The 70,079-nt window shown below is 41.0% G+C and overlaps 6 protein-coding genes, 1 long non-coding RNA gene and 1 pseudogene across 10 annotated transcripts; 4 read left to right on the forward strand and 4 right to left on the reverse strand.

Moving 5' to 3' along the window:
• The first annotated feature begins 3,926 nt into the window (after positions 1–3,926).
• LOC121049194 lies at positions 3,927–6,417 on the forward strand. Its single transcript, XM_040505834.1, has 4 exons — positions 3,927–5,100; positions 5,188–5,331; positions 5,409–5,704; positions 5,821–6,417. The coding sequence occupies exons 1-4, from the start codon at positions 4,218–4,220 to the stop codon at positions 6,415–6,417; spliced, it is 1,920 nt and encodes a 639-aa protein (XP_040361768.1). The 5' UTR covers positions 3,927–4,217.
• Positions 6,418–16,208: 9,791 nt separating this feature from the next.
• Positions 16,209–17,312, reverse strand: LOC121049550. Its single transcript, XR_005800713.1, has 3 exons — positions 17,103–17,312; positions 16,765–16,920; positions 16,209–16,681 (listed from the first exon to the last, which is right to left on the reverse strand). It is a non-coding gene; the product is annotated as an uncharacterized LOC121049550 (long non-coding RNA).
• An 874-nt stretch (positions 17,313–18,186) lies between these two features.
• Positions 18,187–20,768, forward strand: LOC112201692 (annotated as a pseudogene).
• Positions 20,769–20,772: 4 nt separating this feature from the next.
• On the reverse strand, positions 20,773–23,562 carry LOC112201693 (NEP1-interacting protein-like 2). Of its 2 annotated transcripts, XM_024342604.2 has the most exons (7): positions 23,287–23,562; positions 22,797–22,843; positions 22,354–22,494; positions 22,067–22,218; positions 21,582–21,665; positions 21,336–21,497; positions 20,773–21,221 (listed from the first exon to the last, which is right to left on the reverse strand). In XM_024342604.2, the coding sequence occupies exons 1-7, from the start codon at positions 23,298–23,300 to the stop codon at positions 21,072–21,074; spliced, it is 750 nt and encodes a 249-aa protein (XP_024198372.1). In that variant the 5' UTR covers positions 23,301–23,562; the 3' UTR covers positions 20,773–21,071. The 2 variants fall into 2 exon arrangements, with proteins under 2 accessions (XP_024198372.1, XP_024198373.1); XM_024342605.2 differs by lacking the exon at positions 22,797–22,843 and having other exon boundaries at positions 22,354–22,531; positions 23,287–23,560.
• A 13,756-nt stretch (positions 23,563–37,318) lies between these two features.
• Positions 37,319–39,893, reverse strand: LOC112203688 (C2 domain-containing protein At1g53590). The gene is made up of 7 exons (XM_024344614.2): positions 39,888–39,893; positions 39,396–39,527; positions 38,615–38,767; positions 38,471–38,512; positions 38,081–38,129; positions 37,615–37,707; positions 37,319–37,524 (listed from the first exon to the last, which is right to left on the reverse strand). The coding sequence occupies exons 1-7, from the start codon at positions 39,891–39,893 to the stop codon at positions 37,319–37,321; spliced, it is 681 nt and encodes a 226-aa protein (XP_024200382.2).
• Positions 39,894–43,561: 3,668 nt separating this feature from the next.
• LOC112201497 (serine/arginine-rich splicing factor SR45a) lies at positions 43,562–47,907 on the forward strand. Of its 2 annotated transcripts, none has more exons than XM_024342380.2 (4): positions 43,562–43,751; positions 45,429–46,788; positions 47,123–47,356; positions 47,625–47,907. In XM_024342380.2, the coding sequence occupies exons 2-4, from the start codon at positions 45,464–45,466 to the stop codon at positions 47,752–47,754; spliced, it is 1,689 nt and encodes a 562-aa protein (XP_024198148.1). In that variant the 5' UTR covers positions 43,562–43,751; positions 45,429–45,463; the 3' UTR covers positions 47,755–47,907. The 2 variants fall into 2 exon arrangements, with proteins under 2 accessions (XP_024198148.1, XP_024198149.1); XM_024342381.2 differs by lacking the exon at positions 43,562–43,751 and having other exon boundaries at positions 45,630–45,785; positions 45,893–46,788.
• Positions 47,908–55,685: 7,778 nt separating this feature from the next.
• On the forward strand, positions 55,686–60,088 carry LOC112164522 (calcium-dependent protein kinase 2). Its single transcript, XM_024300734.2, has 8 exons — positions 55,686–56,433; positions 57,747–57,890; positions 58,000–58,152; positions 58,807–58,916; positions 59,051–59,218; positions 59,297–59,424; positions 59,817–59,916; positions 60,014–60,088. Exons 1-8 carry the CDS (start codon positions 55,686–55,688, stop codon positions 60,086–60,088), a joined length of 1,626 nt encoding a protein of 541 aa, XP_024156502.1.
• Positions 60,089–61,196: 1,108 nt separating this feature from the next.
• Positions 61,197–67,259, reverse strand: LOC112164523 (disease resistance protein RPV1-like). Of its 2 annotated transcripts, XM_040506232.1 has the most exons (3): positions 66,692–67,259; positions 63,181–63,358; positions 61,197–62,793 (listed from the first exon to the last, which is right to left on the reverse strand). In XM_040506232.1, the coding sequence occupies exons 1-3, from the start codon at positions 67,195–67,197 to the stop codon at positions 62,650–62,652; spliced, it is 828 nt and encodes a 275-aa protein (XP_040362166.1). In that variant the 5' UTR covers positions 67,198–67,259; the 3' UTR covers positions 61,197–62,649. The 2 variants fall into 2 exon arrangements, with proteins under 2 accessions (XP_040362166.1, XP_024156503.1); XM_024300735.2 differs by having other exon boundaries at positions 61,198–63,358.
• Positions 67,260–70,079: the final 2,820 nt, after the last annotated feature.

The raw sequence follows: 70,079 nt of genomic DNA on the forward strand, positions 1-70,079 counted from the left end.
TCATATAATGAAGTTTTCTATGTGCTGGACTCAGTGTATATATACACTACCCCAAAAAAGGGAAGAATCCTAGTTGATTACATATTAATACCTCGAAAGGCACCTCCTGCAGAAGAATGGGTTGGACCTACATATGGTCTCTAATAAGGTTTGCGGTATTCAAGTTAACCTTGAATAGTCTAAGTAAGGAAAGTGAATCCTTCTCAATCTCCTTTCTTGAAAGACACGCAATCCTACTAGGGTTCAGATTGCTCTTAGACACTTTTACCTAGACATGTATTCTCCTATATAAGGAGGCACAATCAACCATCAACCATCTGTGATAACGAATTCTAATCTAGCTCAAGCCTACTGTATTGCGTTGTTTTACTTACTTGATCGTAAGAGGGTCTAAGCCCCATACCACACCGGTCTCGGGTTTTGTTTTGCAGGACACATGCAATCGTATACGAAACTTGAAGATTCTGATATCTTACTAGGCAGGCTTCAATTTGACTCAATTAATTCTGGAAATGGATGTGCAGATGGTGGTTAATGACCGTAATGGTGATATTCTAAATTGATCGTTGGACGTAGGCCTTTTATTAAAGGAAGTGAGAACACTTTTCTGCTTCTTCCATTCAGGAATTTGTAAATATAACCGTAAGAAACATAAACAGACATTGCAAGTTTTAGCTAAGAACGTGCTTATATGTGTCATGCATTTCAAGTATGGGTCGAAGATGGGCTACAATGACTATCGAATGTACTTATGTCTGATGTACATCTCAAATGCATAATTTTATGCAACTTTTAAAATAAAAATCAAAATATATAAGCCTTAATGTATTAAATAGAAAATTATAAAAAATTAAAAAAATTAAAAAAAAAACATAGAAGACATGAGAGTTTAGGTTATGCAAAATTTGACAAATTGATTCACATCAGCCTTTCAATGTGGCAAAAAAGTATCAGCTGAAATTATCAACTACCAAATATTATCTTTGCATTTCCACGTAGATTTTGGCATATTAGTTGATGCTTGAAAAATATTGTTAATACATCCAACTCTGATAGGGAAAGGAAAACCTGTCTCACTTAAAATTTCCTCTATATCTTCTGACGAGGAAAAAATTGTGTGCTGTGCTAGGGTGACAGAGAAAGTTTTTGGCCTCAGTCAGACGACGCATCCATTGACGCTGTCATCAAACGGGTATTATTGATGGGTGAGTACAGTTCTCTCGTTCGGGACGGTGTTCTTCTCGATCGATGGGATCAGGAGAAGGAGATGGGAGCGATCGCGGTCAGTGAGGGGTTCTGGCTGTGATTGTGCAAGCTGGGTTTGCAGGTCGAAAAGGAAGCAGGAAATAGACCTATTGTGCCTGGGTTGGGGGTGAAGAGGGCGGAGAGAGCAGGTTCCATAGTGGCAATTCAAGATCTGGTCGGACATATATGGAGTTTGATGGCTATTCTTCTCTAGATTTGAGTTGGCACTCTTTCCGGACCTAATCTGGGTAGAGTGGCTAAGAGCACTGTTGGGGCAACCGGGTTAAAGGAGCACATGTGGTGGCAATTCGAGGCATGTAGTGGTGTGACAGGGAGAGTGGTACATCGATCGGTGGTGGCTTGGCTTGACTTGGGCTGGGCCTTATATGTGGGTTGTAATCTCCTTGCTTCTTGGACTGTTAATAAGGATTGGGCTCATTTCTTAGGCCCAAGCTTAGCTGTTTGTTTTATTAATGTTTTTCTTTATTATTTAATTTTGTTACGCTGTTTGTGTTAATGCTCAAAAGTCTGGCGGTAGCTAAACCTTGGTCTAACGCTGGTCCGGCAGGCGGACCGCTACTCTGCCGCTCTGAGGACTACTGCTAGCTGCCAAACACAAGACAGGGCGTTAGAGGGAGACCGCATTTGGCGGTCTTCAACTCTCCGATGCCTAAGTCAGTCAATGCATATAGGCAGCATAATAATAATGAGTAGTAAATGCGTAATTAATGAGGAGAGAGGAGAGGACCTTTTATAGGTGAGGAAGAGGATGATCTTCTCCTTGTTTTTGATGTGGGACTGATGTGCTTCATTTCCCAGTTTCAGTAGCTTCTGATGCTAACTTGACACGGCGCGTGGTGGCGCGTCGGCGGTGCTTTGGGGTTGATCCGAGGCTCAAGCGGTAACCCGGCTAGCTGTCTTTACGCCAGTCACTCATATGGTGGGCGTTGGTACCCCTGGCGGTACAATGAGCGTGGCTCATTATAGCTAATTATGCTTGCAAATGCACATGTATGTACAAGTCCCCCAAATCCCCAGTCAAGGAGGGCAATCTTGGTTGGGGAGTTGATCGGCGGTTTGAAGCGTTTCTCCCGCTAGACTTTGCAGAAGCATAATTAGCATCAGTGCATCGTCAACCATGGATTTACTGAGCAAACGCTTTGTGCCCTTTCGGGTGGGCCCCTGCTAGGCCCCCAGGGAGTCCCCCACTCCCCGGCTAAGATGGACCTCCGGATGGTCACTATTATTGTTTGTTGAGGGGGAGCTGCACGGAGCAGAGGGTGTTGGGTTGCGAGCCCAATCTTAGCACCCAAGTGACGGGGGTCAACATACCTGATCAGGGTTGTCGTAGACTGTTGACTAGTCCCCGTGTCCCGTAGGGACATTCTGACCGTAACTCCGCGTGGCGGCGTTGTCAGAGAGGCGTGGCCTCGGGATCCGCCGCTGGCGGAAGTCCCCCGCTAGATGTAGCAGGAAGCAGCGTCAAGTATACGTGCTTGGTGGTATTTTATTGAGCGGTATTGCGCTGAATAAAGTACGCAGCTTGTCAGATGAGAAAAAAGGGGGGGTCCGCTAGCGGTTTGCTGTGTAGCGGAGGACGCCCCGTTTACCGAATGACGAGAGAAGTTTCGTTGGAGACTTCGATGGTGACAAGAGAAGTTCCGCTGGCGGGGTTTCGCTCAGTGGACTGTCACCTGGGAGATGACAAGTGAGAAAATCTGCTGGCGGGGTTTCGCTCAGCGGAGACTCCACTTGAAGGATGACAAGTGAAGATCCGCTGGCGGGGTTTCGCTCAGCGGAGACTCCGTCACTTGGAGAATGACACGTGAAGATCCGCTGGCGGGGTTTCGCTCAGCGGAGACTCCACATGGAGGATGACAAGTGAAGATTCGCTGGCGGGGTTCGCTCAGCGGAGACTCCGTCACTTGGAGAATGACACGTGAAGATCCGCTGGCGGGGTTTCGCTCAGCAGAGACTCCACATGGAGGATGACAAGTGAAGATCCGCTGGCGGGGTTCGCTCAGTGGAGACTCCACTTGGTGGATGACAAGTGAAGATCCGCTGGCGGGGTTTCGCTCAGCGGAGACTCCGTCACTTGGAGAATGACAAGTGAAGATCCGCTGGCGGGATTTCGCTCAGCGGAGACTCCGCTTGGAGGATGACAAGTGAAGATCCGCTGGCGGGGTTCACTCAGCGGAGACTCCACTTGGTTGGGGGTTTTCTTCTCAAGTGGTTACTTCCCTTGGAAGCTAAAGGAGACGACTGTTGATACGTGGCCAACTCCCAGAGGGTTAGCGTCTGGAGGCTTGTCTCCTAAGCCTAGCCGTCTTCTCGTCATTAATGCGAGTAATGATGGATTTCGTAACCGAGGCGACGCCTCGGTTAATCCGGGGCGTTAGTGAAGACGTGGGACACGTGTACGGTTGCTACGTGATGTCGTTTTCTAGCGGACGGCTCAGGATTGCCTGATGTTGACATAAAAGGGAGGAAACTCAGCGAGTTTCGACACTTCTGGAAAATCTTCAAATCTGAGTCGCCTCCTTCGAGCCTTGTTCGTCTGTGAATTGCGAAGAAGATTCCCCGGTTTGCGTGGAGCTGTCGGACTCGAGAGGACGAAATATCTGTCAGTGAAGACGAGTTGTACGCCACAGCTTCGACGTGAGGTTGGTATTTCGAATCCTTTTCCTGTTTCATTGAATCTGCAATGGTGGTTTCTGGGTTTTGCTACTTCTGTTAATGGTGTGATGTTGCTTCTTTGGTGTTCTCTGAGGGTGTAGAGAGAGATTTGAGGGAGGTTATGGTGTTTGACAGAGAGTTGGGGTTTTGCTAGATGGTCAAATCTGGGTTGAGTGTGCGTTTGTTCTTTTTTTGGTATTTTTCTGGGTAATTGTCCTTGATGTTTTTGCACTAAACGAATATAGGTAAAGGCTAGATCTTGTGTAAACTGACCGGTTTGGGTTTTAGGGTTTGGGATGGCTAGCGTCGTAGAGATTTCGAGCAGTGAGGATTCCGGGTCTGACGTGTCATTCAGCGCGGCGGATAGGAATTTTATTGACTCGTTGCGTTCGTCTGCCCGTGCAGGAACCTCACTGCCAGAACCGCTAGACATCGAGCCGCTACAAACCATACCCTGGGAAATAGTAATGGGTCGTGCTTCGGGCCCCCAGAGTTCTAGGGCCAGGGAGGCCGCCGCTGCTCAGAATAGGCGTGAGGAGCGGTTGGCAAGTAACAGCGCTGCCAGTGGCTCCGCTGACGGGGGAGATGCGACAGGGGAGGATACCGAATCGGCATGGGTTCTTTCGGATGGGATTCCTGTTGACGAGGCGGGAGGGCGGATGACCGTTGCCAATGTCAACCGGATAAAGTGGATGTTTCGGTTGCCCGGCGCGGTTAAACTGCGTCCACCGACGGTGGATGAAAAGGCTTCAATTCTTCGCCCGGGGTTTGCCGCTGTGCATGAGGCAATATTCCGCCAGGGAGTGACACTACCGCTTGTGCCCAGTCTTCAGATCTTGGTGTACGAGTTCGGCCTAGCCTTTGGGCAAATCTGCCCCAACATGTGGCGATTGATGTTGGCGATGACTTCGCTGTGGCGGTTGTCCGGCTGTGAGGGACCAACCGTGGCGGAGGTACTGCATTTCTATGAGCTGACGTATGTGAAGCGTCAGGGCTGCGGAGGTCAAGTGAACCTAAGTCGCCGCCAGGGAGCCCCCAAGTTGATAGAGAACCTGAGGGATTCTATGTCGTATTGGCGGGACACCTTTTGCGTTGCCACGACGGGGTGGGAATATCAGGCGGAATCCAATGACGGGGAACCGGCGTTTAGGATTAAGTCAGAGTTCCAACCTATCCGAGGTGGTTTGTCGGTCTCCGCTGAATATTGCTGGCGGTTTACGTTGTGCTTAGTCTTGAACCTTGCTAACGTTTACCCTTGTTTTTCAGTGGGCCTGCGCTACAACCTGACTCGTGAAGAAGAGTGTCGTGTGGCGCGCATCCAAGGTTGCTGGCGGAATCGCAATTTGTTGGACTTTCGCCTACTTACCGGTTGGGAGCTGTTGGTCGATCAACGATTGACTCGCGCCGTTGGTAAGAAATCTCCGCTACCTTGTACACTTGGTTAATTTGGCCCTGTGGTTGACTGAGTTGCTTTCTGTTTTTTTTAGAGACGCCGCCAGGTAACGCTAGGAGCCGTGACGCCTTTGCCAAAGCCATGGACCGCGCGGAGATTGACAACTTTTTGGAGGCCATGTATGCCTCAGGGGATGCGGCTCAAAGGACAGTGATAGATCCGGTGACGCTGGCGGTGAGCCCATCCGAGGATCCGGTGGTGCTGCCAATGCCGCTGCACTCCCACCTTGGCGCCGACGGCCTACCCGTTGTTCAAACGGGTGCCAATGTGGGGGTGGAAAGAAGGGGTCTGGCGCCGCGCCGCAGACAGAGAGAGTGCCCAACGTGCGACGTGGGCCACAGAAGGTGGTGCAGCCGGCGGGGGCTGCCGCCACGGTGGGTCAACAGCAATGAGGGCCAAGGCCTGCGGCCGCTGGACAGACACGGTTGTTGCGGAAGCGTCGGCAGGATGACTCCGACGAGGAGGATGATGATGATGCTGAGGTTATCGGGGTCCGCCAGCAAAGGAAGGCCCGCCAAGCTCCGCCGAAGGCGCCAGTGGCCGCTGCAGAAGAGGCGCCTGTGAGTGACCTGGACTCGTTTGCCGCCTATGCTGAGTTCATGACTGACAATGAACGGGGATTTCTCTACCACCTCTGCGAGATACTGGGGTTTGGTGGTCTGGCGGGGATTTCCCGCCCAACGGCGATTGACGGGTCACCCTTCAGTTCAGCTTTTGGTCACCTTTCGGTTGGGCTGCATGAGATGTTCATGGCGGCGCAGAAGCAGCCCGGGGTTGAGCGCCAGCTCAGGGACGAGATCAGCGGTCTCGAGAGGGAGCTGGGGGTCGCCAAGGACAGGCTGGCGGATGTGGAGCGGCGCCTGATGAAGGCGGATTGCGACGCCGCGGATGCTCGCGGCAAGTTGGAAGTGGCAATCCAGCGGGACGTGGAACGGAACAACCACATCTCCAGGATGGAACAAGACATGTCTCTGCTGCAGGAGCGGGTGGCCGCTAAGGAGAAAAAGATTGATATCCTTCAGCGGGAGTCTGCCGCCAAGTAAGCAGCGGTGACGAAACTGGAGGCTGAGGTAGCTCGCCTGCGGGACAAAGGGACCCATGCCGCTGCCGCCGCTGTGGAGAAATTCAAACAGTCGGCGGAGTACAAAAGGGCGATGACTGAATCGGCAAAGGCCGGCGCCCTAGCCAACGTGGAGATGCTGAAGCAGAGGGGCGCCATTGACTTTGCGAAGGCGTCCCAGCCACCTGTTCTGCCAGTCCAAAATGCTCCGCCGGTGCAAGCTGCGGTTCCTGTCCAGCCTGAAGGTGTTTGCTCGGGAAGCGGGGAAAGTGGTGCACAGCCAGCGGATGGTTCTCAGCAGAGTCCTCTGCCTACCCAGTCGGAGGTGTCCCGTGCCGGTTTCCTGGCGGCACACACTCGGCCGGATGGCACCATAGAGACTCCAAGTCCTACCGCCAGAGGGTCTGACCAGACAAGCCGCGCACAACCACAGCCGCCTGCGGAAGGTGGAGATGTTGAAGCCAACCCGAAGAGCTGAGCTCCTACATGTGTTGTTTTTTTTTTTTTTTTTTTTTGTTGGCTGAGTTTCGACATTTTGAAGTAATGAACAACTTTGGGTGGGGAGTCTCAGCCCTGAAATGAAATTTCAAAGTTTGATGTTTGTCATGATATGTTTGTACCGCTAGAGTTTTGACTTAGAGATTTTTCTTTTGCCAAGCAATGAAACATTAAAGGAATTAAAATTGGTCCAAGTGCACAACGTAGCGGACGTGGTCCGCTGACGATTCCCGGCGTTGCCAGTTGCCCTCAGTGCTAGACTTGGTAACAATGGTTTGAATAATTCCTCGTTTCATTGATAGCTGACCGATCAGCGTTTACAAAAGAGGGGTAGTACCCGTTGGGTAGCTTCCCTTAGCTAAATATTGAACAAAAATTTAGCTAAGTCAAGATGCCTTTGGGTAGCGGCATGACTATTTGTAATAATACCGAAGGTGTTCGGTATTCCAAGGGTGGGTCGTTGTGACGCCATCCTTGTCCATTAAGTAGAAGGTGCCTGGGCTAACGACTTCCACAATTTTGTATGGACCTTCCCAAGTTGGGCGAAGCTTTGTTGGCGGTGGAATGACTTCCTTCATTACCCAGTCCCCCAGTTGGAGGTTCCGGGCTTTGACTCTGGCGTTGTAGAAACGCGATACCCGCTGCTTGTTTTGCAGGTTGCATAAGTGGGCCTTGTGTCGCTTTTCCTCCAGGAGGTCCTTGTCCAGGTTGATGCCGTCAGTGTTGGTTTCTGGGCGGTAGCCCTCGACTCTGGCGGTAGGTTGAGTAACCTCAATAGGCAGGACAGCCTCCGTTCCGAACATCATGCAAAAAGGAGTTTCACCAGTTGCGGAAGTTGGGGTTGTTCTGATGGCCCATAGAACTTCCGGGAGTTTCTCCGCCCATAGACCCTTTGCGTTGTCGAGTTTTTTCTTCAGCAGCTTTTTGATTATCTTGTTTGCTGCTTCGACCTGACCGTTGGTCTGGGGGTGGGCGACAGATGCAAAACTCATCTTGGTGCCCAAGTTGGCGGTGAAAGAGATGAGCTCCTTGTTGTTGAACTATGTGCCGTTGTCTGTGATTATTGTGTGTGGGACACCGTAACGGCAGTAGATATTCTTCCAGAGGAAGTGAATTACCTTGGCGGTAGTTATTGCCGTTAGTGGCTCCGCCTCTATCCACTTGCTGTTGTAGTCGATAGCAACTATGATGTACTTGAACTGGCCCTTGGCGGTTCGAAATTTTCCCATCAGATCCAGGCCCCAAGTTGAGTGAATCCATGGAGCGATGATGACCGATAGTGGTTCCGCCGGTGCATGTGGGAGATCAGCAAATTGTTGGCATTTGTGGCATGATCTCGACATCTGGAGGGCATCATCGCCGAGAGTAGGCCAAAAATAGCCTTGTCGCATTGTGCGATTGGCTAAGGATCTGGCGCCTGAGTGGTTTCTACATTCTCCGCTATGAATTGCCGCCAGAACAACCTTTCCCTCCTCTAGGGTTAGGCAGCGGAGGTTGGGATGGGTGAATCCCTGGCGGTACAGCTTGCCGTTCTGGATGTTGTAGCGGGTTGCCCTCCGCTTGAGTTGTCGCGCCTTAACCTTTTCTTCCGGCAATGTGCCGTTGCGCTTGTACTCAATGACTTCGTCCATCCAGCTGGTATTGACCTCAATGTTGAAGATCTCCGCCAGGGTTTTTGTGATACTTGGCTTGTCAAGACACTCCACTCTTGTGTCCGCTGGACTCTGATGTGGTTGGGCGGTTGCCAGTCTTGCCAGTGAATCAGCCTTGGCGTTCTTTTCCCTGGGAATTTGTGTGATGTTATGAAATTTGAATTTCTTGAGGAGTGTCTTGACGTACCCCAAGTATGCCGCTAACTGTTGGTCCTTGGCCTGGAAGCTGTCATTGACCTGGTTAACGACCAACTGGGAATCACTGAAGATGTTGACACTGTCAGCCCCTGAATCGATGGCGAGGAGTAAGCCGGCAATGAGTGCTTCGTACTCCGCCATATTGTTGGAGGCCTTGAAGTTGAATTTCAATGCGTATTCCACGTTCAGCCCCCCTGGTCCTGTCAGGATGACTCTGGCGCCGCTGGCCTTGGCGCTGGCGGAGCCGTCCACATGCAGGTTCCAACCTGACTGTAGGGGAGCTGGCTCCTCAGCGGTTACCATTTCCGTCCCGGGCTCAGCCTCCGTGCCGGGATTGGGCTGACGCTCAGTGAGCTCAGCGATGAAGTCCGCTACCGCCTGGCCCTTCATGGCGGTTCTTGGCTTGTAATCTATGTCAAATTCACTGAGCTCGATGGCCCACTTGCTGAGGCGCCCTGAATGTTCAGGGTTCTGCATCACCTATCTCAGCGGTTGATTAGTTAGCACATGGATTGTGTGTGCTTGAAAATATTGGCGGAGGCGCCTGGCGGCAACGATGAGTGCGAGAGCTAGCTGCTCCAAGGGTGGGTATCTTGTTTCTGCCCCGTTCATGCCTCTGCCGGCGTAGAAAACTGGGAGCTCGTCCTGTCCCTCCCGCCGGACAATGGCGCAACTCACCGCTGATATCGATACCGCTAGGTATATGAACAGTGTCTCTCCTTGCACAGGGATAGAGAGTAGTGGGACTGCCGCTAGGTAATCCTTCAAGCCCTGAAACGCCGTCTGACATTCTGGGTTCCAGTTGATGACTTTCTTGTGAGTCGTTTTGAGGAGTTTGAAAAATGGGGCACACCTGTCAGTGAGCCTGGAGATGAATCGAGAAAGGGCGGTTAACTTGCCTTGGAGGCACTGGACATGTACCTTATACTCAGGGTCCGCCAGGTCGAGTATGGCCTGTACCTTGTCCGGGTTAGCTTCGATTCCTCGTTCACTGACGATATAACCCAGAAATTTGCTGGCGGTGACGCCAAAGAAGCATTTTTCTGGGTTGAGGCGCATGCCATAGGCCAGGAGGATGGTAACTATGATCTTGAGGTTTGCCACATGTCCGTTGGCCTTTATACTCTTGACCAACATGTCGTCCACGTAGACTTCGATTATCTTGCCCAAATGTTCAGCGAACATAGCATTCATCAGCCGCTGATAAGTTGCACCGGCGTTCTTCAGACCGAAAGGCATAACATTGTAGCAGTACGGGCCTTTGTCGGTGGTGAAGGTGGTACACTCCTGATCGCTGGGATGCATCTTGATCTGATTGTAGCCGGAAAAAGCGTCCATCATGCTGAGGAGTTCATGCCCGGCTGTTGCGTCAACCAGCTGATCAATGCGTGGTAGAGGGAAACTGTCCTTTGGGCACACCTTGTTAAGATTTTTGAAGTCGACACACATCCGCCACATGCCGCTAGGCTTCTTGACCATGACCAAGTTGGAGATCCACTGGGGATAGACTACCTGGCGGATGAATCCCATGCCCTGGAGCTTGGCGACCTCCTCTCCTATGGCGCGGTATTTCTCCTCGTCAAAGGCCCTTCGCTTCTGCTTGACAGGATAGAAGGATGGCTTGATGGTTAGCTTGTGCGTGATGATTTCAGGAGAGATACCTGGCATGTCTGCATATGACCATGCGAAGACGGCGGCGTTGTCCCGTAGGAATTGAGTGAGTTCTGCCGCCACCTCTGGGTCTAGCTGAGCTCCTATGCGGACTGTCCGCTCTGGGTGCTCGTCGAAGATGCTGATGACCTTCAACGATGTTTCTGGATTGACCGGTTCCTTCTTCACATATTTCTTCTCCTCATCCCTAGGATCCTCGAAGATATCTGGTTGCGGTGCCTGATTTCCTACCGTTAGGATTTCGTGGCGGCGGGTTGACCGCGCAATGGTGGTTGAGTAGCACTCTCTTGCCAATTGCTGACTTCCCTTGACACAGCCCGTGCCGTTGGGTGTGGGGAATTTCATGAGAAGCATGTATCCGGCGATGATGCATTTGAGCTTGTTGAGTGTCGGCCGTCCTATGATGGCGTTATACGAACTGAAACAATCCACAATTATAAATTCAGTATATACCTCCGCCATACATGGACTGGAGCCGATGGTTAACCGCATGTAGTCAGAACCCAGCGGTTGAGTGATATCGCCGGAGAAGCTAAGCAATGGCTCATGGTCTTGTAGTAGTTTCTTGTTCCGCTTAAGGTTGTTGTAACAACCGCTGAATATGACATTGACAGCAGATCCGCTATCCACCAGGATTCTTCCCACTGACCATCTGTCGAGAATGGCATCGATCAGAAATGGGTCGTCATGGGGTAGATGTACTCCGCGCTCCTCCTCCTCTGAGAAGGTGATGGGCTCCCAACCAGACTTTGGGAGTTTGGCGGATCTCTCGTAGCGGATGTTACAGACTTCCTTTGGGTGATTGGCGCGTGCGTAACGCTTTCTTGCCCTGTGAGACATGTTGGTGATTAGAGCCCCGCCATCGATGGTGTTGATGCGGCCCAGTGGCTCAATGTTGGCAATTACAGGTGGCGGTTGGCGCACCTTGAATTGATCCATCTTGCCGTCACGGTACAGGGTCTCAATGGCCGTTTTGAGAGCGTTGCAACTGTTGGTATTGTGACCGCTGTCCTCGTGGTATTTGCACCACATGCCGGTGTTTCTTGGCTTGCCCTTTTTGGGGAATTTCGGTGAGGGTGGCGGTGGTATCTGATCCTTGCACTGATTGTAAATTTCCTCGTACGAGGCTGTGAAGACCGTGAATACTGCATACCGCTGAGAGGACTCCGTCTGCCTGTTGCGATTGTCCCCATGGGATGGACGGTTGCCCTTGTAGTGGTTGTCTTTCTGCCTCTTGCTTTGATAACTGCCCTGTTGCCACTCCCTCTTCTTGTCAGCTGGCGGTGCAGTGGGGGCCTTGCTGGCGGTCTCCTGGTGGCTGGAGGGGGTTGAGATGATTTTGTTGGTGTTGCTGGTGGCGGTGGGGTTTCTCCATATGTGATAAACTCTGCCTGGGCATGAATGACCGCCTCACTCATAAGGTGATCATACGCTGCGTTTGGATGATTGTAGTTGAGGTGATAGAGGAATGGTCCCTTGAGGAGTCCCTGCTTGAAAGCCGCCGAAGCCATTGTTTTGTCGAGATCGCGGCACTGAGATGCTGTCGCCCGCCATCTTGTGATGAATGCCTTCAATGATTCGTCCTCTCCCTGCCGGACGCCAAACAACTGGCTCGTGTTGTGATGACCGGCGGACAACAAGATGAATCGAGAGAGGAAAGCATGAGATAACGCCTGGAATGAGCCGATGGACCCTGCCGGACACTCGAAAAACCAACTCATTGCCTCACTATCCAGCGTTTCGCTGAACAAGTGGCACAGGGTGGCGTCATCAAATCCCTTGTTGTTGGTGACCTTCTTGAACGTGTCCATGTGGACGAAGGGGTCGGTCCTACCGCTATAATGTGACATTTTTGGGGTCTTTGCAAACGCTGGTCTGACGGCTTGCAAAATTGTAGCGGTGAATGGTCCTGGCCTGGACGCAAAGAGTGGGTTTGGGGCTGGCGCCGGGGTGCCTGCCTCCGCCAGGATTAGCCTCTGTTCTAACTGCTGTATCCTCTCCAAAATTTGGGCGGTTGCGTTGCCAGCGGGGCCTGCTCGGGCGCTCCGCGGAACTGACCCTCGCCCGGGAATGGGTAGATTGCCCTCAGTCCTTGCTCTAGTCCTCGAGGGGTGGGTGCGCAGCGATGACTCCGCCTCCTGCTCCAACACTTGGGGGACAGGGGGTGGTCCCATTCCTGCCAGCTCAGGTGGGTTTAGCGGTACCTGCATTTGCACAATGGGTCCTATACCAGCGGTAGGCCGGCTGTGTCTGGTGCTGTGTGACTGCCCACTTCGTGCTGGGTTGGCGTTTGCGTCCAGCGCCCGCTTTAGCTAGTCGAAACGTGTCATCAGCGTGGCCACCTGCTCCTGGGCCTCAGCCTTTTCCTTGCGTTCCTGCTCGCGCTCTCTGTTTGCTTTGTGGAGGTCCGCCAGCGCCAGCTCGTACAAGGCGGTGAGGTCCTGACCTGGGGGGCGGCTGCCGCTTGGATTTGTTTCACCGCCAGGGTTGACCGGGGTGCTGAATAGTGCGCGGTTGATGCTTACCGCTGGGTGGGCGGGTTGGGGAACGGCGGACTGGTCTGCCTGCTCCTCGACATTTCCCCCGCCATCGTTAGTCATGGTAATTGTGATGGGATGACTTTTTGTTCAAGGTTTCCCACAGACGGCGCCAATGTTAATGCTCAAAAGTCTGGCGGTAGCCAAACCTTGGTCTAACGCTGGTCCGGCAGGCGGACCGCTACTCTGCCGCTCTGAGGACTACTGTTAGCTGCCAAACACAAGACAGGGCGTTAGAGGGAGACCGCATTGGGCGGTCTTCAACTCTCCGATGCCTAAGTCAGTCAATGCATATAGGCAGCATAACAATAATGAGTAGTAAATGCGTAATTAATGAGGAGAGAGGAGAGGACCTTTTATAGGTGAGGAAGAGGATGATCTTCTCCTTGTTTTCGATGTGGGACTGATGTGCTTCAGTTCCCAGTTTCAGTAGCTTCTGATGCTAACTTGACACGGCGCGTGGTGGCGCGTCGGCGGTGCTTTGGGGTTGATCCGGGGCTCAAGCGGTAACCCAGCTAGCTGTCTTTACGCCAGTCACTCATATGGTGGGCGTTGGTACCCCTGGCGGTACAATGAGCGTGGCTCATTATAGCTAATTATGCTTGCAAATGCACATGTATGTACAGTTTGTGAGTAATAAGTCCTTACATCTATGAAATAAGGATAGTCAGGCTATATGCTTGTCAAAGTGCCTTGTCTGCCCTAGGTAGGCGGCAATTTCCTTACTTTGTCAAATGATTGCTACCTCCTAGTGGCAGGGTGAGACTAAGTGTCGTCGGATTTATCCTCCAGCGGCAACGTAGGAAAATTGCATGTACGGTAATTATGCTATATGTAATAGGGTTACATATCGAGTTATCTTTCCATTATGTCACCGCTATGTCAAAGCAAATAGAGTCTCCAGTAGAGCGCTCTTTGCTAGTTGTTGCCTAGTTAAATACAATTCTTTGGTAGAGATTCATGATAGTATTTCAGGACGTTCTCTAGATGCTTATTGTAATAAGGGGTTTAGGCTCAATGTCCCCCCTTGTATTCGACATTTCCATTAATCAAGAATTGAGGGCAGCGACACCAGTCCTTTATTCAAAAAAGAAAAAAGAAAAATGAAAAACCTGTGGCCAAGAAAATAGGCAAAGGAAAAACCTTTAGACATGGACTGATAGTTTTGTAATATATGCCGACCCTCCCTTCTCCCACGTTGAGCCCAGCCTTCATTGATCTACTCAACTCGAATGACATTGTCCCAACTTTGATGGGATAGAGAAAATTTTACAAATGGTACCTCCAACAAAAACCATTCATCACTTTAGCACATCAATTTCAAAAACTATCATATTGGTATCCTAACATTAAAACACGAACAACTTTTAGTACCTGCTGTCTATGACGGTGTCAACTACATTGCCGCGTAAGCTATTTCATGGGTAATTTCGTCTTTTCATTTTAGCAGTTTTTCTTTTTCCTTTTTTCTTTGGCAATAAGTTTTTTTCCTCTTCTTCCTCTCCTGATAGCAAAACTCCCCCCTCCATCCATGCCACCATAAAACCCAAAAAGCATAACAACAATTTCCAACCAAGGAAACAAAATTGCTATAATTTTGGATTGGATTGAATTGAATTGAAGAACAACAGCAATAATGTTGCAACCAACACTGTGACAGCTCTATCGGAGGACAAAGGCGGAGCAACAACATACTTATGTCCGAATTCAACCACATGAGAAAGCTCTATAACAATATCATCTACTTCGTTCAGAACCATGTCAAGCCTGTCGCTCCAAGCAATTGTTACCCAGGTTCTCTACTTCTTTGCAACCCATCACCAAACTCACACAATCCCAACTCTTCTGCCGCCATAAATAAGTTTCTGAACCACGTTCTTGGGTACTACCCTAGTAACCCTAAACAAACCTAACCACGTCATCAGCCCATGGCCCAAGTGATGATGAACAACAACAACGTTTTGTCTCCAACCACCACCACCACGTCCTTTAATTGACATGTCAATTCAATTGCCGATAAAACCTATATGTTCATCTCTTCAATTCAATAGAGTTGTGGAACTAAAATATGGAGAGACGAAAATATCTTTTAAGAAATAGAGGTTTGACGCTATCATAGACAGCAGGTACTAAAAGTGATTGAGTTTTAATGTTGGGATATCAATATGATAGTTTTTGAAATTGATGTACTAGGTTCTCTACCGTTTGTAAAATCTTCTCTAATTAGTAGAAGAAACCTAGCAGCCGCTGCTCAAACCTGATTGAAAATAAGAAAGAAAACCTGTGGCCAATGAGTTGATACGTGGTGCAAAAAATTGATCATATAATTGATCGTGAACTTTACATTTGATTCTATTCTATAAAAAATAATAATAATAAAGGGCTAAATACAAATTACTACCCTGTGGTTTAGGTTCAAAATCAATTCAGTCCCTGAACTTATAATTTCATCAAAAACACCCCTGCACTTTCAATTTTGATCTAATAGGTCCAATTTGTTAGTTTTCCAACAATTGAGTTATTTAACTTGTTAATGTGGCTCATATATGACATATGTTTTATGATGTGATGTCGAGGTGGTCTGCATAGTCAATTTAGGAGTGAGTCATACTATTAAAAATAAATAGTTTTTCAATAAATAATCCAACTATAACTTGAACCCATAACAGAATATTAACTAATTGGACCTATTAGATCAAAATTGAAAGTGTAGTGGTGTTTTTGATGAAATTAGAAGTCCAGGGACTGAATTGATTTTAGACCTAAACCACAAGGTACTAACTAGTATTTAACCCAATAATAAACAACACAAAGTCATTATCCATAGTCTATGAGGGGTTTATTTGATTGTGTGATTAAGCCCTGGATCAATGACTTGTAAGGAGAGAGGCTCGGCCAGAAACTGAGTTTGGGATATAATTGATTGTTGAACTAACACTACTACAATTATGGGCAAAAGCCACACACAGCATGCGTGAAAAAAAAGACATCAAAGGACACACATGTACGTGTCTAACAGCCATAGCCACGCTACAGCCACATTTAATAGAGTCAGTCAATAGTCTCGATTTACTTGTGTGTGGCTTCTGTCTGACATACCAGGACCACTAACAACAATTAATGGTGGTAGGAATCATTATATATATATATATATATATATATATATATATATTTTAATTTGGTTCTGGTCCAACATCGAGCCTGTCTGGGGATGGATGGTTGATATCCTGATCTTATTCATTTTATTTCATCTTTCTGGGGATGAATGGGTTCAATGATGATCGGCTTGGGTTTAGCCACTGCCATGGTTGCAGCCTCTACTCAGTGATGAAATTTGAGATCTTGGATTAGAGATGATAGGCGTAGACCCATACTTTATTGAAACACTGAAACCAGATTCTAATGAGGTCGATCTGGTTGAGATTCTTCCCGTTTAACTTGGCGTGCATCGTGACAGCCATCCTTGCATACATAAAAACAGAGAGCGAGTTAACTCAAAGTAGCGCAATGGAGATTGGTTTTGACTTGAAAACTTAATGTTTACTTTGGCCCAATGAACAATTGTTCAGATCTAAAAGAAATTATAAATGGAGTTGAAAACAAGGTCAGAAAACTCATAAGCCAACAGAGCAAGGCCTTCAATCGTAGCACTGATCATATGAGGAGTTCCACAAGTTAGGCCTTCAGCAACCTGTGCAGTTCAAAATCAAAGAGGTTGTATTAACATCAAAGCAAACTGATGAAATTGGGGAAAGAGTAAAGAACAGAAATTACCTCTACGAATTCCAATTTCACATTGATGAAATTGGGGATCTTGATTAGAGTTGATAGGCATAAACCCATAAAAAATTGAGTCACTGAAACTAGATTCTGATGAGGTCGATCTAGTTGAGCTTCTTCCAATCGGGTTTAACCATCGTGGCGGCCATCCTTGCATACATAAAAATAGAGCGAGTTAACTCGGAGCAGAGAAGTACTATGAATCTATGAAGAAATTGGAACAAAGACCCCTTGCATATCTGAAGAGTTTGAGCAAAATTTCTGCAGTTAGAAGATGTAGATTCTATAAAGAATGAAAAATGTATAAACAATGGAAAAAAGGCCGGCGGCACCTTCTTCCTCAGATTCGGCTTTTCTTTCTTCGCGGTGGCCATCACTATGTCGCCGATGCAAGCCGACGGCAAAGGACTGAGATGCCCCTTGATCCCCTTCACGGACAATTCATTGGATGATGGATTGATAGTTTGGGTGAGTTCAATGACAAGCGAAGAATGGAGATGCAAGTGTGGGAGCACAGAAGAGAGAGAAGAGAGCTTCTCGAAGAAAAGAGATAGAGATAGAGAGGAGATAGGAGAGAATAAGAAAGAATATAATGTAAGTTTTCAATGCCCATTTTCAGATTTAGTACATAAGGAAAAATATAAAAAATTAACTTATCCACAATTATAAGCAATCGTGGCAAAATATCATGACTACAGTGCCGGATACCATCTCACTTCACCCAAACAGTGGAAGTTCCCACCTTTATTTTAAAGTGTGGCAAAACAAATGTTGCCTTTGCCCATTATTGTAGTAGTGTAAACTCATTTTATCACCATGAATTTTGCACTCAAAATGGTTTATGCCAACGAACTTCTAATTTGATCACATATGCTCTTATAAGCTCCACTTTGATCAATAATAGTCACTTCTGATTTAATTCATCAAACTAGTTTTTTAATCATGCGTCAGATGTTGAAATTCATCAAATATTAAAATTAAAGTCCCAGAGCAGGATTACAAGCGACTTCTATTCATAATGTTTCTAAAATTAAAGTTGAAGGTGATTCCAAGATTTTGATCGACTGCATTAATAATAAGACCACAGTCCCTTAGAAGCTTCATATGCTGGTTTTTGATATCAAAACTTTGGCGTCACATTTCTCAGATATTGAATTCAAACACGTTTGGCGTGAAGCGAGATTTTATTGCGGATGCTCTTTTAGATTTGGGTCACAATACAAATATAGCTAGCTGTAATTATGGCATCACTCTTACTGTCCTTCATTCTTTTATTTCGATTTCCATGAGCTACGTACGTTGTTTTTGGGGCTTTTGCTTGTCACTTTCTTTTCCTCATCGGAAAGAAAAAAACAAAAAAAAAGTTAAAAATTGGCTGAAGTGGACTTGCCACATCAACAATTTACATAGTGTGAACAAAATCTCATGGAGAACAGAGGTTTAGGGTTTTGAAGAAATGGGTTAGGACTTAGGACTCTCCGATCAGGGCTTCCTTCATTATCCGGAACACGCCGCCCTCTGGTTCAATTTCACGGCTACCGCAATGGGTCCAGGCTCCCCTATCGACTTCGACCAAGGATGGGACGACATAGAGTGGGCTATCGTTAAGCTCACCCGAATCCTCGAGGGGTTGCCGGAGACGCCGTTCGACGCCGAATACCACATCTATGTCTACTCCACCGTCTGCAACATGTGCGACGATCACTCCCACCAGGTCTACGAGGCTTGTCGCGAGACCATCGAGGCCTACAACACTGAGATTGTGTTGCCTAGTTTGGCAGACAAGCACGGCGCGCTTTTGCTCCGGGAGTTGGTCAGAAGGTGGAGGAATAACAAGGCTCTGATGCGGTGGCTATGGCGTTTCTTTATTGTTCTTGATCAGTATTATGTTGAGAAAGCAAAGGTTCCTGGGATTAAGCAGGCTGGGATTATCGGGTTTCGCGACGAGGTTTATGAGAAGGTGAAGGAGAATGTTGGGGGTGCTGTGATGGGGATGATTAATGAGGAGAGGGAAGGGGGGCTGATTGACAGGGGACTGTTGAAAGATGTGGTGGAGATTTTTGTTAAAATGGGGATTTACGAAGCGGATTGTGAAGAGGAGATGATGAGGGAATAGTTGTGAGTACTATTCTCGGAGGGCGTCGAGTTGGATTGTGGAGGATTCAGGGCTGGAATATATGTTTAAGGCAGAGGAATGCTTGAGGAGGGAGAAGGAGAGAGTTTTGCATTACCTGCATTCGAGCAGTGAGGAGAAGTTGTTGAAGAAAGTGCATTATGAGCTGGTGGTGGTTTTTGCACACCAACTGCTCGATGAAAGGGATTCTGGGTGTAGTGCTTTGCTTCGAGATAATAAGGTGGAGGATCAGGCTAGGATGTATAGGCTTTACAGTAGAACACTTAAAGAGTTGGAACTTCTTGTTAATGTGTTCAGAAAATATGTTACTGATGAAGGTAAAGCGTTTGTGCAGCAAGTAACCAGCAGGCTTCAAATGCAGAGCATGGGGTGGTCCTTATCAGAAAAATAATTGAAATGTATGACAAGTATGTGGGATATGTCGATGATTGCTTCATGAAAGACGCATTTCTTCAGAAGGCTATGAGAGAGGCGTTTGAGGTGTTTTGCAACATACCTGTTTGTGGGAGTCCGAGTGCTGAATTGCTTGCTGGATTCTGTGATAGTATTCTTAAGAAGGGTGGCTGTCAGCTTAGTGATGAGGCCACAGATGAAAGTTTTGAGAAGGTTGTTAAGGTGCTTGCTTATTTTAATGAGAAAGATGTTTTTGCAGAGTTCTGCAGGAAAAAACTGGCTCGCCGGTTGCTCTTTGATCGGAGTGCCAATGATGACCGTGAGAATAGTTTTCTAACAAAGCTGAAGCAGAACTGTGGTGGACAGTTCACTGCAAAGATGGAAGGAATGGTGTGTTTACTTGTTTTTTGCTGGTTATCTTTCTGCATCTTATTTTAGTGTTCATACATGTTTGCAATTGTACTTACCTTGCAGATCACAGATTTAACATTGGCTAAGGACACTCAGACCAACTTCAAAAATTTTCTTGACAGCAATCCAAATTTACAACCAGGGATCGATTTGACGGTCACTATTCTGACAACTGGTCACTGGCCAAGTTACAAATCATCTGATCTTAACCTTCCTGAAGAGATGGTCAAGTGTGTTGAAGTTTTCAATGAATTCTTTGACACACAAAAGAAATTGAGAAAGCTTTCATGGATCTACTCCTTGGGTACTTGCAATGTCATTGCCAAGTTTGAACCAAAAACCATGGAATTGGTTGCGTCAACATATCAGGCTGCTCTCCTTCTGCTCTTCAATTATGCTGATAGATTAAGCTATTCAGAAATATTGAATCAGTTGAACCTCACCAATGAGGACTTGGTTAGATTGCTTCATTCATTGTCATGTGCCAAGTACAAGATCCTCATTAAGGAACCAAATTCCAAGACTATCTCACCAAATGACGACTTTATGTTCAACTATAAGTTCACTGATAAGATGAAAAGAATAGAGATTCCTCTCCTACCAGTTGATGAAAGGACGAAGGTGATTGAGGAAGTTGACAAAGACAGGCGATATGCCATTGACGCTGCAATTGTAAGGATTATGAAGAGTAGGAAAATTTTGGGCCATCAAGAATTAGTCATGGAGTCTGTTGAGCAGTTGCAGCGCATGTTCAAGCCGGACATTACAGCGATTAAGAAGCGTATTGAAGATCTTATCACACGTGAATACCTGGAGAGGGACGAGGAAAACCCTACCATCTTCAAGTATCTTGCATGATTGCAGTACAGCTGAAGTCTTCATCTAACTTGGGATTTATATGTTGGAAGTACAGGTAACTGGAACGTGACCTATAGTATGTGCAGGGTAGCTTGGAATACTTGGATCTTAAATCGAGTGGAGAATATTGTGCAATTTGTTATTAGAGCCCCTTTTGCGCAATTTACCCTTCTTGTCTTGAAAGAACAGGGGTTGGTGTAACACAGAACTGGGTTTTTGAAGCATTTAATGATAGTTCATTGACATATCTTTTCATGATCATTTGATTATAATCAGAGTTTAAATGAAAATGTTGGTTTCGTCAACTGTTTGTTCACACTGAGATGATTTAATGATTTCTGAGTTAACTGTTCTTTCATAAGAATGCTTTGATTGTCGGATTACATTCTGTCGTAGGATGATGACTTATTATGACTCCTGGTTGAAGCTCCGGGTTGGATAACCAGAAGTCTTACTTAGGTACATGTACAGAGCTCTTCGTGTTGTGCAGAACTGCTAGAAATATTCACTTCCTTTCATGATCTTGCCCGTCACTGACATGGACTCTACACATAGGACAAGAGCCTTGTCGCCTTAGCCATAGGTCTATGCAGGCCAAGTGAAACAAGTGCCTACAGATGGGAAGTTCTCTTGTATAGTCTCCATCCTCTAATTCCTGCAAACATAAAAAATTTGCCTCATCATTACTTGGCAAAAACTACGACTTACTTTTGTTTTTGGTTCTCGAATCCCTTGTATACAAGTTCAGGTTGTAAGATACATTGCCTACCTGTAAGCAAATGGAGCAGCAAAACTCATCGGAAGACTCAATGATATTGCTAGAACAAAACATACTTTGAGGGAGATTTTGAATGCAATCTTGGGATAATCCCTTAACTCTAGTGATGTCATAGAGTTCAGAAATCTCTCTGTAAGTCTCCAGCGTGCTAACCTGCTCAGTAAGTTTCGGATTGTCACTTCAAATTGATATATAACAACCACTACTTGTTTCTGGTTTACTAGGAGAGATACTTACTTGCCAATGATAGGCTTTTAGCAATGCGGAGCTCATCCACTCCGTAAACACCTTCCCATTCACCATCCCACCTAAGAGAGCAACCTATAACATATAAATTACGATTATATATCAACATCAAGATGAACCTCCTCAATATATTGGAAATTTAGAATGACTATGACAACCACTTACCGCATTCTTTGCATGCATAGAACTTAAACCGACAATAGTGATTAGATTACAGTAGAGTAGGGTTTGGTTGAAAGTGCAAAAAGCTGTTTTTTAGAAGCCACTGCAAAGATTGCTTAAAATTCAAGATTGCTTAAAAATTGATCATATCAAACTTCAAGAGCACTTCTTCCAATACTTTCAACTAGAAGCACTAGGCAGAACTTTAAAGTGCTTCTGTAATTCAAAAGTGCTTCTCAGTTTCCACCAAATGCTGTCAAAATGTTCTCAAACACGTTTTTACATGTAATGGATTCGTGTTGATAAGGTATTACCTTAGACAATGGCTGCCCATCAACTATCAAATCCATCAATTGAATGGCAGCAATAGCCCCTGCCAAACCACCTATTCCGGCTCCAATAGAAAACCCAGTTTCTGTCGTCTGGCCTTTGATGGCGCCATGAATTGCTCCCGCTATAGCTCCTCCTACAAAACCCACAATCTTTTAAAACAGAGGAAGACACCAAAATGGATTTGTTGGATATTACATTTTGATCACCACGAACAAGCTCCCAATTTTAGACAGAGAAAGACTTTTACTAACAACCTATATATACATACCTATTGCAAGAATGCAGGTAAATGCAGAAAGAAGAACTCTCTTAGTGACTCCAATCAAAGCTCCAATTCCCAAACCTTCTAGTGTAGCCAAAACCCACAAAGAAGCAACCTCTTTAGATCTCAACGCACCCTCCAATAAGCCTGAAAACAATTCCTTGAACAAACTAGACATGATCAACTGTTGAGTAGGAACAGAGTAAGGGGTAGACTTAGTGAAGGAACCAGAAGATGAGCTTGAATATAAAGAGTGAGGAGGGCAGAATATCTAGGCATTAAGGCATTTAAAAGGAGTTGGAACAATTAAGTGCCACCAATCACATGTTTTATATTATTTTACAGAAGAAGCAGTGTAGTGTCTAGGAAGTAGGAACGAGCCAACACGATATGTTTTCTTTTTCATTTTCCTTTTTCCCTTTTTTGGTACAAATAAAACAATTGCTTACCAAACCTCCCACTTATTCTAATCAAAACTTCAATCAGCGGGCTTAATCTGTAACCAAAAAATCAGCGGGCTTAATCAACAGCATTGCTACTAGCATGTGTTATGGTAAGGCATAAAGTAAGTAAGAAGAACAAGGGAGGTTAGCTAGCTACCTAGCTAGTGGAATATCACAAGCACCTTTTAATTTGGGGTTCACCTATGTTTCAAGATGGATGGGGTGGGGGGATGTAGGAGATGATAAGTAGGAAAAATAAACAAAATTAACAGAGTTATTTTAATTATAACAAAAATGTGCGGAGTCATGTCGAGATTAGTTTTAGGATTTGATATGATGTGGTGTGACAATCAATTGAATGTGAACATAACATATCGAGAATGAGTCATTATCTCTGTCCTTCCAGCTCACATAAGAAAGATCAAGGAATTAATTTCCTTTCCGGCAGCTAAACATGGCCTTAGAGTTAGATTCATAATTTGTGAATATAACATACCTGGCAGGAGTCATTATCTCTCGGTCGTTCCAGCTAGTTCTACATTGGTTAGATGCAAAACCGAGCTTGCTTCATTCAATGCGTGAGTTATTGTAAGAATAAGACCGGACCGTAGCCGCTGCAAATAGGGAAATCTTTATGGCAGTAACCCAATATAAATGAAGGCTAAACTGATCTAAGCAGGAAAGTAAGCAAAACCAGCTGCTAGGATAGGGTCTGGTGAAAGCTTCTGTGGGCTGAAATTTGAATTGGAAAAGCTGAGGCCAAGAGGTGCTATAATTGCGTAAGGTAGATAAAGGATGATATTAATTTGAATGGTAGATATAGTACTATATATGATCATTAGCTTTCTTTGATATTTCACCAGAGTGACTTGGTCTTTGGGGTTTCCCATTTACAACTTGCAATGCTATCCCCAACAAGAATCAACCCCACCAAGATTTGACAAGATATATCCCTGTGCTGTTTTTTTTTTTTCCTTTTTTTTTTTAGAGGTTTTTGAATATAAGTCCAATTTCATTCCACCATAATAGATGCAGTTCATAGGTAATTTTATTAACAATCTAGATCCATTGACTATTGTCATTACATTTTCATACCTATTTTGGCCCTCGAGTTAAATATAGAAACTGTTGTAGGGAATCAGAAATTGAGAGATAATCACTGTGTATTCTTATTGATAATGGGGGCCTCTTTATATAGAGGATTACAATTTATAGAATCTCAATCATACAAGGAAAGTAATCGTACATTGAATATGAATCTAGATCCTTCTAATTTAACCCTATTACCACTAGGTCAAGTAACCTAGAGTTTGGGCCAAACACAAATAGAGATATCCTTAAATACTCCCCCTTGTGTTGTCCAAACGCGGTGCTTCTCTCGTTGCCTCGTTAAAAACCTTGCCGAGTAACAAAAACCCAGTGGGACAAAAATAACCTCGGTCGAAGGGGAAAAAGAGCACAACACACCCTTCACGTTTCGAGATGAACATGTAGATATCTCCCCCTGATGTCTGCGTCTCCCCCTGATGACTACGATCATGAGAGTTCAGATAATTTCCGCAAGCCAATTCTTGCCACATGTTTCTCGAACGTGGATTTGGGCAATGACTTAGTAAACAAGTCTGCCACATTATCCTCATATCGAACCTAGTTCACTTTGGTATTTGAGGAGAGTCTGTTGTTGCTGATTATGCTTGGTGTTGTCGCTTTTGATGTAGTCTTGCTTCATTTGTTCAAAACGAACAACATTATCCTAAATGCTCGTGGGCTCATCTTGTGGTAGACTTCAAACCACAATTGTTCGAACATGCGTGATTATGAATCCAATCTATAAACATTCACGAACCACTTCGTGAAGAGCAATAATCTCTGCATGGTTCGAAGATATAGTGACGGTCTGTTCTGTAGACCTCCAACATATCATGGTCTTTTCCCATAGTGAACACTTAACCAGTTTGGGAGCGACCTTTGTGTGGGTCAGAGAGGTACCCAGCATCAGCAAAACCTTCCAAAACACTTATATCGTTTTGAGATAGGGATAGAGAACGCAGGCTAGCGTTGGCGGCGTTCCTGGTGTGTGATGGGTCCGCATCCATCATCTCTTTAGAATAAGCCCATATCAATCATACATCTCAAGTATCGAAAGATATCTTTTACACCAATCCAATGGCGTCGCGTTGGCGCAGAGCTATATCTAGCTAACAAGTTCATTGTAAACGAGATGTCCGGTCTTGTGCATTTAGCTAAGTACAATAATGCGCCTATTGTACTCAAGTAAGGCACTTCTGCCTCTAGCACATCTTCGTCATCATCCTTCAGACGAAGAGGATCCTTTTCAGGATCAAGACTATGGACGATCATGGGGGTGCTTGAAGGTTTGACCTTGTCAAATGCCTAAGCATCTATCAACACGATGCTCAAGTTCCAAACCGAGACATAATCGTGTTCTCCCAAAATCCTTCATCTCAAACTCGGATTTCAAGTGTTCAGCGGTTTCCCTTAACTCTTTAAGGGCTTCTAATGAAGATCATGTCCAACATGAACCGCGACGGAATCCGAAACTTGTTATGGAAATGCGTGGGCATATCCCTTCCCAATCAAGTAGTCATTTTAGCGAGCGTTTCAACCTCTATGTAAACGCACTCTGTGGTCTAGAGCCAATTGACTTGGGTAAATGAAGTTCACCATGAACCTTAATGTATATTCCGTATCTAGATCCCCATAGAGATACGTAGTGACCACATTTGTAACCTGCATGTTCAGTTATTCGGAAACTACCAAACTGACAGGGAAGTGGAGTGCAATGACATCCAATACGAGAGAATATGTCTCATCGTAGTCGATTTCAGGGCGTTTTATGAGAAGCCTTGCTCCATAAGGTGAGATTACCATCTCTTTTTCTCACTATGCTTTCTAACGAAGACCCATTAGTCAACAGGTTTTATGTTAGGAGGTGTTAGCATCACTAGCTCGAAAACCTTCCTCTTCATTAGAGAATTCATCTTAACCTGGATCGCATCTTTCCATTTAGGCCAAATCTCTCTACGTTGGCATTCATTCATCAACGGAGCGTGGTTCGATATCATCTGACTCAACAAACTCATGCACAACTACATCATCAATTATGATGGATTTTCTATCCCACGTCTCAAGTACACTAGTGTAATTTTTATAGAGCTTTATATTCTCAGGAATAGGTTCTGACGTTGAGGCGTCCCCCAACGATAACCATAACCCTAAAGATACTCATGACGGATTTTGAGTGCTGATGATCCAAGGATTGGTTTGTGCCAAGGTATCATTCGAACCCACGGGCTTCCCACGCATCCTAGCTGGGGCCATGGCCTGTAACGCCAGAGTGCCACTCTCTTTGGCGTTGGCGCCATGTCTACCTCCGTGTAGGGTGGCGCTACGTCCTCTCGTAGGGACGTCCTTCCTTGCAGGCTTGTTTGCAGCATATTTGTTTGATCTCGTCACTTTAATAGGGATCGAGATGAGACATAGTGGGGACAGGCCACGATAATTCCTGTCATTCCTGCTGAACATCCGTGTTCTTATCTCCCCCTAACGACAGGAAGACTGTCTCATCAAAGTGACAACCCGCAAATCTAGCGGTAATGAGATCGCCTTGCAAGGGCATTAAGTGGCGGACGATTGTTGGAGTCTCAAATCCAACTGAGTGGCCCATTCGTCTGTAAGGACCTATCATAGGGCGCTGTGGCTGCGCAATGGGCACATAAACGGCTCACTCAAATGTGCGTAAGTACAAAATACGTGTACCTAGTCACTAGCTGTAACGCAGAGGTACATTGGGTGGCGGTAGGTCGTAGACGAATTAGTAGATTGGTGCGCATGACCAATGTTCGGACTACCATCGTAGTCGTTTCCGCGAGACCAAGTGGGTGTGTTCATGGGAATATAATGTCCAACATTAGTCCTAATGCAATAACCATCGAAAGTCTTCGATGTAAACGCTCTAGCACAGTCAAATCCAATTGACTGAATAGGATGATCTGGGGAGTGAGCCATTGTCATATGATATGTGCTAAGAGTGTAGCATAAGCAGCATTTCAAGTGGACAATGGCACAACATGTGACCAGCGTGTTTGCGTGTCAACCAACATCATGAGATATTTAAACGTCCGCAAGTTGGTTGAATCAGTCCACAGAATCCCTAAGGATTCTGTGCAAGAACATAATGAGTATTTTCATATCCTTTGCATAGGACGGTCTCAGTCCTAATTTCCTTAAGGAGCGGGTTTTGTAAAAATGAGCGAGAGGCTTTAGAAGCAACCAATGAGGATTTTGGTTGGGCCTGAGCGTCTAAAACGCTATTTGAAGCAAGTTGGTGATTGCAGCATCACCTGGGGCGCCATCACCATGATGGACGCCATCCATGGCGTCATGGATATGGACTACGCCAGCCCTAGGCTGATGGTGGACGGAGGCAGTGCCCTAGGCAGTAGCGTCGGTCACACTTAGTCTAGAAATCAACTTTTGATTCATGCTTCATTTCGCTCGAGAGAAAAGATGTCCGTGTGAAGTCTTTTGTAGACGGATCATTATATCATGACCAGGATGATCTATCCTGTCGTGACAAAGCCAATATGTATCTAAATCTAAGAGATCTTCTCTCATAACATTTATTGGATTAATAGCTCGAATAGTGACATAAAGTCCACTAGAGAGACATATAAACTTCTCTAAGATGCGTCTTTGTTCGCAATCATTAAAGGTATTGCAAAGGAACTCATTTCCGTTCTCTACATGCATTTTCGCATGGAATTCGTTAGCTATTCATAGGGTACGATTTGCCCTAAGAGCGTAGAGAGTTTCTGTGACAGCTATAATCAAGGTGCCATTTGGCAAGTGGAACTTGGGCTATTCCATATCCTTGAATTAATAATGATGGCCCAGCCATCGTAGTAACAAAGTCATATGCTCAAAATCAAAATGGAGTCATGAAAAGAACTCTAAATTTTATTCATAAGCCAACAGAGTACATCATTGTCTCTTAACCATTAGGAGAACCTAATCCAAATGCTAGCTAATGCAAAACAAAGGTAGTCGTTTGACTTCTTTTGGTAACTTCAAAATAAATATGACCAGGTGAGTAGAGAGATGTCGGTGGAGCAAAGCTCGCTTAAGTACCACTTATCTCAAAACCTTCCTAGACATCACACTCATTTTGGATGAGCCTATGTGAAGAAAAACTAAACCAATGGCATTTACTACAAAGTATATGACAATTGCCTATTACATCTCTTGGAAAAATAAAGACTTAAACAGAATTGGCGATCTATTGATCCCAGCCAGATTTGTAGTCTTTAACCCTTCACTCTAGATCATCTTCTTGATCTTCTTGTTCCATATAGTGAGCTTCCCTTGCTTCACAATATGCTTTGTAGGCGGTGACAATTTCTTCACGAGCTCTACAAATGTGTGCCCAATGATCAGACACTCCACATCGAGAACATACATCTCTTTGCTCAAAATCCATTGATTGAGGCGCTTTGAAAGCGTCATTTAGATAGCTCTTAGTGTTGGTGGCGCCACCAACATGGCCAAAGGCGTTGCCTCCCTCTCTCTTTCCACGTTTACCTCTTCGGTTCCGTGTTCGCCTATTTTGGCAATTACCTTCCCAAGTAGAGCGATTATATGGACCAGAACGTCCAAATGTATTCCTAAGATTAGGGTTTCTCTCTTGGCGCCCTCTTTTTGGGGCGCGACTATAATTGGATTCCAGAATATGCTCTATTCCCACGGATCTCGAATTATAGTTCTTCACAAGGATGTTGTCATGCTTTTCAGCGACATTCATAGCTCCAACGAGCTCATGAAACCTTGTGATTCGTCTTGCAGTAACATTGATTCGATAGTTCTTAGCAACCATCAATGCAGAGATGGGGAAAGTAGAGAGAGTCTTCTCAATCAACATCGCATTTGTGATCTCTTTACCACAGAATTCCATTAAGGATTTAATGCGAAGTGCTTCCGAGTTGTAGTCAAGAACTGACTTGAAATCACAGAAGCGGAGGCTATGCCATCTCACTTCTAGGTCAGGAAGTAGGGAGTCACGGACGTTGCCAAATCTATCTTCGAGTGAGACCCACAGCCTTCTGGGGTCTTCTTCATTCATACACTCGTACTGGAGCAAATCATCCATATGACGAGTCATTAGGATGATGGCTTTCGCCTTATTTGCCTCTAAGGCTGCTCTATTTGCTTCCAAAGCTTGAGCTTGCTCAACAGTTAGCACGTCCTGGCTAGGCTCGAGAATCGTATCCAAGATTCCATCGGCCTTGAGATGCTGGAGGATATCACGAACCCACCTGTGATATTCAGAGCCAGTTGTTCCCAATGGAGTAAAGTCCAATTTGTTCAGGTTACTCATCCTGAAAGAGAACAAGAAAAGGGTTAGTTTCGGAGCGGAAAAAGCTACCACGAAAACATATAAAATTTCTGAGCGTAGTTGCTTCCAAGAAATTAGATTCCAAGAGGGATTGGATTAGATCGAAACAATGATGCAAGTGGTCGATCATAAATTCTCTACAAACTCTAAGTTTGGAGATCTCAACAAGCTCCAAGCTTGGAGTGAGCACGAACCCCCACAGTTCGGCTTAATTAGGTCTCCCCTATGAAGAAGAAAGGGGGGTAGAAGAAGGGAGGTTGCAAGCCTCCGAGAAAAAAAAAAAGGAAGAGGAAAACAAAACAAAAAAACTTCCAAAAACGGGAACTAAAAGAGCCTTGAAAACATACCTCAAAAGGTGTCAAAAAGTTGCCGGAAAAATCGCCGGAAAAGTGCCAGAAAATGGGTCGCCGGAGGTGGCTGGAAAATGGTGGTGGCTGGCGGTGGTCGCTGGCCAGAGCTGCTGCGGGGCTGCTGAGAGGCTGCCGAGGGGTGCTACCGAGAGGTGCTGTCGACAGATGCGTGCGGGGGCTGCCGAGGCTCTGTCGAGGTCCTGCAGAGGGTCTGCGTGCAGGTGCTGGGCGAGGCGGTTCAGGGGTCTGCTTGAAATTCTGGCCGCCGGTTCAGTCAGTTTCCGACCGGTTCTGTAGGTGAAATTTTTGGTGAAGGATTCTGGAGTTAGGATTCCGGTGCTGGCCAAATATGGCCGTGGAAGGTGACCTGTAACTCTGTAAGTATGCGAACCGGGCAAAGATTGTCATTATTTTCTGGAGGCAGGTTCAGAGCTTTTCCGTCAGGTTCCGGTGACGCCGCCGGCGGTTCTGGGCTTCTGGAATCGAGAACTTCAAGGTGTGCTACGGGGGCCAAAAGGGTTTCAAGGTTATGTATTTGGATTTAGGGTTTTGGCTATTGTTTCAGGATTAGGGCTTCGTGCTGATAACGTGTTGTAGGGAATCAGAAATTGAGAGATAATCGCTGTGTATTCTCATTGATAATAGGGGCCTCTTTATATAGAGGATTACAATGTATAGAATCTCAATCATACAAGGAAAGTAATCGTACATTGAATAGGAATCTAGATCCTTCTAATTTAACCCTATTACCACTAGGTCAAGTAACCTAGAGTTTGGGCCAAACACAAATAGAGATATCCTTAAACATAAACAAAATAATTTCTTTTAAGCATTGATTTATTTATTTTTTTCAATTTGAATTTTGAATCCATGATGAACCTGCAATAATTCAAAATATAATTAGTATTATAAAATTAGCAAATAGAGATGGGAAATCAACCTAACTGAAAGGTACAAAAAAATTCATCAAAACATTCTAGCTAAAAGATACGTATAACCTAAGTAAGAGATAAAAATTAAAGGATTTCCTCTATTGTAGGTATACCATAAGAGATTCGTACCTAAGTAAGAGATATACATTTACGGATTAATGTTCATTGATTACTATAAATGAGATATGTACTTAAGTAAGAGATACAAATTTACAGATTAAATTTCTTGTAATGTAGGTATAAATAATCGAGATATATACAAAGTAAGAGATATACAGATTAACTTTCTTGTATTGTAGGTATACTATAAAAAAGAGATACGTACCTAAGTAAGAGATATATGTTTATGGATTAATGTTATTTGATTACTATAATTAAGATATGTACCTAAGTAAGAGATACAAATTTACCGATGAGTTTTCTTCTATTGTAGGTATAAATAATCAATATGCATATGATGAGAAAAACTACCTATATATGAGGTATACTGAAATTTCGAGTTCTTAATACATATACTATAAAAATTGTGTAATATTTACCTTAGAATAAGGTTCAGTAGTGGTTTGTCAACCAACAATATATACACACAACACACACACATGTTCTTTTCCAGGTTAAAGGTAAGTTAAGAAGGAAATGTAAAAAATAAAAATAAAAAATGAAGAAGATGAAGAATAGCTACCATCGATGGACTGATTTACACCAAAAGGATCACAATCGTTTAGGGACGACAAGAAAATACCTTTACCATAGAAAGCTAAATACTGAAGAAGGAGAACCACGTTCATAAAATACTTGACATTACATATAAGAGCCATAACCATAGAACTTTTGTGTTGAAGAAAAACATTATCAAAATATTGCTTTAGAAAGATTCTTAACTTATAGAAGACATCTTTTAAGTTAGAATAATTTTAGGAATGATTTACATTAAATATCTTATTCAATTTCATATCAATTTCATAATTTTATACCAAATCAATAAAAATAATTTAAGAAAGATATGCATCAAATATGATATTAAATTACTAATCAGATTGCTAATTTTAATCTTATTAATTCTTGCCTTTTATGTGCAAAGACATTCAATAAGGACATATTAGTCATGTAAAAAAGAAAAATCAATAATGATTGAGTCAGCACAATGGAAAAGGAAATAAATCTGAGGTGGCAGTTGAGTCATTGGACTGAAATTAACAAGAAAAATTGATGCGGACTACAATCAATATGGAGTCTAGTTTTTGGACTTTAATCTAATTAACTCTTTTTGAGGTTTTAAGCGAAATTTCATTTCAATAAACTGCAATTACAAATTGACTGCAATCACAACACTCAAAAAGGGATTACAACAAAGGAAAGCAGCAAATGACTAACACTACGCATACTCACTCTAAAGAAAAGAAATTGACATGTCAATGGATCCAACGACAAATGTTGAATTAGACAGCTAATCGAGCTAAATTGACCAAAATAGACAACAATAACTGGGATAAGATCTAACCACAATAGATAACTATTGGATGAGCCATCTCAGGATCTCTCGGAAACCTCAACACAGGCTGATAATGAGATGCACGGCCTTAAGCCGGCAGAAGACTGAGATCTATTAACCACGAACCAGCTACCAAACTCTAACCACTCGTCGGAATCCATGACAACAACCCTAACTCGAAAGAGAAAGGACTTATTTGAGATCTGAACATAGACCCAAACACTACAAATAACTAAAAGCCTCAAACCAAAAACAACTAATAATGAAGATAGGATCTCCATAGCTGGCCAACTAACATCTACCAATTTGTACCATATCACGCATAGTCGGAAAACGTCGGCGATTAACTGCCACCTCCAACCCTTAGCACAACTAATCTGAACCACACCACTTTGATCGCGAACAACACTTGCTGATCCACCGATCACAACAAGCTCATGCAACTGTTCTAAACAAATCGCGGTTTGTACTTGCAAAGCCGCCTACTGCATCAACCCCATCTCTGCACCCCACCTCTTCAATTGTAGGGGAGAATGGAACAACACCTGAGCTAGCCACAACAAGACTTGCCATCACCACCACCCCATCATCACTGCATTACCGGCATCGTCGACACTCTACCAGCGTCAGTCCAACCCGCTGGCACCACCATTGATGCACCGCCCACCATGGTCGACGCTTGTCCAGATCCTGTACAAGGATCGCGGCTAGAATTGGTCGCGCTCAACCGCGAGCCAACCCTCCTGGCCTGCTTCTCCGTCAACCACAGCGAAACTCGATCCCACCACCCTATCATCTGATATCTCCATGTTGTTTAGTATTCATCAGTTTAAGTTTGAGATAAGAGAAATAAAGTACCTGTTTGGCAAAATGTGGATGTGTTTTTTTTCAAAGATATGCTATTGTATGCACTTAATTGAGTTTTTAAATCAATACACAATGACCACAAATCAGCTAAAAATATTTCTCCTACATTAAGATTGGCATAACAACCACAAATTTCAAATCGCCCCCAGCTGCAGTGCAACCATTTGAAGATAATTTAGATCCATTAATTTTAAGCTTTAAAACATTACAAGGAGGAGGGGACAATTTTAAGAGAACTTAGGCCCAGTTTGAGATTGATTTCTGAGCTGCTTTTGGGGCTGCTTTCTACTTTTGGGTCTAGAGGAGACTGTTTGGTAAAATTTTCCAAAGCTGCTTTTGGTCTAAATAGCTTCTCTCAAAAGCTGATTTTGAGAAGCTACCAATTCGTAGCTTTTGGAGCTGCTTCCGGGAAAAATACGAAACAGTAGATAGTTAATGAAACTTGGTAGTTCGACAATTCTGTCCTCCTTCTTTTCTAAAAATTACATTGAAACAGCTAATCAAAGATGCATCTGCAAATTCATTCTTCTTCTTCCCTCTTTGCAGTAAAAAAATACATCAAAACAAATTGGGAGAAAAAGTCTCTACTTCTGTCCTTCTCTATCTGCTATCACTTAAAGGTTCAATCTTGCTCTCCTCACCATACTCATTCAGGTTCAATCTTGTTTTTCAATTTCATATTCGTGCTCATGTAATTGGTATTGTTTTGTGAGTTGGGTTTGTGCTTTTAAGCATTATTGAAGTTTTTGCCTTACTTAATTTGGCATTCTCATCACTGGGTTGTGCTTGTGTATGACGACTCTTTGGTAGATAATGATTTTGTATGTGAAGTTTGAGATAATGGGTTGTGCATGCAAGATGTTCGAGGAAATGCCAAAACAAGTTTGAGTGTTGTGATTTGTGAATAGCTCATATTTGTGTGTACTGCAAGGCTAGGAGATATGAGCAATGCAAGTAGATCTGACTGAATAACTGATAATGTTCTAACTGGTTCCTGAAGACATAATTAGCATCAAACTTGGTGATAATGTTCTGGATTATGCTTGGCTTTTTTTTATTTAGATTGTGGCTAGTGGTAGTAAACGATGTCATCGTTCTAAGCAAGGAATAAACAACATTTAGGATTGCATATCAGATCAAGGCTTGTAAATATGAAAATTCATCTATGATATGCGCCAGTAAATATGGGATTCTGACCAAGTCTTTAGCAATCAAACTTGGTAGTGCTAGTTGGTTTGATTTTAAAGGTCTGGTGTTTGACGATATCACTATTGCAGATTCTCATAAAGGGTTGGGATTCTAGATACGTGATGGAGGTAGTAAAAATTTCTCTAGCTTTTTTCAATTATTGTTATGACCATTACTTCTGCAGAAATACGATAAAATGAAAATCCCACTATTATAGTTCCAGACTTCCGGCTTGGGTCCAATGAAGTACTCTTGACAGGAAATGTGTGCAGGAAATGTGATAGTCCAATAAATCTGCTTCTTTTCATAGTACTAAAATATTAAACATGTGCAGGAAATGTGAGTGATATTATCTTTCAAACACTCAGAGCCTATATATGTCACTACTTGTCCACGCGACTCATATTCAAAGAAGGGTTCGATCTCTAACCTACTCTTTGTGAACATCAGTGCAAATTCGGAGAATGGTATATTTTTATCAGGCTCCAAACATGGGCTTCTTAGTGATTTGAGATTCATCAACTTGAACCTTTCTATGCAGATGTTAAGATAAGATATTGCTGGTTTTGGTTCTTGTTTGTAAAATTCGTAAGTTAAGACCTTTGAGTTGTGATCTTGTTCGGTTTAGCTATATATGATTCATCCCTTGAATTCTATTTTTTCTGCTTTTGTGTATATTTGGTCCTATATAGAATAAGAGTGATGAATTAGGCAAGAAAGGAATGTGGCATGGGATATTTGGAGTGGAATCTGGACAGGTCATTTTAGACTACAGTCATGTTTGGCTTACCATTTCGTAATTCTCATGTTCTGTTTCAGATGTTCTTGTAAAAGCTTATTTGCATATTATTAATTACCTATGATGAAGATCTTTCAATATTTTCCCTTCATAACATGACATATAACTCAAGTGAAGAGAATGCGTATGAAGGAGATGGTGCAGGAAGATGAGAAATGGCAGTGTTAAGAAATATAATTGCACAAAGTCTAATGAATGCATCAACTTAATGTTTAGTTGGAAATTTTGAACAAGTGTACAAGACAATACACACTATGCCAATAACCTCATCAGACGACAGACCATGACCGTCGTCTGATATGCAAAAAATCTGTCGTCTAGTAAGCTGATATCTGATTGACGTTCAGACGACGGGTAATGCCCGACGTCAGAAATTCACTCAGACGACAGACACCTAAAAAAAATCTGTCGTCTGAATGTGCTTAAATATGTACAAATTGTAAGTATATGTGGTTAGATATGAAATAGAACGACAGTCAAATGTTGTTGTTGTCAAACTCTAGCAACAGAGTTTACAAATAATCTATTGTCTGTTTTAATGCGAAACGACAATAAAATGTCGTCTGAATGTGTAGAATTTCCATGTTTCTTTGCCAAATCTGTTGTGTGAACTTTATTGAAACAACATCCACTATTAGTTATCTATTGTCTCTCTTGTTGTAAAAGAACATTTAAATGTCCTTTGAATGTGTAGATGCTTGAAGTATCTTTGATGTTTCTGTTGTGTGTACTCATTTCAAACCATAGTTGTTGGTAACTTTCTATTGTTTGATATTATTTAAAAAGACATATAACTTCCAATGTATTATCATATATCCCAATGATGAAAATCATACTCAAACCATGAAATACGGTTTGTTAACAGCAGCATAAACTAATCTACCCCATTGATAAAAGTTTCAGCACGTTGCTCCAACCTCCTCAAAAGGTCCTTCATGAAGAGTGTACTTGTCCCATGAGAAATCAGCAGTGTATCTATTGCGCAATGGTCAAAGACTTCACTATTTGTTTTCTGCTTGCCTTCTGCAGACTACATATCGTCTCTGCTTCCTAACCATTTCTGCCCTGCTAGATCTCTGCTTCCTAAGTGAGGACTACTTTTCTGTGACAACATCAACCAACATTAGTTCAGTTACCATTGGGCTAAACACATGAAATACAAGTGAAACTTTTATAGTCAAATTGCTTGATTAACAGTATCAAGCAGAAAACTCATTAACCACTCAATCGAGATGCATGCAAATATATAGTTGACTATACTTCATGAATAGAGGTAACAAAAAAAATGAACAGGGGAAGGTAGTAGTGAGTATATACCTCAGTCCCTACTTTTCTCTTCCCTTCCAAGTCAGCCTTGTTTCCAGCCAAGAACATTATTAAAGTTGGATTTGCTAATATCAAACGAGAAGTAAAATAAACTTGACTGAGTTAGTAGTCTTGAAGAATATTAGTTACTCAAGTTATATCAATTATCACCCCCCTGCATATACGTAACACATTCAAGTCCAAGTAGCGGCGGAACTGTTACAGGGCCTGAGGGGGTTCAGACCCCCCCAACATTTGTCCAAATCTTCACCAGATCACCTAAACGTCATACAATTAAGCTACAATTAAATAGAACTTGGCTTTAATTAAATCACTGGACCCCCCCCCAACATACCAATCAGGCAATCAGCAACACAACTTACAAAATTATAATGAGAATAATTTAAATTTAATAGTATTTACTGTGTAATAACTATCCAAATTTATAATGAGGAAATATGGAAATGCTTCTTAGAAGATTTTGCAATTTATTGTAATTGATGTCTAGTTTCTTCAATTATTTTATTATAGAGAAAGTTAACAAGGTGTTTTTTTGTTGTTAATAAAGTCAACAGAGTGTGTTGATTAATATGGAAAATGAGTTTTTTTTTTTTTTTATATTAAAGTTAATGTTTTATGTCTCGACCCCCCCTAATTTCAGATCCTGGTTCCGCCACTGAGTCCAAGACGGAGTGCACACTTGATCAGCCTGTGGTTAAATTCTTATTTATCCAGAAACTAGACCAATGAATTCTTTAGATTGCATTACCGGCCTTATTAGTAGAGCATAAGTAATTAAGAGGAAGTCAAAAATACCTTGGGATTATCTTCAACCACAGTTACTGCAAGATGGATCCTTCCTGTTTTTATATTCTGAAGAGGCAACCACATGTCATGCCTCTGGCCCTCTATACTCACCAATGTTAATGGAGCAGAATCTGGATACAGAATAAGGTAAGTTAGACCGGCAAACAAAAACTGACTTGGGAAAAAACTTAGTCAGGCAAAACAAAAGTAACACACAAAAATTCATTAACATTGGTTAAAGCGATGATTCAAGACTCAACAAAATAATATGAAAAGCTTTGTAGTGACAGCAACTAAATCTATAGCCTGCCCATATTCTGGTATCCCTAAGTCATTCAATTCATCAACTTCTGAATACTGATCAATTAAATAACCTCTAAATAAGTTCAGAAACAAACCCAAGGCAATCATCAACAAATCGGTCCTTGTCACGAACTTCAATAGATAGCACAGTAGATGAATCCCATGTAATAATGGGCATCTTAAATTCTTCATGCCATTTTGGAGCCAGTGTTTTCTTTTGTGTCTTCGTCCTGAACCGGTAAAGGCCCAATTGACCCTTAACATAAGGGTCAGATAATCCTGACAACATATTGAATATTATATAACTTAAAAGAAACTACACTGTGGAAATTTAAAGAGCATGAGTGTATTATCAAATAAACAACTAACCATTTAGATCTGCAGCTTTGATGTCAGATGCTTCAATAACTTCTACTCTGACATGTCCAAGAGATTCCTTTTCATTCACAGAGAACCAACTCTTTGTCAGTCAAAAAAGCAGAATCATTCAAAACGAAAGATTTCCTCAGGTAAGAAATCGGAAAAGCTTCTTATCTGGTCTGCAAGTGAAATAGAAGCTAATCCCAAGGAACATGAAATTTATTATTCATTCCAAAAGGAAGATTATGGAGAACAAAGCTGTTATGACATTTATCTCAAGTAACTCACACTTGCTCCAGCCTCTGGGTTTGTGAATTAGGTTGATACTGACATGTATCTTAATATTACTGATTTTAATAGGAGTTTCACAGTGGGAATATAATTAACAGTTAGTAGTTCTTGCAACAAAGAATTGGGTTTAAATATTCTAAATTTTAAAGTTAGTAGGCATTCAGAAATATATTTCTCCTGTTACCTTGCTGCGGTGAGGCGAATTTCTCCATGTCAACAACCAGCATATTTGGCTGCAAGAATAGTTAATAATTATATTTAAAACACTTTACCAATAGTGTAGATGAGAAATATGAAACTGCATCAACCAAAAAAACCCCATTGTTTGCTTATTCTCTAAGAAATCATGAATTAAATTTATACATTTTACTGCATCGCTAGAAACTTAACCTAACTTCCTATATATGAAATGTATCATGAATGAACAAAGAACTGAACGGACAAAGGTCTCTGAAAAAGTAAAAGAGGCATCCCAAGCCTTTCATTCAAAACCAGACAAGATATAAAGGCTGTGTACAGAACATCCATTGGAAAAGAATTTACAGATAGGAGTCTCAAAGTCCAAAAGTCATGCCTCAACAAGGGTCTGCTCAAAGGCAATGGAAAGAAGCTTTTCCTGTGAGAGAGAACAAACAAACGAGCAAGTCAGAGAGACACGAAAGACCGTGTACAGAGATTAGTCAAAATTAACTTTGCTTCAAACATGATAAAATATTACCAGCCACCCAGCAATTCCTGGAAGAACTGTAACATCAAGGCCATGTGTAAAAATAGGCTTGACAGTCATCTGAAAATATGGAGGCTCAATGAAGCATATCCGCAGACGGCCAAGGAAAGGCCACCTACGAAGAAACTTAACCCCAATCAACAGCTGCAAAAGAAAGGATAAAAGCTGCCTGATCAGAACATATAAACAGTTCATGATTTTATTTCCCCTGCAACTAAGGAGTGAAAATTCCACATGTTGTCAAGTTACATCTATTGAACAGATTCAATAGGTAACATAGAACATCTAACTTGAGTTTTTCTTTTTCTTCATCTTTCTCCCTGAAAATAATCCTTTACATTTACAGATCCCAAATGCTATTGCAGTAAAACAAAATACAGTAAACATCATCATTTGCAATGTTTCCCAAAGGCGCAAAGAATAATGTTAAGATTCTTTAATTGAGACATAAAAGCGCAAACAAACAAAGAATAATGTCAAGATTCTACACAAACAATAGTTCCACATGATTTAAATGCTCAGAAATCCACTAACATTTCATTCCTATACCTTAGCTAAGCTTATAAGTAAGTACGCTAACTAACCAGACCTAGGGAGTTACAATTATCAATCAAAAGTTAAATTGCATGGAGGTGCCACCTGGAAAAAAGTATATGCATTCTTCTATGTATATGTAATGCTTAGCATATTTACTCACACAAAATATATCCTTGCTCAATTTTAAAATGACCTTAAGATCACATCTCAAATTACATGTTAGTCAAACACATACCTTCCCTTCAACATGCATGCCTGTAATATGCAACTTTGCCCACATCCCGAAACCCAGTCTTTTCCTCAACTTCACAGCGAGTATTGCAATCATATCATCAGCTGTCAGAAAATTCAGTCCCAACTCCAAAACCTGCATTCAGTACACTGTAATACTTAGCCACAAAGAGGACATGAAACTATTGATTCACTATGGATAAAGAAAAGCATACCAAGTGGTCATCATCCTATTTTAGAACAGAAACTCTCCATAAGACCAAGTCATCATCGAGCCCAAAATCTCTATCTCTTTCTCCCTTCCCATCTTCTTCTTTTCTTTTCTTTTCTTCTCTCCCTTTCTCCTCCTCTGTTCGTTGTCCTTGTTCCTTCTTCTTCTTCTTTTTTCCTTTCTCGTCTAATCCCCTTCATCCCCAGTTGACAACAACTCAAAATCATATTGAAAAAATCAAGGAATCAGATTAGATTAGGGTTTAGAGAATTAGGGTTTACTTACCCCCATTGGATGATGAAGGACTCGTAGTCCCGAAAATCCTTGCGGCGGAGGATGTTGATGTCGACGGCGACGCGAGCTTTAGACATAGCTGCGAGATTAGGAGGCGAGATCTGAGTGGGCTTGGGTTAAAGGAGAGGAAACCAATTTGTTTTTTTGTTCTGTTGTAATAAGCAAGCTAAGAGGGAGTTCGATATGGGTGAGGAGGGAATCTGAAAATTGGATGAGGAGAGAATCTGAAAAATGTGCAGCGCGAAACCATTCTTTTTGGTTTGATAAATTTGTCGAGGAGAGAGAAATCATTAAAAGTTTGGAAATAAATTCCTTCATGTTGTGCTAAAAAAAAATAGTTCCAACAAAATCCAAAGCCAATTTACTCCTTTGACGAGACGATAGATATATGTTGTCTGAATACAAAAAAAAAAAAAAAAGCTACGACCCAAAACGAAATCAATTTATCTCCTTTGACGAGACGACAGATAACTGTTGTTTGAAAATAAACTTAATTCTCAAAACTAACTTACCATGGTATGTTGCTATATTCAGACGACAGTTTTTACACTGTCTGTCGTTAAATTATATCAGACGACAGAAACCAACATGTCTGTCGTCTGAGCTCTGTCGTCTGATGAGGTTATTGGCATAGTGACATGAGAAAACTTTTAGTTTGGTATGGCTACAAAATTAAAAAACAAAATCATGTATTTTAGAAGTATTTGTAGAATTCATGACCATTTTGATAATTGACTAATTTCAGTTTACCCCCATGAGGTTTGGAGGTAACATCATGTTAGTCCATGTGGTTTTAATTTAATCAGTAACACCCTGCACTCTCAAATATCATCAACCGTGTCCAATTTGAATTCCTCTGTCCAAATTGGACATTAATTGCTGATGTGGACTTTTAGTCTCCCATGCTCGGGTCCACTTGAGGGGCTAAATTACGCTTGTAACCTTTAAATCTATTTAGGGGAATTCAAAAAAGAAAAAGCAAATGAAAATACCAAAAAAAAAAAAGAACAATAATGCGGCAAAAGATGGAAGCTGCACTTTGATTCAATGATAATGGGGAGCTCGTTTGCTTTCCAAATTCCAACCATTACTTGAAGGATGAAGGAGTAAACCTGAAATCAAATTCCAAAAAATCGAAATAAAAGTTGCAATTGCAATTATATCTTTTCGATTGCCCAGCTATGTCAGATCAATAAAATTTAGATTTTCACCAAAAATCCTCCACCATAACCTCTATCGATTTTGCAAATCAAAACATAAACACAAAGAAAATCTATGAACCCATCTTGAGGACTGCTCTTTTTCTTCTTCTTAAAGTTACGAGCTCAAGGCCATACCTGGAAGGTTGGAAAGGACATTTGCAGCCAGTCGACCTAGTTCGATTGCTTGTCTGCTTCAAAAAGGTGAAGAACCTACGCCGAGAACAATATCTTTCAAATCTAAATCGCAAAATGCAATGTATCAATATAGAGCTATATGTCAATAGTTGAGAGATAATTATCTTTCAAATCCAAATCACAAAAATGATATCTATATAGCTCTTCAATCTTGAAAGCTTGCCTTGTAAAGACACAGATCCATTAGACGAAGCGCCTGACCCAAATCCAAACCTAATCCCAGATCGTGAATCGCTGATCACTACATCAAACACCAAAGAGAGCTCGTGCTCATCAACGACTCAGACTCTAACCCAGACTGAACGCTGTGGAATAAGGCCAGAATCGCCATGCTTCGCGATCAATTTGAGCTTCAATTGTTATGAGTTGGGATCGAGATTTGGTTTTTGCTTTGCTGTTCTAAGGATGTGAATTCGAAAGAGGAGTGGTCTGTGTTTAAGTCTAGTTCTGTATTAGGATTTTGGTCATGCTCGTTTTGGTGCAGACCTTGATATTGTTTCACAGCCCGAATCTGTTTCTGGGTTCTTGAATTCCCAGTGTGCAATTTAGTGGCTCCTCTGACAACAACCCAATACACTATCCGATCTTTCATCTAATTATCTCCAAGCATTATCTCAATCTCGGTCACCACTCTTCAAACAAATTCTTCAAATCTCAATTTCCTGGTCAATTAAAGATCCGAACATCATCTAAACTCCATTAGGATCGTAGTAACTGGTGGCGTCGGCTTCTTCGGCTCCCACATCGTTGATAAATTGTTGGTTTAGGCATGTGATTATCTGAAGAAGAAGAAGAAGGGGGGCGGGAGAGAGAGAGAGAGAGAGAGAGAGAGAGAGAGAGAGAGAGAGAGAGAGAGAGAGAGAGAGAGAGAGAGGTGTCGAATATGATTTTTTTTTTCTTGAAATGACTTTTTACCCTTTGAAGTGGGTCCCATTATCGGAGTTAATGTCCAAATTAGAAGGATTCTGAAAAATTGGACACGGCTGATTGAAATTGAAAAACTCAGGGATGTTTCTGATTAAATTGTGACCACATGGACTAGCATGAAGTTACCCCCAAACCTCAAGGGGGAAATTAGTCATTTGATAATCATACCCAGCCAAAGCACTTTTGCCTTGCAACTTATCAAACACTCAGAAATTGCTTTTCATTTTCACATCACTTTTAAAAGTTTACCAAACACTCAGCTGCTTTATCTCACAGTAAGTTGGGAAGTGCTTTTTCTCACAGCACAACAATCCCAAACTAAGCCTTAATCTCGTAAAGATAGTGTATTGGGGACTTTATTAGCATTAAGCAAATCTTTGAAAAAAATGTTGATTACTAACCTTGGATAAGAGGAAGATCTAAAGCAAGGGGCAAAGATTGCACTACATAGCCATTTTCATATAAACCAATAAGAGCCCGCAAAAATACCGTGCCAGTGAATTGTGTTGCAAAACTCATAAGTCGATCAAATATTTGACAACAACCAATCATCAAAATTATAATCAAAGTAAGCACGTATGTGGTGAGGGATAGAGATAATGTTCCAAATCAGTTTAGGTTTAGAAGAACCAAGGAAGACATGATGCAAAGGCTTCAAGGATGAGAGCATAGCAAACAAGCGGCATTGTCACATAACTTTCTTCTTTTTCTATGCTCATTTGTAAGAATCTTGCCTTGAGTGAGAAGCCAGATGAAGGTTTTCATCCTGGGGGAATATTAAGCTTCCAAATGAAGCTCCATTTCGACTCAGTGCCATCATCTTGACGACAACAAAGACTGTAAGTAGAGTACTTAACGGAGAAGTTTCCATTATAATTAAAACAAGCCCCAAATACACGCGTCATGTAGACCGGTCTCAACCCCTGAAGGAATGCTCATGTTTTTTTGTATGGCTTCATTGGGAAGACTACCATATGGATAATATCCATGTTCCACTGACCCTCAATTAAGTAGTCTTGCCACATATCTGAAGAATCAACATTACCAACATTCACAAACCCCAATCAATTCACGCAAGGACTTAACATTCCTACCATCTCCCAATCTCCATTTTCAATCCCTTTTGAAGAGTTTCAGCTGCACAAAAAATACTTTTCCAGGTACTAGATGCAAACTAAATGGCATAATTACCGGTTCTATAATTGCCCTATCCTATACGTGTGGGAAATAGTGTGATAGTTTTGTTGGGCCAATAGTATGTTGGCAGGGCTTTTGTTTTGGGATACACTGAACCAAAAACGGACGTGAAACCAATATTTCATTATACTTGATTCTGACCCCATAGATCCGACAAAACGTAAAACAGAAATTCCCTTTTAAAGTTCCTTTCTTCCTTCTCCCCTCTATCTCGTCAGCAATTTACGATCACCGAAACCTCAACCTTTCACTGTCTCAGACTCTCTCTCTCTCTGTGTTCTTTTTTTAATATTATTTTTCAGAAGCAAATTTCACATGCACTCAAATATTCCAGGTACTCCCTCCCTCCTATCACTTGTATAATTTCTCTCAGTGTTTCTTTCTCATAATTGAAAAAACATAATTGAAAAAATTAAACAAAATCAATTTTCCTCTGTTTTTAAGAAGAGGAAAAAAGATTTTTTTTTTTTTTGGAAATGGGAGATGTTCTTGTTTATTTTTGGCATGCCCTTTTGTTCTATCTTGATATGATTTTGAAATTTGAGGGGTTGTTTGTTTACTTGTGTAAAGATTCAGACTTTTGAGTTTTAGGATCGATTTTCTTATTAGCACCCATGTTAGCTATTGTGAAATTGAAGGAAAAAAAAGCTTTAGGCTTTCAGTTCAGTTACATTTAGGTGGCCATAGCTTTTGATCACAAAAATCCTGAAGATAGTGTCTTAGGGGTATGTATTGCTTTAATTAATTTAATTTTTTTTTTTTGAGGTCAATTTTTTTTTTTTTTTTTTTTTAAAGATGGGTGTCAAAAACTAGAGCTAGTTATACGGTGAGAGTGTTCTCTGGGTGTGGAGTGGTATCAAAGAAGGTGTGTTTACTAGACTCCTAGGTTGGTACACAATGTAGGGCTGGATTCCTTTTACCCTCTGGAAGAATTTTGAAGACTTCAATAAATGTGGTTGTGTTTAGGTGTATTACAAGTCTAGACGTAATTCAGAAGGATTCGTCTTCCAGGAAATCTATGAATTGTATTTGTTTCTGGATTCTTATGCTTATGCTTATGGAAGGTGTGTGGAAAATAAAGTGGGAAAATTTTAAGGCTCGAGGTGAGCAATATAAGAGATAATTATCTCACAGTGAAGTTATGTTAAATATTGTCCCAAGGTGCAGTTACTGAATCGTTGTAGGTCAGAAGCGTTATGTGTGTTTGATTCAATGTCCTTTTTGTGAGACCTCAGTGGTCGAGCTACTATATAAGTTTTGTGAGCCAATGGAGATTGCTAGGAGGAGCATCATTCCCCCTTTATATGCTGGATTGGCAAGTGTTGCCTGTAATTGGGTAGGCTTGTAGACACAATAAGGGAACTTAACTTCAGCAATCAAATGAAGCTATCATGTTCACCCTATTGCCCGGGAGCATAACCCGGAATTATTGATTTGTTAGATCAAGGCTGACATCAATTTTGTGGTTGAATTTTCTTGTCTAATTTCAGTGCTCTTGGAATATGTTTTAACTGTTTTAAAGGTCAGATTTGAAGAAAATGCTCTGATGCTCATCTGTAGAATTTGAACTTTTGGCTTGAATTTGTTAAGTGTCACATATCAATGTCATTAGCATGATTAGTCTTTTCATTCTTATGGAGCAGCTAATCTTTCAGGATACATATACATGTTTAGTCTAAATGGAAATTGAACCAGATCATATAGATATATGTTCCTTGTGAAAACATATGCATGAAAGTAATGAACAATGACAATAAGTTTTCACTTTCTTTTGAAGTGAAATTGTGGACTTGAGAGGGGAAAATAGGTCACACCAATTTGTAAGCATTGCTCTATTCCTAGAAGTTATATTTGCGTGGATAGAAATTAAAACTATCTCTTTATGTGAGTTATGGCTGAGATAGCATAATACTGTGGAACATTCTGATTTGGAACTTCATTATGGTTTCTTTTGGTTGTCTGTATGGTTCTATGTTGTGTTTATTACTTATTCTGGTTGAATTAATTGCAGGGATATAGGTCTCACAAGAGAGCTCAATAGAAAATATGGATGATTGTCTTGAAAATGATGATTCCATGTTGACCAGAGAACCAGACATTAAATATGCAGTTGATAACGTTGAAGTCGTTCATGGTTACGTGGATGAAAAAGGCTTTGATAGAAGGGATGATTCCAATGAGGATCTCAACCAGCATGAGCAACAGATTTCTCATTCACTAGATGCAGACTTCAGAGATCAAATTTCAGAATCTCCGGAAAAATCTTATTACGTGGCCATTGAATCTGATCATGACAATGCCATAGAAACAAAATCTCACCTTCAAGAGAGGACTCAGTCCACATACAATGATAGTAATCATTACCAAGGTGAGATGGATGAGTTGCATGGCAGTAATTTTTTTAAAACCTCCTCTCAATCTAAGTCGCAAACTTTCGATAATGAAATGGGAACTGAAGATTCTCCTAATTCACAGGAGTCTCCTCTGACAGAAAATAAGAACCAGGGAGCCGGAGATTCTGACTTGGTTAGGTCACCTCGTACTGGAAGAGCAAGGAATATCAGCTCTGAGAAGTTACAAGATGATTCAATTACGTCTTCCATTCATGAAATAGAAAAGGAAGCTACTGATACACAAACATGGCAGTCATTATCTTCTCCTAAATCCCACTGGTTAAATAATAAACCTAACGAAGATGACTCCTCGGGTGAGAACAGAATACGAGGAGTACCCCAGTCTGACCTTCAATTTCTTGGAAGATCAGCCGGAGGATCAATTTCTCCTGTGACTAGGAGACAAATGTCAATTTCACCTGAAGGGTCTCCTTTGCCACTTCACTCTCTCCATGACAGTAAGCATATATCTTCTCAGCAAGGTTCTCCAGACCCATCATATGAACCTCAATCTCATAGACAGAGAATTTCTTCACCTCAAAGGTCTGACATGCATACAGGAGTTTTCCCTGGTCATTTGTCTCCTGTAAGGCAAACCTCTGTTTCTACACATGACATTCGGCAAGAGCCCCTGCAAGACAGTTTTGCAGTGAAGCACATATCTGCATCCCTAAAGTCCCATCACTCGCATCCAAAGTATCGGAAAAGGGACAGATCAGAGTCACGATCACCCACTAGGCAGAGAGGTTCGCCGTCTCGGAGCAGAGGTTCTCCTACTGGTCATAGAGATTCACGAATACGGCATAGAGATTCACCCACTCGGCATAGAGATTCTTATGCCTACCAGAGAGATTATCGTGATAGATTTCGATCAAGGTCCCCATATTCAAAATCCCATCATAGATCAAGGTCCCCTTATTCAAGAGCCCATTATAGATCAAGATCCCCTTATTCAAGAGACCATCATAGATCAACAAGGTTAACTTCTATACCCTCTCCCTTTTCTTATGATAAATTTGTTTATCATCAATGTGGTCTGGCAACAAAGTTATATGATAGTGTTAGATTTGGTTTATCTGTTAATCTCTTTCACTTGATTCGTCTATCTGATGACCTCAAAATTGAGACAGTTGCATTTTCTGATACAAAATTTATGTGCTAGAATTTCTAAAAATGGGATAGTAATCCCAGACTTCATTATTCTGATGGATCATTATTTAAAAACAAGTACTGACCTCTAATTCCGATTGCATTATCTATAACATCTAATGGATTCTGCTGTCCTGATATCTCATCCTTTAATTTACAATAGGCGAAGGCAATCTCCAAGGCGCCGGTCCCCTTTTCCTGAATATCATAATTATCATCGCCGGTCTCCTAGAAGGACACCTTGGTCACCACCTCCTAATAGGAAAACCGGATTAGGGAGACCTGGTAGAAATTTATTTGTTGCAGGTTTCAGCTTCTTAACTACAGAGAGAGATTTGGAAAGGAAGTTCTCTAGGTATGGCCGAATACAAGATGTTCGTATTGTTAGAGACAAGAGGTAATTCTGCTGTTGTTAATGCATTTTTAATAGTGAAACACCTACCTTTTGCATGCCTTTTGAATACAAGATGTTCGTATTGTTGGTAATTCTGCTGTTGTTAATGCATTTTTAACAGATGTTTGTCATTTGTTAATGCATTTTTATTTATAGTGAAACACCTACCTTTTGCATGCCTTTTCATTGGCGGAGACTTGATATTGAAATAGCTACTCTCAAGTTATATTCTTCTCTGAGTTTGAAGGTTTGCATTCCTTTTTCTTGTAAGGTCCGGAGATTCACGTGGATTTGGGTTTTTGACCTTGGAAAGTGATGAAGACGCTGATGCGGCAATCAGGGCTCTAGATGAGACTGAGTGGAATGGTCGGATTATTCTCGTGGAAAAATCGAAAAGTTGAGCAACCTTACCATAGCTACATATAGGAACCTTTTTCGGTTGGTTAATGTTGTAATTTACTGAAGTTGATACTGTCCACCAGAATCACAGTAATCACCTATAGCGCATATAAAGTAGACAAGTATAATCTAGAAAAGTTATTCCTTTCATCGTTGAGTTCGTTCTCTTGGTTTATTTCGATATCGATCCAATGGCTGAATGAACCATCTTCTTTGTAGGGACTGAATGATTTCAAAGATTCAGATCCTCCTTGCTTCTGATGCATTTTTAGATTTACCCCTTGTCAAATGAGTCCAGTAGTGTTCCCCTCTCTTTGTTTTTAGGCAATGTGCCGAACTGAATAACGACCCAAATTACAGAGAAAACGCCGTCAGTTTGCAAGGTACATCCTTAGTGAAAGAATCCAACAAGAATTCCAGTTTGAATTCCCTCTCCATTGATTAAAATTAGTAAACACATTATGGTGAATTGAACTGGTACGCCTCAGTGTACTTGGCCTTGAATACTTAATATATGATTGTTGTTTAGTGGATCAGTTGTACAATAAGGAAGAGAACGAAGCTTTGCTTCTTAATTTTTGTAATAAAATAGAAAAAACATAGACCACAAACTTAGGATGGCTGCGCTGATTTTATAATACAAAAGTTTAAGGTTGGCGAAATTAGATAAGTTTGTCACAACGTGCAAATGTTGTCAACCTTTATAGGTCCACATGGTTTATCAAAACTAGCAACGTGCCCGCGTTTCTCGCGGGTGATAATGTGGTGTTAATGGAAAATAGATCGACTATTTATTTTTTAGACATAAAATAGTGATGGTTTGAGTATTTTTTCGATTTACTCTTTTATTTATGTACATTTTATTAACTTAATTTGATAATTATGTTATTGAAGGGTATTATAGGCACTTTCAAAATTTGGTGAAGCCTTTGACACCAAAAGAGGGCCTCCAATTATAGTAGTAGAGATGGTATGGGAATGGGTGACTTGTCTCGAAAGTTAAACTTCAGTGCAATTTTTTTATTTGACAAAGAGAGATAAAATTTCATTAAGATAACCAGGGGCGTGGGAGGTGAGGTTGCGATGGTGTATGAGAAGCCCAATTTGATCAGTGGTTTAGGGAGGCCGGCGTGGATCATGGTATTTGGGCGGCATAGGTTAGAGGTTGTAGTGGCGGGTCAGGCGCGAGCAGTTGCCGATGAAGTTGATGGTGGTGGCGACATTTCCGTTGGCGCAGCTTGGTTGATGCTGGAGGGGCAATTATGGCCAGGGCTGGTGGTGGTAAGCTGTAGGGTGCCCACCTGATGAGTATTCAGATCAGAAGGGGGGTTGTTGGCTGGGTTGTTTTTGGGCCTAAAGTAGAACCAGTCGGCCTTGACTTCTCTAAAAATTTAGATTTGGGACCCTGGAAGTGTTTTGCATGTTACTCTTCTCAATCTTACGACTATTACTCTTTTGGACTTGCTGCTGTTTTTACTTTCGGGTAGATTGATCCTTTCTACATTCTATAAAGAGTATCAATGTAATTACATTGTGAGTACCACAATTGCATGTCTTGGCGAGCAGTGTGTTGTAGCCTGGGACGACTCTAGAGTTGATTAGTCTGCTGATTTCTTGCATGCTCGAATTGCAAATTCTGATGGTTTGATCTGCAAGTCTGAAGGTTGTGACAATAGTTATATTATTGGTAATTATTTTGAGGAGGCTGAAGAATTCCCTTTAGTTTTTTGCTATCTTCGTTGTAAGTGTTTCAGAGCAGTGCTCTATTGTATAAGAACAACTTGTTGGTGTACTACACCTTTTGGTATGTTCGATGACAGGACCCACCCCGAATTCCACCTTGGAATCCGAAGTGGCCCTGCGGGACCCACCTTTAAAGGAGATTTACCAAAAATTTCGGCATAACCTCCATTAAAAATGGATAACCCAAAATCCTGCGGAAAACCAAAATTCACTTCTAAAAAAATCCAACCACAACACCTGGAGCCAACCTGCTCCCAAATTCAACCAATCTCATCTCAAAGCTAACAACATCATACATAATCTCCGAAATGTACAAGTTACTACAATCACCAAAGTTAGGTCATAGACCTCAAATATAATTCATACAAGTTTGGGTCACATATCCCTTAATAATCAGAGCATTCTAGGAATATAAGTTTAACATAGAGTACAGTAGGCTAAATAAATAACCTACAAAATATGATGACGGAAGCGGATGCGGTCACTATGGCTCACTTCAGAACGCCGAGCAGCAACACTGAAAACTAGGCATTTGAAACCGAAAGGCCCAGGGAAAAGTATATAAAAACGTTAGCGTGAGAGGACAAAAATAAAAGATTTTTAAACCAAATGGATTTTATACTTTCCCATATTTATTTCTTTAAAATTCCCGATGCATGCAATGATTAACAAAAATAAAATAAGAGGAGTTCCGCTCTTGAAAGCCGACTAACCCCGCTAGTCACAAACGAATAAAAGAAAAGGTTGAAACTCCGATACTCAAAGAAAAAGAACCAGCCCCGCTGGCCAAAATAAATCGGACTAGCCCCGCTAGTCGAAAATAGTATAAAGAGTAGGGGAAGACGATAGCCATACAAGTGAGCCACCCAGGCTCGGGTGATAGCCTCCCAGGCCAAAATACTCCCATTACTCCCGTAATATACCCTTCCGCCACTAAGTGTAGCGATAGGATACTGGGCTTCAGAATTACTGTCACAGAGACAGTAATCAGCGCCACAAAGGCGGAGGGCTTCGGTGATCCCATCACCTCGCCACAAAGGCGGAAGATCAATGCTAGCAATGATAGTAGTCACCCTAAGTATGGCATAAGAAACCCGAAAACCAAGTAAAACCACAAATACATAAAGCTTCCCCATATCCCGTAAAAGAATTTCCCATGACGTGTCCCACACGCCAAGATAATCTAAAGTTCGAAATAAATAGGAGATAAATAAGTATAAAGATTTACTCCATCGAAATCTCATTAAAAATCACAAATCACCGAATATAAATAAAATGTAAATAGTATAAATCCAGAAATCCCATTAGAGCTAAATAAATAAAGGAAAATAAGCATAATCCAATGACGTGACCCCGCACGCCATAAAACCTTCAAATATTCAAATAACCAAACCCTTCCTGAAATTAACCATATACTCAGGAAATTAATACTATATACAAATTATAAGCTCGGAACCAATTAAATAAATGCATGCATCATTCTTTGAAAAATAAAAGTCCACTCACAATATATGCTCAATCCTGACGTCGCTCGGTATTTTCCTCGTATGGAGACTCCTCTTGTCCTGTACGAATAACATTCATAAATATATATAATGCACAGGACGGAATTTTAACTTTACGATACTTATAATTGGAAATTCAAAACATCCCCCTTCCTAAAATCCGACTCCTCAACACTCTACAACATCCATCCTTAATACTCCAACATTAATCTTTCATCGATGTAATATTTAAAGTGAACTTGAAAGGAATTCGGCGATCGAATTCGCGAAAATCAATAATTAATCAATTAAACTCAATTCGTAATTCCTCCGATTTCCACCAAACTTCATGCATTACATTCTACAATCATTATAGGGTATATGGGATTAAAACTACAATTAAATCGCAGCTCTACGCGCCACCACGCGCCGCCTACAGTGGCGGCGCGTGGACCGATGACCACTACCTCCGATGACCACCAAATTCCGGCACTAGCATCTACCCAACAATTTTCCCAACTACAACATAATCCAATTTTACCTCGGAGTGGCCGAATCAAACCGGTGAAGAAATGCCCCGAAACCTCAAGAACCCTAGAAATGAGAAATCGTTAATTCGACCTCTACAATGCAAATTGGAAAGAACTACCTTAGGGGAAATGATCTCCATCAAAAACCGAACCTTCAATGCTAACCTGGTGGTCGGAGGTGGCCGGAATGGCCGGAAATCGGCGAAATCCCAAAACTGCAACCGGAGCAATCCTTGCTTCGATCCGGACTTTCACGGCCAAAACTCCAAAATCCTAGGTCACTAGTGTCAAGAGTGGGTTGAGGCGCTCTTGAGGTGACCGGTTGCACGCCGGTTGGTGGCCGGAAAGTGAAGAATCGAAGGGAAGAGGAGAACCCGAAGAAAAAGGGAGAAGAGTCGGGGGAGAGGAGAGAGAAAGAGGGGTGGGTTTCCGGTTTTGGAAACCTACCCGGGTAACTTTCTATATTTATCCAAATTTTACCATGAATAGTAACTTCCGTATTTCACTCATAACTTTTGCATACGAACTCTGATTTTTACGTACTACATATGCACGCGCTCGGTTTAATGTCCTCTACAACTTTCATGAGGAAATTTTCTCAAATTATTAACTCATAAAAAGTCAATTTTTTAACCACCCCCTAAACGTTAAAATTATAACCGCGAACGGTAACCATAAAGAATTTCATGTAACTCAGTAAAAAGGGTATATCAGATGTGGGGTGTAACATTCGATCTTTGCTATAGGGTTTGTCATGACTCTAAAAAAGATAATGGATGCCATTCAAAACAATTAGGGAAAATGTCCATTTACCAAAATTTGAGCTACACTAACCCCATTTATCCAAACATCTTATAAGATTGTTCACTTACCCAAAAAATTACATATTTTTGTCCTAATACCCAATTAAGTTATTTTTTTTATTATTTTTTGTTTATTTTTGAGACAATTTTGCCCTCTCTCCCTTTGTCACAGAGAGAGAGAGAGACTTCGCCAGAATCCAGTGACCGGCTACCCAAATTCAGCAACCGGTGACTGAAGTCCGGCGTCTGATATTATCCCCCCCCCCCCCAATAATACCCATTAAACTTTTTATTGCCTCCCAATAAAAATTTATTGGGTTTTATTGGGGGGTATAAAAGTCTTCGACAACCACTTTGCCAACTTCTGGCAACCTCCGGATCGGTGACCAGAGTCCAGCGTCTTGTTTTATTGTCCCCCAATAATACTTAGTAAACATTTTATTGCCCCCCTCCCCCAAAAAAAAAAAAAATTTATTGGGGAGTAATAAAAGTCTTCGGGGACCTCTTTGGGAACTTCCATTAACCTCAGACCGGTGACTGGAGTCCCGCGAAGTCTCCAATGACTTTTTAATTATTTGAAGGGCAAACTTATATTTTTACATTTAAATTGGGTAAGTGGACACACAAATCTTTTAGTAGAGTAAGTGAACAATTATTGGGCCCAAATTGGGTAAATGGTCAAGAGCCCAAATTATAATCGTTAACTGATTCAATGAACTTATTAAAAAAGCAATACAAATATTGTAGGCAGTGAGGACTGAACCAGGTAAGGCCAATTAAAACACCCAAACAATAACCTAGAAAAGAAAGATGTCCTAGAAAGCTTGAAGCCACAAGCAAAATTATAGCAGGACATGCTATAACAAATTGGCCAAAGCAGATAGCTTAGGCCCAGTACCATTTGGTCTAGTGGCATAGTCACCCTTTCATAAATGGGAGGTTGTGAGTTCGATTCACGAAAAACCTAGTTGCAGCATTTGAGTTGTTTATCTGTTAAATCTGTTAAAGAAAAAAAAAACTAGATAACTTAGGCCTTCACTTTTTTGCTAAATATCATCTCCAATTGGTTTAATAAAACCTCAAGGATCCATTTTTGGGTTGCAAATTACTAAATAAAGTTTCATATATAGAACATAAAACTTAACTGTGAAGGTATAAGTGAAATCCTTTGATCCTCTTTTAAAATAAAAATAAAAAAAATATAAAACACAACTATTCTATTTAACAATCACAACCATTCAATATTTTCACAATTTAAATTAGCTGCAATTTGTAGGTTGGAGATAGATTGGTTATAGAACCTATTATTTAAATGGATAGTGTTAAATAGGATTACACTTTCATGAATAGAACATTAAAGAAGGCCTTAGGACACGATGAACACAAATGCAAACAACCAACAAAATCAAATTAAATTGGTACATTCATAATAATAAATTGGTACAATTTGCAGTTGTACTCAATAGTGAATAACAGATTCCAGCATCAGAAAAGTACTTTCACCAAAAAGATCCAAATATATAAGACACAAAATAACATGCGATTCATACTATATTATGCTCTATATAATAAGACAACGTAATGATAATGAATAAAGTAAGAACAAAAGCAGCCACACACGTTTATATTGCAAGCACTACAACAACCTTTGGTTTTTGTTGCTTCCCAGTAACAAATTACAACCAGAATATCAAACCCCAATAATTTCATTTTTAAACACTCTTCATGTGTCATTATAAAATTATGTAATGTTGCGAATTATTTAAAGTTTTTTGTTTTTTGATAAATATTTGATTAGACATATATCTAAGAAATCAAAACCATTTGACCGTATTGTATTATAGTAACAATCATATGGGGACTGCTTCAAAGCTTGTGGAAATCGCCCCAATCAAAACCGCGTGGTTGTAAACTGCTAGTGTGTTTTCCATATAGAAAAAGAATCGATTATGGTCGCGATTGTGATTATGAATCTTGTTTAATTCATCATTACGAGTCTTCTTCTTAGGTTGGTAGGAGGAGTCGGAAAGGCAAAGCTAATTAATTTTAATGGTGGCCCATCATGGACGCTTACATGTTTCCCGCTATGTCTAGGAACTACGACAGGCTTCATATCCAACTTCCTTTTGGGATCTGAAACTTCCAAATATCTAACTTGTTTGTGACTTTATGAAAAAATAGGCCTTTTTTTTTTTTTTTGTTGTGAATTTGTGATCATCTGTATTGTTTTATAATTTTTCTAATTTATGGTTGTTATGTGATTGACACAATAATGATATTTCAGGATTGATCATTATTAGATTCAATCGTTAAATCATCTCAAATAAAATTTCAATCTCTGTACTTATTAGTTTGAATTATCTAACCTTTAAAATTAAATTTAACACAACAAATTTAGCCTTTGATCGGTCATGTATGATGTGTGTGTGTATATATATTAACCACAAAGTCTGTTAGAATTAGATAACTTGCATCATCACAGTCAAAAACTCTATATATTAGCCTTTGATTGATATAATATCAACCACAAAGTCTGTTAGAATTAGATAACATGCATCATCACAGTCAAAAACTCTATATATTAGCCATGCAACAAGAACATGATAGATGCCTAAATTCAATCATACTATATTATTCTTAATTAATGCTTTTAAAATCTATCCATTTAAAGCAGAAATTTGTGAGTCAGCTGTGAATATGTTAATTGCAGAAGTTATGCCTATTTGTTTGTGATTCATGCAAATCAAACCCAAAAACGTGTTAGTTATATGCATCGCTGTCAAAATATTAGCCATCACCTCTCTAAGACTGCCTCATTTAATTACTTGAATATGAAGAAATAAGATATGATTAAATAACCAGTCAACCTTCATTCCTTACTCCTTTACCCAGCCAGCCTTGGCTTGCTGTCTTTGTCTCTCTATTGGAATTGTATAATTGACAAATCCTCTGTGCAATCCCTGACTGAAAGGTTCACCAATTCCTCTTGATTGAAATAGGATCAGTTGACCAAGTGTTCCTCCTACTTTGTACTTTTTCTTCAAAAACCCAAACACTCTGATCCATTCCCATTCAACCCTTTCCAAATTTTAATCCCAAGTTGCCAAATCATCTGCATATTCTCCCTGATCCTCATCTGGGTTCTCAACCTTTTCCTTGAATTATCACTCTTCCACTCAGCCTTTTATCATTTCTGATCCAAAAGTCTCTCTCACTTTTTCTCTCAAATTCAGTCTATTTCAGCTCATCCTTTCCCAATTCAGCAGTCTCCCCATTTGGGTCTTCTCTATTCCTTGAAAAGATTCAATCTTTGCTCTCATACAAATCCATATCTGCAAATTCAGTACAGTGGTCCTTTTGGGAATAAGGCCAAATGGGCAAGTGTCTGAGCAAAAGCAGAGACCCAGAGCCACAACATAATGGGTACAGATCAGGAGGAGGAGCTGGACAACATTACCAAAAACCCCGTGAGCCAGTTTCTCACCAATCCAAGGCCTCTGTTCAGCAACATCATCAATTACCAGAGAAGCGTGTCATGGCAGCCCATCAAGAACCCCAACCAGCTTGGAAGCCGTCTGTTCCAGCCAGAAACCCCAAACCAGTTCTCAGGCCAGACACAATTCTGGGGAAGCCATATGAGGATGTTAAGTTGCACTACACCTTGGGAAAAGAGTTGGGTAGAGGGCAATTTGGGGTCACATATCTTTGTACTGACATTTCAACTGGGAGGAAATATGCTTGCAAGTCAATCTCAAAGAGGAAGCTGGTGACCAAAAATGACAAGGAGGATATAAAGAGGGAGATTCAGATTATGCAGCATTTGAGTGGGCAGCCAAACATTGTGGAGTTCAAGGGATCTTATGAGGATAAGCAGTCTGTGCATGTTTGTATGGAGCTTTGTGCAGGTGGTGAGCTTTTTGATAGGATTATTGCAAAGGGTCATTACAGTGAGAGAGCAGCTTCTGCAATATGCAGGTCAATTGTGAGTGTTGTGCATATCTGTCATTTCATGGGTGTGATGCATAGAGACCTCAAGCCTGAGAATTTCTTGCTGTCTAGCAAGGATGAGAATGCCCTTCTCAAGGCTACCGATTTCGGGTTGTCAGTGTTCATTGAAGAAGGTAATTTGCCTAAGCTTTTGTTTAGTTGGCCATTTGTGAATTTTTGAAAGGAGCATTGTATAGTTGCAGCATTTGCTTGAAGTTCAATCATTTTCACTAGGAAGACTAATTGGTTTATATCATAGGATTAGGTGAATTGTGCATTTTCTATTCATCTAAAACTAGGTTGCTTGATAAACGTATGTTTTAATAGTTTAATGCTAGACCTATGGCCAAGTCTATTCACAGTTAGCTGGATTTCATTAAGATATTATTAAGTTTGACAGGAGACTAGCCAATTTGGATTTAAAAATCTTTGTGATGAGTGGGGATTGTTTAACTGGCTATTCAGATGGTAGATAGTCACTTTATGAAAATCTTCTGGTAAATATGGAATTATTACTTTTAATTAGTGGCAGATATTGAGTTTTTCTTTTCAGGGAGGTAAAGTGGAATTGAATTCCATCAACTCTGGAGATCACTGCTTCTATATTTGCATTTACAGTGGTGTTCACCTGGTCAGTAGCTGACCAAAGAAAGTATATGCTCAATCACCCTTGAATGTAAATCCAATGGTTGAAAACAAACAACTCAACTTAAAAATAATTCTTTCCACCATTGGATTTACATCCAAGGGTGGTTGAACATGGTTTTCTTGGTCAGTTACTGACCAGGTGGACATCTTACTTTGCATTTATTGTGCCATGATTGATACATGATACACCAAGCAGTTTCTATTGTCATATTTCCATCTTGGCCTGGATCATTTTTGGCAATTGAAGAGTACTAATGTCACTGAAAAAAATTGGTGAAAGAAGAGTCAGAATATGCAATGTAGATGTTGTATTCGTTACAGTATCTTTAGACTGCAGGATAGTGAAGAATATTTGACTAATGAGCATGATGCTTGAACATTAGACTGAGCCAATGAATGTTGCAGCCTAGTCTGGAATATCTCTGTGTATGGACCACTGACTATTGTGTTTACACCGTGGCTTGTATTTGTACTGTTTGTTGAACTGAGTTTGTTCCTTGAAACTTTCTAAATATTCAATTTGGTTTGCTCTTTCTAATATACTCTGTAGTTACATGGACTTCATAGTTATCCCTTGAGACAACATCATGGAAAGATGTATATCTTAAGATCAGTGAATTGTCTTTATAACTGACGAACCGGATTCAACCGGTAATTCGCGACTTTTGTCCTCAACTACCACAGAGTAGATTCTGTAATTGAGAGTAATTAGCTGCCTATATAAGTAGTATGTATGACAAGTGACAACTATTGGCCTTTCAGTACGTGATTTTTGCTTTTACATATGTTCCATTGCCAGGAAAGGTGTATCGTGATATAGTTGGGAGTGCTTATTATGTTGCTCCTGAAGTACTACGGCGCAGATACGGCAAGGAAATAGATATCTGGAGTGCAGGAGTTATCCTGTATATTTTACTAAGTGGAGTACCTCCATTTTGGGCTGGTAAAAACACAGTTCTATTTTTGATTTGATAAACATGAAATGATTTTTTCCTATTTTAGGTTCTGTATTTTTAACTTAGTGGATTAAGAGTTTTTAATGACTGGTTCAGAATCGGAGAAGGGAATATTTGATGCCATATTGGAAGGAGTGATCGACTTTGATAGTGCGCCGTGGCCAACAATATCACAGAGTGCTAAGGACCTGGTCCGGAGGATGCTGACACAAGACCCTAAAAAGCGAATTACTTCAGCTCAGGTCTTAGGTATATTTCTCTTGAGCAACAGTTGTATTTGTGATTAAGTACCGAAAAGCTTATAATTCCACTATGGTTTTAACTATTTTAGTTTGAATTTCGTGCAATCACATTACTGTTCAGTAGAAGAACCCTTGTGCGTGACTAGCAGATAACTATGGATTGGTTCTTTCTGCGAGGTTTCACAATCAAATATATGGAATTACATAGGTGTCATATCCACCAAATGCACAAGAGAAGGTCCCAGTATTTTAATCAAAAGTGTTTTCAGTTCTGACTGTAGACAAATTAGTTACCCTAAAAGGAGTATATGACAACATATGAACACATGTCAAGTTAACACACACTAGTACTTTGCATTAAAAGTTTCATGGCATATCATTATGTAAGTAATAATGTATATCTTGTGCAACTCTTTGTGAAAAGTTCACTTTCACTATAAACCTAGATTTTCAAGAAGTAAAAATCTAGTAGAGTATTATTTTGGTATTGGCTCATTTCTATCTTTTCAAACATATACACCTTGTTCCTGTAATTACTAATCATGGTTGATTTTGTCATTTCTGGAATTACCGTTCTCTTTCCCTTTGCATTAACATTTTACTTATGTTGGGTGTGCTTCTCTTTGTAACTGAAATTCTTGTATTTGGATGTTCATCATAGAGCACCCGTGGCTCAAAGAAGAAGCATCAGACAAACCCATAGACAGCGCAGTGCTTTCTAGAATGAAGCAGTTTAGAGCAATGAACAAACTGAAAAAACTTGCATTGAAGGTAGGTCTATCCAGCGGCTACGTGCATGGAGTACTTTCGATTTTGTTTCTGTGATCTAGTTTATAGGCATCTGAATCACTAAAGAAATCCATTTGGTGATCTGCTAACAAATTACGAATTTGATTATACTACAGGTTATTGCCGAAAATCTTTCTGAAGAAGAAATCCATGGGCTTAAGGCAATGTTTGCAAACATGGATACTGACAAGAGTGGAACCATCACTTATGATGAATTGAAGTCAGGATTGGCTCGACTTGGCTCTAAGCTGACTGAGGCTGAAGTCAAGCAGCTAATGGAAGCTGTAAGCTATTACTGAATATTCCAACTTTTTGTTACATTCTGCATCCTACCCAACTCATATTCTGTTATTTGCACTCAGGCTGATGTGGATGGGAATGGAGCAATTGACTACATTGAATTCATTACTGCTACAATGCACAGACACAAGCTAGAGAGGGACGAACATCTTTACAAAGCCTTCCAATATTTTGACACAGACAACAGCGGGTAAGCTCTTCTATCCAAGAATTATCCACATTTCTTTAATCTTTATATCCAGAGGACTGGAAAGTCTCTACTGTCGCACGTAATAACATTTTTTGTGGCAATTGACCTCAACTCTCCTCTTCTGGTTCTGGGTTTTCTCAGTCCATTTGTCAATCTAAACTCTTTAAAATCTCTAAAACAGTAATTTATAGTCTCATACAAGATTGCATGCTACTTTATGTTTGCAAACATGCATCTCTACTTAGTTTGGGGCACAGGGGATAGTTGAATTGGTTTGAATTTCATGAGTAAACAGAGTGAAAGAGTTCCATTGAAAATTGATGAGATATGGCTCAAGAGACATTGGTATCCAACTATCCGTTAACTAGCTAATGCTTTTGTCCTTTTGACAGGTTTATTACTAGAGATGAGCTAGAAAAAGCTATGAAAGAGTATGGTATGGGTGACGAAGCCACAATTAGGGATATAATATCTGAAGTAGATACAGATAATGTAAGTTAATCAATCTTTTTCCAGACTGATCATTTTCTTCATCCATTTGTCTGTATTATCATATACTCATTATTAGTCAATTCTGTTGGTTATACAGGATGGTAGGATCAACTATGAGGAGTTCTGCACGATGATGAGAAGTGGAACCCAACAGCAGGGCAAGCTATTCTAACTCTTTGTGTTGTGATTCTCTTACTGCTGCGAGCAACCATTTAGTTCCACTGCCAGGCATATATGTGTAAATTGAGGGGCTATATGCTTAGATTGGATGGCACTTTGAGCCATACAAGTAGACAATGCTTGCTTTCATTACTCTCCAGCAATTATAGATAGTTGCCATGAAGATAAAGCTCTTCGTTTGCACTGCTTTCGAGTTACAAGTGGTACGGTTGTGCATTACAAAGTTATCAGCTTATATGTTTGTATTTTCTTTATTTTTGACTTCATTTTGGTCAGTTGATATTTTGAGGAATAATTGAAGATAAAGCTTCTTTTTAGCTTGTAAGTTCGTCTGTGGTTCATGCTTTCATGTGTTTTTTTAAACCTAGCATTTCTAGGAGATGCTTGCTTATAATTCCTTTGTTTAATTTGAGCCTCATTGCTCTCTGAATTTCTGATAATACCAAGTGAATAGGAAAAAATGCTATATTTGAAGGGCATTGGCTAACCATCATTAGGCATCATCATAATCGAGTTCTATTATAGTTCTAATTTAAGCCCGTTCTTGCGCTATGGCCTTGGAGCTGAATTATAGTTCTGAGCACTTTTGTCCTGATCCACTTTGCTGCTGCAGCAGAACTCTTAATTCTCATAGCTGAAGTCTCTCTTCAGTCCTCGAACTGTTGTCAGGTACTTCCATCAGGTTGGATGCTCAAGACTCCTTCAGGAATCTTAGGAAACGTACTTTCAAAGAGCATTCAATCTCGCATAAAAGAATAGCCTGGTTAGTTCAAGAACACTCTTGTCCAATTTCACGTTGTCCTTCTCGCTATACAATGACTACAATGGAACTTAAGGTCTCGTTTGACTTGCAGAAAGAAAAGTAATTGTTTTTTCAAAGCGAATAGTTTTTTATTCCGATGTTTGGTAACATAAGGAAAATTATCCAAAAAGTTGTTTAAAAGTTTGTAATTAATGGCATAAAATAATGTGTTGTGAGTAATAAATGTAATGAAAGAATGGAAAAGTGATTCCATTGGAATATGAAAGGAACTATTTCCCCCTATTTTCCTTCGCTTCAAGAAAGTATTTTATTTCCTTTTGCATCCCAAATGCAAGAAAGTAGCAACTTTCCATTTCCGATGCTTACTTTCTGCGAATCAAACAAGGTCAAAGCATAAAAGAGAAGGAATTTTTAAATAACTAAAGAAACCACCTTTTAATCGAGAAGATAATAATAATTGGTTAACATATGGGGATAATTGCCGGTACATAAAGGAATGCAGTTCATTTTTCATTTTTAATATTAGTTATAAGGGAAACAATTTTGTTACAATTTTGTTGATGGCAATTTGCCTATTTAGAATCATATTTTTCCTTTTTTTTTTGAGAAAATAGATAACTTCATTCATTTATCTATGGCCAGAAGGCACGTACATCGGATGCTGTCTCATACCAAAATCATAAATGGCACAAGCTACCGAGCAAAGGACAGGTGACCCTCACTGTTAACAAATATGCTCTTATATTTGAGCCTAACTACAAGAAAACGAATCCTCACTACTAACCTCTATTTGAAAAGTAAACCTAGTCTCCTAGAGACCTCAATTGGTGTACAACTAGAGAAAACTAATATGAAGACCTCAATTGGTGTACAACTAGAGAAAACTAATATGAAAGTAATAGAGGACCAACTTTCTAGTAATAGGCAAGAAGACCAGGAAAACCTAAAGCTTTCCTTTGCCCTTTTCTCGAGCCTCCAGCTGTAGGGTAATGATCCTCCGGGATCCCAAATACGAAACCCTGAAGAAAAGGAGCCTATTCGCAGGGTCCACCAAAGAGCCCAATGCCAAAAGGTACTCAGAGCAGGTTTGATTTTAGCCTCAAAGCTGATTTGGGCCACCACAATCTTTTGGGCTTCCAAAATGATTTGAGCACCCAAACTGATTTGGGCCCCCAAAACGATCTGCCCACCCCACTTACCGCTCCACTGCCAAGCACGTCTGACGCCGTCGCTACCACTCCAGATGTAGCCATTGCCATCGACTCAGACACCCCACCAGCGTGCTCTGCATATTCCAAAACCTGATTCGCTTCATGGTGCACGACGACAATCTCCGCCACATCCATAAGTTGGAGTGCAAAGGCCGACGCCGCCATCAATTGAAGTTTGGCCGTTTGGATCAGGGTCCAGAGGTCACACAACCGCCACACAGGACCTCTCAACTCTTGGCTTCCAGATTGTATGTGTCGGTCATTCCCTACTGCGAACCACCCAAACTTGACCTGGCCTTGCCTCGGCCTGATTCGATACGACCATTCTTCCACCCAATCCCCATTGAGTCTGATCAGACCGGAGCACCGATCCATAACCCTCACATCACCTATTTCCTTCCGGCCAGAGATGATGAGTAACCTAGGGCATGGTAGGGTGGTCGCCGCCTAAGGTCGGTTTCTGAGTGTCATCAACAGATGACGTAAAGGGAGGCCGATACCGGCCGCTATGACTGAGGCTAGGCCGCCATTGAAACTAGGTTGAGAGGAAAGCTCTCCTAGGGTTTTGGCTCATCAAGGTTATGGAAGATAGTGTGAGGTAGAATCATATTTTTCCTTAGCCAAATTGGATTCGATAAAAGTAGGGGGCTTAAGAATCCAATGGTTGTCTTCGGGGTTTGATAAAGCATGTGTAGCAAGGATCTCAGCAACAACATTAGCCCTCTGGTGAACAAGAGAAAATGTAGACTGCTGAAAGCGGCGTGACATATATTGAATCTCACTAATGATCTGACTGAATGAGGAGGAGGAGGAGGAGGAAAAGGAGGAGAAGGAGGTGAAGGAGGAGATGGAGGAAGTGTCAGAATCTTCAGAAGCAGTGGAAGTTTGCAGAGCATTCACAATACGTACGGAGTCACCCTCAAAACAAACTCGCTGCCAACCAAGTTCCTTAGCCAGACACAGAGCTTCCAGTGCCGCCATTGCCACCGCACCGTCCTCCGATTCAACATTAACTAACCTACACTTTGCTGCCACAAAACGTCCTTTTGTATCTCGAGCAACCATACCTAGACCTCCCTTCCTCACAGTATAGGCACCATCATAATTTACCTTAAGATGACCCTCAGCTGGACGGGACCAAATGACTTGCAGCACACTAGGTGGGCTTGGAATAAGATCTATAGCTGTTACCATAAGTGGATCCCTGATTTCATCCAGGGACAACTCGGGGTTTGATACTTGATCTGCGATCTCATTAACGATGCGTTTGATAAATCGAGATTCATCCCTGTCATTTATAGCATATGTACAAAATAGTTAGTAGATCAATACATATTATTATACCTTCCAATACAAGTGTAGTGTCAAATGCATGTTGTCCTTCATGTTTTCTTCCGATATAATCGCAGTCTAATTAAGATATTGCTTTGTACAATGCTCTAATTTTTTTTTTTTTTTTTTTTTTTTTTTTTGAGAATATGTATTAAAACATGAAAGGAATGAATAATTGTCCAATCTTGTCTAGTGTTAAAAAGAACATACATATTAGCAAAAAATATGGAAGACAAAAATTCTCATGGGCATCGGGCATGGGGAACCGCAGCTAATGGGAAAGTTGGAGGGATATGGGTAATTGGTAGCGGAGCCTCAATTCCCACTTTAGGCCTCACCATTTGGCACGCGGATCAAATGGGTCAATGGAGGCCCGCAAACTGGATGGGTCAAAGCCTGGCCCGGCCTGCATAAAAGCCCGTAAAAGGCCCGGTCAGGTGGGTAGAGGGCCAGGCTTGGTTTAGGGGTTCCAAGCCCAGCCGGGCCTATCAAATGCCCATAAAAGCCCGTCAAGCCCAGCTCGTAAGCCTGCAAATTAAATATTATACTATGTATAGTTAATTTTATATATATATAGAGGCCCGATCAAAAGCGGACGTCCGCAACTGATCCAAAAGTGCGGTCGCCACTCAGGAGGCTCGGGGCAGCACCGATGGTGGCTCTGGTTCTGTCCTCGGAGACCAGGGACTCGCCGGACATGATCGAAGTCGAAATTGGTTTGCCGATGGACTCCTCAGCAATGAGTTCGAAGTCAAAATTGGTTTGCTTGGAGTTTTTGTCAAAATTGGACTCCTCAACTTGATGGCGATCACGTCCGGCGTGTCCCTGGTCTGGGAGGACAGAACCAGAGTCCCCATCGGAGCCGCCCCGAGCCTCCGTGGGCGGCGTCCGTACTTTTAGATCAGTTGCGGACGTCCGCTTCTGATCTTATATTTATATATATATATATATATATATATATATATATATAGGGCCCTTCTAGTGAGGGATTCCTTTTTTTGGTCTTTTATAGGGATAGGGTATTAGACAAAATTTTCGATCATATTTTCACATCTCAACCGTTCTGTTTTTAGATCTTAATGTATAGATCACTTCTGCAAATTTTCAGCAAATTTGATGATTGTTAAGGCATCCAAAACTGCAATTTACCATTATAAACACGAACGGTTCCGGTTCGACAGAATCTGTCCGTTCGTGTAAATTGCAGTTTTGGATGCCTTAACGATCACCGATTTGGCTGAAAATTTGCAGAAGTGATCTACACATTAGGACCTAAAAATGAACAGTTGAGATGCCGAAATATAATCGAAAAGTTTGTCTAATGTCTATCCCTATAAAAGACTAAAAAAAGGGATCCCTTATTGGAAGGGCCATATATATATATATATATATATATATATATATATTATCCAGAGCGAGGCCTCGCTTTGAAATTTCAGAGCGAGGTTAGGGCTTATGGTCACTTTTTGGTCCACATCTCGACCGTTCCGTTTTGAGGTACTAATGTATAGATCATCTATGCAAAATTTCAGCTAAATTGATGATCTTTAAGGTATCTAACTCACTTAAACCAGTGGACGAACTGAATCTGTCCAACCTAAACCGTACTAGCTTTAAGGCAGTTATCAATGCCTTAACGACCATCAATTTGGTTGAAATTTTGCAGAGATGATCTATACAGTAGTAGCTAAAAACTGAACAGTCGAGATGGGGAAATGCGACCGAAAAGTGACCTTAAACCCTAACCTCGCTCTGGATAGGATCTGTATATATATATATATATATATATATATATATATATATATATATATATATAGGGCCTTCCACTAAGGGATTTTTTTTTTTTGGCCAATTTAAGGGATAGCTTATTAGACCTACTTTTCGATAATATATTCATATCTCAACCGTTCAATTTTTAGGTCCTAATATATAGATCAGTTCTGCAAATTTTCATCCAAATTGGTGACCGTTAAGGTATCGAACTATATTAAATCATTGGACGAACCAAATCTGTCAAACTTAAACCGTTCGTGTTCATAACTAGTCAATCACTATTATGAATGTCTTAATGATTATCAATTTAGCTGAAAATTTGCAGAGGTGATCTACTTATATAGACCTAAAAACTGAACAGTTGATATATGAATATATGATCGAAAAGTGGGTCTAATAAGTTATCTCTTAAATTACCCAAAAAAGGGATCCCCTTGATGTGCATGCATCTATATATATATGTGTGTGTGTGTGTGTGTGTGTTATATGCTGCAAGCTATATGTATATATATGTACACACACACACACATATGTATATGCATGCACATATTATTCCCAAATTATATACTGTAAGCTATACTTCAAGAACCTTTTTTTTTTTTTTGAGGTTTGGACGACAATAGTAACCACACACACACCCTCATGCAGTGTATCCCAGCTTTGCCAAACTAATCACTGCACCGCAGACGCACGAACCTTGGTGTTTTTAAATAACTTCGGTCCCTCAAATCTGCTGGCCACAGGGTCGGGGTGGAGCTAACTTCAAGAACCTTAATTAACTTACTTAGGTAAAAAGTTAAATATAGATTAAATTATTTATTATTTAGAACTAGACAATATAGGCCCGGCCAGGCCCGAATAAACGAGAGCTATTTGGCCCGGCCCGAAAAAGCCCGCAAGACCTGGTTTATATGGACGGACTTGGATATTGAAATTTATAATAAAACGGCCCATCATTATATAAAAATATTTTAAGGCCTGCTTGACGACCTTATAGAATATGACATGGTAGTACTTTCCCCTCACGTTTAGTAAGAGAAGGATAAGAATTGAGTTAGAATTAATTTTTATTTTTATTAAATTCAAGAAACAATGCATTTATAAAAATAAAATAAAAACTGAAACCCCCCGCCCCCCCCCCCCCCCCCCCCCCCCCCCCCCCCCCCCCCCTCCTTCTAGATACACACATATACATACTGAGAGAGAGGACCTAAGCTCTTTTGACTCCCCGCCCCCTTCTAGACACACATATATACATATATACACAAACACATATACATACAGAGAGAGAGAGAGAGAGGACCTAAGCTCTTTTGACTCGTCTAAGTGAGAGAAGGATAAGAATTGAGTTAGAATTAATTATTTTTTTATTTTTTTTTTATTAAATTTTTTATTTATTATTATTATTTTTTATAACCTCTTATCCCAAATAATGAACCAAAAGAATAACTTGGTTAAAAAAAAAAAAAACCCTTAGCCATTATATGCATTGAAACATCAAAAGAGTTGCACATACTGATCCATGCAGGGCCATCCGGACAAATTCGCCGCTTCAGAAAGAGCTGCACCCCATCTGCGCACAGTTATGGTATCATGCTTAAAATCCAGTTCATGTTGGGCAAGGGCCTCCCCAAAAGCACCTCTCAGGTGTCGTACATCAGAGGGTTTCACTTTGTAAAAAATTGGCCTAACCATCTGTCCTTTTGATTCTCTACATTCAAGGATCTCAACAAGTTCGTCCAAACACCATGTTGATGCTGCATAGTTTTCAGAGAACACGATGACAGATATCCTTGACTCATTGATTGCTTTGAAAAGTGCTCGAGATATTACTTCCCCTCTTTTGAGCCCATTGTCTATGAAGGTCTTGATTCCTTTGTTGCGCAAAGCTGTGTACAAATGGCTTGTAAAAGTAGTGCGCGTGTCTTCACCTCTAAAATTCAGAAACACATCGTATTTGTATGAAATGGGAATCGAAGAAGATGGGGAAGAACCGGCAGCTGCATCGGTACTCCAAGCCATATTGTTTACTTGAATGCTACTGCTAGATATCACTAAACATAAAATAGGCCCTCAGAATTGGGTGTGGTTTGCGTCTCGGAGAGCTTCTCCAGCTTGTTATATATATATATATATATATATATATATATATATATATATATATATATATATATATATATTATAGTTTCTCGGAGAATTTCTGTAGCCACGTGAAAGTCAAACTAATAATTTACTAATGATTTGCCAGACAATTTCTAACGTAATTCGGCCAAAAGAAATAATGATAAAATGATGTAAGCAGGAACATGATTGGCAGGTTATTGTAATCACAGGATGTCAGGATGTCAGGAATCACAGGATGTCAGGATCAATATATAATTAGAACTTCGACGGTTTGACCAAAAAAAAAGAAGAGGAAATTTCTTCCATGCTCTAGCTTGCCATCCTTGAAAACGTCAACATATTATGTACGGTTGGATATTTAGTCTGAAATCTAACGGTTGAAAATGTTAACCGGCTGACCTGCTCTCCTATTTTATTTGGTTGAAAAATAACTGTGTCCTGACAGTTAAATTTTGTAGTAAAAATTTATAACATTTTTACCTTAGCTAGCTCTTGCCAAGGTCAAGCAGTCGTCGGCGATGCAGAAGCAGCTACAGAGGCTGAGCAGAAACGTGTCCCAATCTTTCACGTCTTCACTATCTCAATCTATACCGTCGGCGATAACGAAGAAAATAATAAAACCAAGAAGCCCAATTTGGATTTCCTCAAGCTCTCTGATATTTAACTTTCTGTCTTATCCCAATTTTGGGTTCTGAGCATGGATCACCCGCAGCAACCTTTGATTTGTCATTAAAATGCAGCTAAGAAAAGAGAGGCTGTGGATAATAGTTCGTGCTCGGAGAATTCAAGCCCTGTTTCTGTTTTTGATATTGATGACATTTTGATCCAACATGAAACTTGGTTATCAGGTTTGTTACTGACCAGAGCTAAATGGGTTTATTCAAATTTCTGAGAAATTTTTGTTACCAATTCTCAATTTTTTTTTTTGGGTTGTTGTTTGTTGTAGAATATTCAAGCCCCAAGGGTTTGAAATCCCAGATTTATAAGCATGAACAGAGATGAAAAGGAGGGGAAGAGAAACAAAGTTAAAAAAAAAAAAAAAAGGGAAGAAAAAACAGAGACGAAACGAGAGGAAGTGAGAGAGAAGAATTAAAGGTTCCTCTCGAATTATCGGCTTAACTTATGGTAATACAACTGGGTTCTCCCATAGTTTTATGCCAATTGCGTGGTAATATTGGAGGTTGAATATAAGACAACCCAGATTTGAACATGAAGTTGTTTTGAAGGAGGGCGAAGAAATGAACGAATGTCTATCTGGGTAACCCAGCTCAGGTAAATCGCATATAGATTTGCTAAAGCGGATTCAACATTCCCCTCGACATTGGTTGGTACAGTGGTTAAGGCACAGCTAAACAAGATGGCCTGGCCAGGTTCGAACTATCTTCAGGGCATCTCCAACAGAATAGTTAAATTCAATTTTTAGCTATATATAACTATTTTTAAAGGAAAACTCAACTCCAACAGACTAGTTATAATTTAACTTTAGTTAAAATGACTAGCTATATTTAGCTAGACAATCAAGAATAGTTAAAGCAAAAGTTATATTTCTCTTTTTTTTTTGTCCACACATGTTAATTTACAATTCGATAAAATATAGTATATCACTCACAAATAGCTACTACTGCTGGAGATGCTCATTTCTACTGTTGGAGATGCTCTCAGCTCTTCTGCTTTTTTTTTTTTTCCTTCTTTTTCTTTTTAAATTTTTTTTTACACATCTTTTTCCCCTAATAAATTGTAAACTTCTTACCTGAATTAGTAGTCAAACTTATCTTTTTTTTTTTTCTTCTTTTATTATGAAAAACCACATCAGCCACCTAAAAATTATTTATAAAAAATAATGCATATTTTGAGTAGATGGACCGTGGACGTACGTCGGCTATAGCGTTAATTTTTTCGCCAAATTAATAGTTTCTAGGACAACAAAACTGCAATGATCTTTCCCCAATTTTTGTACATAGGTAGCTAAAAATAATTTGATTCTCATATCCAAAATAATGTAATTCTCACATCTAATAGTTGGTGTCTCAAGCTTTGTATCTGTTGACAATCTTGCCCTTTGAAGGATAGAGCTAATAGAAATAGGGTTTAAAAATGCGGTTGACCTAGGGGATCGGGGTTAAAACATAGACTAAATTGGATCAGTTTTGGACCGGAAGTCTAAAAATTGTAATTCTTGCATCCAACGGTCATTTTCTCAAGTCTTGTATTTGTTGACGGTCTTACTCTTTGAAGAGTGAAGTTGGTTATAAAGACTTATTCAGTTGATGTTGAGACCAAAAATTTTCGATGAATTCCCACAAGTGGTTGTGGTTTCAATAAAAGTTTGGAGTCCAAAGGAAAAATATATACAAATTCATTTGGCCACCAGATCAGCAAAAAGATTTCATTGATTGATCAAAGGAGTTCAAAGCAAAACGAGATAAATATGGAGGTAGTTCAAACAAAATTGCACCTCTTGGTGTGATTGGTTATTTGGACTATGTGAGCCAACAAGAAGTTCAGTTTAGCTTTGACTATAAATTATTTTCAACTTGCAAACTTATCAACAAGTATTCATGAGTTGGTCAATGAAAGAAGAAAAAACAGTCAGCCAAACGTGAACTAAAGGCAACAAATTTTGGATAATATCCACCTCTTTCAAACTGGAGACTGAGTCAAGGTGAAAGATATTTGCACCTATCCAAAGTTTGAATAAACAAAGAAACTACTGGTTCAAGCTTCAAACGTGAAAATTGGAGTTTTGTTGCTGCTGTGATCATCTTCAGAGTGACAAATTT

The sequence above is a fragment of the Rosa chinensis genome, chromosome 5 (genome assembly GCF_002994745.2).
Source record: "Rosa chinensis cultivar Old Blush chromosome 5, RchiOBHm-V2, whole genome shotgun sequence".
NCBI classification, from domain to species: Eukaryota; Viridiplantae; Streptophyta; class Magnoliopsida; order Rosales; family Rosaceae; genus Rosa; species Rosa chinensis.

Bases quoted from the DNA above. Each gene is read 5' to 3' on its own strand.
- LOC121049194 (XM_040505834.1), top strand. From the start codon at position 4,218: ATGGCTAGCGTCGTAGAGATTTCGAGCAGTGAGGATTCCGGGTCTGAC. The intron at 5,101-5,187 runs GTGGTTTGTCGG...CTTGTTTTTCAG, and splicing joins AGAGTTCCAACCTATCCGAG to TGGGCCTGCGCTACAACCTG. The intron at 5,705-5,820 runs GTGGGCCACAGA...AAGCGTCGGCAG, and splicing joins GAGAGTGCCCAACGTGCGAC to GATGACTCCGACGAGGAGGA.
- LOC112201693 (XM_024342604.2), bottom strand. The intron at 22,219-22,353 runs GTATGTATATAT...TGGGTTTTGTAG, and splicing joins TACCTGCATTCTTGCAATAG to GAGGAGCTATAGCGGGAGCA. The intron at 21,666-22,066 runs GTAATACCTTAT...TATATGTTATAG, and splicing joins ATGGGCAGCCATTGTCTAAG to GTTGCTCTCTTAGGTGGGAT.
- LOC112203688 (XM_024344614.2), bottom strand. The intron at 38,513-38,614 runs GTAATATTTTAT...TCTCTCTCACAG, and splicing joins CAGGAATTGCTGGGTGGCTG to GAAAAGCTTCTTTCCATTGC. The intron at 37,708-38,080 runs GTAACAGGAGAA...TTTGACTGACAA, and splicing joins ATTCGCCTCACCGCAGCAAG to AGAGTTGGTTCTCTGTGAAT.
- LOC112201497 (XM_024342380.2), top strand. From the start codon at position 45,464: ATGGATGATTGTCTTGAAAATGATGATTCCATGTTGACCAGAGAACCA. The intron at 46,789-47,122 runs GTTAACTTCTAT...AATTTACAATAG, and splicing joins GACCATCATAGATCAACAAG to GCGAAGGCAATCTCCAAGGC. The intron at 47,357-47,624 runs GTAATTCTGCTG...TTTTCTTGTAAG, and splicing joins CGTATTGTTAGAGACAAGAG to GTCCGGAGATTCACGTGGAT.
- LOC112164522 (XM_024300734.2), top strand. From the start codon at position 55,686: ATGGGCAAGTGTCTGAGCAAAAGCAGAGACCCAGAGCCACAACATAAT. The intron at 56,434-57,746 runs GTAATTTGCCTA...TTCCATTGCCAG, and splicing joins GTCAGTGTTCATTGAAGAAG to GAAAGGTGTATCGTGATATA. The intron at 59,917-60,013 runs GTAAGTTAATCA...TTGGTTATACAG, and splicing joins CTGAAGTAGATACAGATAAT to GATGGTAGGATCAACTATGA.
- LOC112164523 (XM_024300735.2), bottom strand. From the start codon at position 67,197: ATGGCTTGGAGTACCGATGCAGCTGCCGGTTCTTCCCCATCTTCTTCG. The intron at 63,359-66,691 runs GTATGTGCAACT...TATAAATGACAG, and splicing joins GGATGGCCCTGCATGGATCA to GGATGAATCTCGATTTATCA.